The following is a 72,089-nucleotide window of genomic DNA, read 5'->3' on the forward strand; positions in this document are numbered from 1 at the left end:
ATCAACGGAAGTAGATAAACCAATTTTATTTCACGTTGTATAATTTTTTTTTATTAACTTGAGTATTTCTTATATACATTTCGAGTGTTATTCCCTTTCCCAGTTTCCGGGCAAACATACCCCTCCCCTTCCTTATGGGTGTTCCCCTACCAACCCTCCCCCCATTGCCGCCCTCCCCCCATAGACTAGTTCACTGGGGGTTCAGTCTTAGCAGGACCCAGGGCTTCCCCTTCCACTGGTGCTCTTACTAGGATATTCATTGCTACCTATGAGGTCAGAGTCCAGGGTCAGTCCATGTATAGTCTTTAGGTAGTGGCTTAGTCCCTGGAAGCTCTGGTTGCTTGGCATTGTACTTTTGGGGTCTCGAGCCCCTTCAAGCTCTTCCAGTTCATTCTCTGATTCCTTCAATAGGGGACCTATTCTCAGTTCAGTGGTTTGCTGCTGGCATTCGCCTCTGTATTTGCTGTATTCTGGCTGTGTCTCTCAGGAGCGATCTACATCCGGCTCCTGTCGGTCTGCACTTCTTTGCTTCATCCATCTTGTCTAATTGGGTGGCTGTATATGTATGGGCCACATGTGGGGCAGGCTCTGAATGGGTGTTCCTTCAGTCTCTGTTTTAATCTTTGCCTCTCCCTTCCCTGCCAAGGGTATTCTTTTTCCTCATTTAAAGAAGGAGTGAAGCATTCACATTTTGATCATCCGTCTTGAGATTCGTTTGTTCTAGGGATCTAGGGTAATTCAAGCATTTGGGCTAATAGCCACTTATCAATGAGTGCATACCATGTATGTCTTTCTGTGATTGGGTTAGCTCACTCAGGATGATATTTTCCAGTTCCAACCATTTGCCTACGAATTTCATAAACTCGTTGTTTTTGATAGCTGAGTAATATTCCATTGTGTAGATGTACCACATTTTCTGTATCCATTCCTCTGTTGAAGGGCATCTGGGTTCTTTCCATTTTCTGGCTATTATAAATAAGGCTGCGATGAACATAGTGGAGCACGTGTCTCTTTTATAAGTTGAGGCATCTTTTGGGTATATGCCCAAGAGAGGTATAGCTGGATCCTCAGGCAGTTCAATGTCCAATTTTCTGAGGAATCTCCAGACTGATTTCCAGAATGGTTTTACCAGTCTGCAATCCCACCAACAATGGAGGAGTGTTCCTCTTTCTCCACATCCTCGCCAGCATCTGCTGTCACCTGAGTTTTTGATCTTAGCCAATCGCACTGGTGTGAGGTGAAATCTCAGGGTTGTTTTGATTTGCATTTCCCTTATGACTAAAGATGTTGAACATTTTTTTAGGTGTTTCTCAGCCATTCGGCATTCCTCAGCTGTGAATTCTTTGTTTAGCTCTGAACCCCATTTTTTAATAGGGTTATTTGTTTCCCTGCGGTCTAACTTCTTGAGTTCTTTGTATATTTTGGATATAAGGCCTCTATCTGTTGTAGGATTGGTAAAGATCTTTTCCCAATCTGTTGGTTGCCGTTTTGTCCTAACCACAGTGTCCTTTGCCTTACAGAAGCTTTGCAGTTTTATGAGATCCCATTTGTCCATTCTTGATCTTAGAGCATAAGCCATTGGTGTTTTGTTCAGGAAATTTTTTCCAGTGCCCATGTGTTCCAGATGTTTCCCTAGTTTTTCTTCTATTAGTTTGAGTGTGTCTGGTTTGATGTGGAGGTCCTTGATCCACTTGGACTTAAGCTTTGTACAGGGTGATAAGCATGGATCGATCTGCATTCTTCTACATGTTGCCCTCCAGTTGAACCAGCACCATTTGCTGAAAATGCTATCTTTTTTCCATTGGATGGTTTTGGCTCCTTTGTCAAAAATCAAGTGACCATAGGTGTGTGGGTTCATTTCTGGGTCTTCAATTCTATTCCATTGGTCTATCTGTCTGTCTCTGTACCAATACCATGCAGTTTTTATCACTATTGCTCTGTAATACTGCTTGAGTTCAGGGATAGTGATTCCCCCTGAAGTCCTTTTATTATTAAGGATAGCTTTAGCTATCCTGGGTTTTTTGTTATTCCAGATGAATTTGCAAATTGTTCTGTCTAACTCTTTGAAGAAATGGATTGGTATTTTGATGGGGATTGCATTGAATCTGTAGATTGCTTTTGGTAAAATGGCCATTTTTATATATTGATCCTGCCAATCCATGAGCATGGGAGATCTTTCCATCTTCTGAGGTCTTCTTCAATTTCTTTCCTCAGTGTCTTGAAGTTCTTATTGTACAGATCTTTTACTTGCTTGGTTAAAGTCACACCGAGGTACTTTAATATTATTTGGGTCTATTATGAAGGGTGTCGTTTCCCTAATTTCTTTCTCGGCTTGTTTCTCTTTTGTATAGAGGAAGGCAACTGATTTATTTGAGTTAATTTTATACCCAGCCACTTTGCTGAAGTTGTTTATCAGCTTTAGTAGTTCTCTGGTGGAACTTTTGGGATCACTTAAATATACTATCATGTCATCTGCAAATAGTGATATTTTGACCTCTTCTTTTCCGATCTGTATCCCTTTGATCTCCTTTTGTTGTCTGATTGCTCTGGCTAGAACTTCAAGAACTATATTGAATAAGTAGGGAGAGAGTGGGCAGCCTTGTCTAGTCCCTGATTTTAGTGGGATTGCTTCAAGTTTCTCTCCATTTAGTTTAATGTTAGCAACTGGTTTGTTGTATATGGCTTTTACTATGTTTAGGTATGGGCCTTGAATTCCTATTCTTTCCAGGACTTTTATCATGAAGGGGTGTTGAATTTTGTCAAATGCTCTCTCAGCATCTAATGAAATGATCATGTGGTTTTGTTCTTTCAGTTTGTTTATATAATGGATCACATTGATGGTTTTCCGTATATTAAACCATCCCTGCATGCCTGGGATGAAGCCTACTTGATCATGGTGGATGATTGTTTTGATGTGCTCTTGAATTCTGTTTGCCAGAATTTTATTGAGTATTTTTGCGTCGATATTCATAAGGGAAATTGGTCTGAAGTTCTCTTTCTTTGTTGTGTCTTTGTGTGGTTTAGGTATAAGAGTAATTGTGGCTTCGTAGAAGGAATTCGGTAGGGCTCCATCTGTTTCAATTTTGTGGAATAGTTTGGATAATATTGGTATGAGGTCTTCTATGAAGGTTTGATAGAATTCTGCACTAAACCCGTCTGGACCTGGGCTCTTTTTGGTTGGGAGACCTTTAATGACTGCTTCTATTTCCTTAGGAGTTATGGGGTTGTTTAACTGGTTTATCTGTTCCTAATTTAACTTCGATACTTGGTATCTGTCTAGGAAATTGTCCATTTCCTGAAGATTTTCAAATTTTGTTGAATATAGGTTTTTATAGTAAGATCTGATGATTTTTTGAATTTCCTCTGAATCTGTTGTTATGTCTCCCTTTTCATTTCTGATTTTGTTAATTTGGACGCACTCTCTGTGTCCTCTCGTTAGTCTGGCTAAGGGTTTATCTATCTTGTTGATTTTCTCAAAGAACCAACTTTTGGTTCTGTTGATTCTTTCTATGGTCCTTTTTGTTTCTACTTGGTTGATTTCAGCTCTGAGTTTGATTATTTTCTGCCTTCTACTCCTCCTGGGTGTATTTGCTTCTTTTTGTTCTAGAGCTTTTAGGTGTGCTGTCAAGCTGCTGACATATGCTCTTTCCTGTTTCTTTCTGCAGGCACTCAGCGCTATTAGTTTTCCTCTTAGCACAGCTTTCATTGTGTCCCATAAGTTTGAGTATGTTGTATCTTCATTTTCATTAAATTCTAAAAAGTTTTTAATTTCTTTCTTTATTTCTTCCTTGACCAGGTTATCATTGAGTAGAGCATTGTTCAATTTCCACGTATATGTGGGCATTCTTCCCTTATTGTTATTGAAGACCAGTTTTAGGCCGTGGTGGTCCGATAGCATGCATGGGATTATTTCTATCTTTCTGTACCTGTTGAGGCCCGTTTTTTGACCAATTATATGGTCAATTTTGGAGAAAGTACCATGAGGAGCTGAGAAGAAGGTATATCCTTTTGCTTTAGGATAGAATGTTCTATAAATATCCGTTAAGTCCATTTGGCTCATGACTTCTTTTAGTCTGTCGACATCACTGTTTAATTTCTGTTTCCATGATCTGTCCATTGATGAGAGTGGGTTGTTGAAATCTCCCACTATTATTGTGTGAGGTGCAATGTGTGTTTTGAGCTTTAGTAAGGTTTCTTTTACGTATGTAGGTGCCCTTGTATTTGGGGCATAGATATTTAGGTTTGAGAGTTCATCTTGGTGGATTTTTCCTTTGATGAATATGAAGTGTCCTTCCTTATCTTTTTTGATGACTTTTAGTTGGAAATTGATTTTATTTGATATTAGAATGGCTACTCCAGCTTGCTTCTTCTGACCATTTGCTTGGAAAGTTGTTTTCCAGCCTTTCACTCTGAGGTAGTGTCTGTCTTTGTCTCTGAGGTGTGTTTCCTGTAGGCAGCAGAATGCAGGGTCCTCGTTGCGTATCCAGTTTGTTAATCTATGTCTTTTTATTGGGGAGTTGAGGCCATTGATATTGAGACATATTAAGGAATAGTGATTATTGTTTCCCTTTATATTCATATTTGGATGTGAGGTTATGTTTGTGTGCTTTCATTCTCTTTGTTTTGTTGCCAAGACGATTAGTTTCTTGCTTCTTCTAGGGTATAGCTTGCCTCCTTATGTTGGGCTTTACCATTTATTACCCTTTGTAGTGCTGGATTTGTAGAAAGATATTGTGTAAATTTGGTTTTGTCATGGAATATCTTGGTTTCTCCATCAATGTTAATTGAGAGTTTTGCTGGATACAGTAAACTGTGCTGGCATTTGTGTTCTCTTAGGGTCTGTATGACATCAGTCCAGGATCTTCTGGCCTTCATAGTTTCTGGCGAGAAGTCTGGTGTGATTCTGATAGGTCTGCCTTTATATGTTACTTGACCTTTTTCCCCTTACTGCTTTTAATATTCTTTCTTTATTTTGTGTGTTTGGTGTTTTGACAATTATGTGACGGGAGGTGTTTCTTTTCTGGTCCAATCTATTTGGAGTTCTGTAGGCTTCTTGTATGTCTATGGGTATCTCTTTTTTTAGGTTAGGGAAGTTTTCTTCTATGATTTTGTTGAAGATATTAACTGGTCCTTTGAGCTGGGAGTCTTCACTCTCTTCTATACCTATTATCCTTAGGTTTGATCTTCTCATTGAGTCCTGGATTTCCTGTATGTTTTGGACCAGTAGCTTTTCCTTCTTTACATTATCTTTGACAGTTGAGTCAATGATTTCTATGGAATCTTCTGCTCCTGAGATTCTCTCTTCCATCTCTTGTATTCTGTTGGTGAAGCTTGTATCTACAGCTCCTTGTCTCTTCTTTTGGTTTTCTATATCCAGGGTTGTTTCCATGTGTTCTTTCTTGATTGCTTCTATTTCCATTTTTAATTCCTTCAACTATTTGATTGTGTTTTCCTGGAATTCTTTCAGGGATTTTTGCGATTCCTCTCTGTAGGCTTCTACTTGTTTATTGATGTTTTCCTGTGTTTCCCTAAGTGTGTTCATGTCTTTCTTGAAGTCCTCCAGCATCATGATCAAATATGATTTTGAAACTAGATCTTGCTTTTCTGGTGTGTTTGGATATTCCATGTTTGTTTTGGTGGGAGAATTGGGCTCCGATGATGGCATGTAGTCTTGGTTTCTGTTGCTTGGGTTCCTGTGCTTGCCTCTCGCCATCAGATTATCTCTAGTGTTACTTTGTTCTGCTATTTCTGACAGTGGCTAGACTGTCCTATAAGCCTGTGTGTCAGGAGTGCTGTAGACCTGTTTTCCTCTCTTTCAGTCAGTTATGGGGACAGAGTGTTCTGCTTTCGGGCGTGTAGTTTTTCCTCTCTACAGGTCTTCAGCTGTTCCTGTGGGCCTGTGTCTTGAGTTCACCAGGCAGCTTTCTTGCAGCAGAAAATTTGGTCTTACCTGTGGTCCCGAGGCTCAGGTTTGCTCGTGGGGTGCTGTCCAGGGGCTCTCTGCAGCGGCAGCAACCAGGAAGACCTGTGCCGCCCCTTTCGGGAGCTTCAGTGCACCAGGGTTCCAGATGGTCTTTGGCTTTTTCCTCTGGCGTCCGAGATGTGTGTGCAGGGAGCAGTCTCTTCTGGTTTCCCAGGCCTGTCTGCCTCTCTGAAGGTTTAGCTCTCCCTCCCACGGGATTTGGGTGCAGAGAACTGTTTATCCGGTCTGTTTCCTTCAGGGTCCGGCGGTGTCTCCGGCAGGGGTCCTGCCGCTCCTGGGCCCTCCCCCACGGGAGCCCAGAGGCCTTATACAATTTCCTCTTGGGCCAGGGATGTGGGCAGGGGTGAGCAGTGTTGGTGGTCTCTTCCGCTCTGCAGCCTCAGGAGTGCCCACCTGACCAGGCGGTTGGGTCTCTCTCTCACCGGGTCTGGGAGCAGAGAGCTGCTGCGGGCCGGGATCCGCGGTTGACGTTGTATAATTTTAAATAATGTTTATACTTTTAATTGTACTGAATTGTCATCTGAACAAAGTAGGTGTCATATGAACTTTGATAAGAGAACAATTCTTTAAAGCAATATTATTAGACAACTGAACTATAGTTATTTGAGTAGCAAAATGTAAACATGGTATCTTTGCCATTAAGATTCTCATAAAATCAGCCATTAAAACAATTTCTTTCAATAATAAAAATTATAGGCTTTTATTCTACAATTAAGAAATACTTGCTCAGATATAAAATCATCACCAGTCTAATAGCCATATATCACATATATGTACAAATTAGTTATTATAAAATAACTTCCTAGGAATGGAAAAACATTTAATTAAGGAGATAGTAGAATTAAGAAGGGGTCAGTGATTCTCTAATATATGTGACTGCCTGACCAACTGCAAAGACTGTAAATAGGAAGTAAATACCAGAATCAGGTTTAGAATGTGGAATTTGACAATGATAACTAAACAAGAAAAACAGAAGGGGTATAAGCGAAACCAGTGAGTTGAAAGCTCACATACTGCTTGACACTGTTTCCCTGAAGGCTCCTTGCTGTGATTGTGTGTACCTGCCAAGTTAATAAAATTTCTGAGATTGGAAGGAAGTCCATCCTTAGGGTCATGTATGTTAAGATCTGGAAATGTTATGAGTTGTCCAATCTTCTTAACGGTCTTGTACTGTTTCAAGAGCAGGGCTGATACTGCTCATAACCAATGGATGCACAGAAATGAGTTCACTTTCACCTCATGTAGCATACATAACCCTATGCACACAATGAGTACAGGAATGATTATGGAGGCAGTTTTGCTTTCTATAGGGTATCCTGCAGCACAGAGAACAAGTATCCTAGGGCAGCCCATTGATGACGATGTTCTATCTAATAGCTCTTTTTCAATGTCCCCTTTTAATTATTTTTTTAACTTTACTCTTTTTTTTTACAGTCTAGATTTTATCTCCCTCCCAGTCCACCCTCTGACTGTTAGATATACCATACCTCCTCCCCCACCCTGTCTCCAAGAGAATGTCCCCACCCTACCACCCACTCCACCAGACCTCCCCATTCCCTGCAGCCTCCAGTCTCCTGAGGGTTAGATGAATCTTCTCTGACTGAACCCGTACCCTGAAGTCCTCTGCTGTATATATGTTGGGGGCCTCATCTCAGCTGGCTTATGCTGCCTGGTTGGTCATCCAGTGTCTGAGAAATCTTGAGGGTCCAGGTTAATTGAGACTGCTGGTCCTCCTATAGGGTTGCCCTACTCCTAAGCTTCCTCCAGCTTTTCCCTAATTCAACGCAGGGGTCAGCAGCTTCTGTTTATTGGTTGGGTGTAAATATTGCATCTGACTTTTTCAGCTGCTTGTTGGGTCTTTCGGGGAGCAGCATAATAGGCCCCTTTTTGTGAGCACTCCATAGCCTCAGTAATAGTATCAGACCTTGGGGCCTCCCCTTGAGCTTGATGCCAACTTGGGCCTGTCACTGGACCTCTTTTTCCTCAGGCTCTTCTCCATTTTTGTCCTTGCAGTTCTTTCAGACAGGAACAATTCTGGGTCAGAGTTTTTGACTGTGGGATGGCAACCCCATGCCTCACTTGATGCCCTGTCTTTCTGCTGATGGTGTTTAAAAGTTAAATAATCTCTCTTTTGCAATTTTTCTTTTTTTCTTCCTTCCTTCCTTCCTTCCTTCCTTCCTTCTTTCCTTCTTTTTGCTCTGATACTTGAGACTGCATATGAGGCCTTTTGCTTTATAAGCAGGTATTTGACCATTGTTCTAAATCTTAAATCCCTAAACAACTTTTTGTTTTAAAGAAAATAAACACTGAACATTTTGTGAAGACGCAAATCTGGCCAGACTAGTCTGAAAACTCATTGCTAAGTTTCTGTCTTGTGCATATCAACAGAAGACACCCTGTTTTTTAATAAACAAACAGATAAATAATTAATTTAAATAAATACTTTTTCTCTTGATTCACATACTATATTCATTTAGATGTAATTATTTTATGAGACATTAGAATAGAAAGACACTCATGTTTTTATATATATAATTTGTTATTTCTCTAATATTACTTAATAGCAATCACAGGAACATTGGGCTAATTACTAATCTCAATCAGCATCTGCTTCTTTTATGTAACTGACTGCCACATGTGGGTCCCTCCTGTGCTGCACTAGTTCATTTACCTATGAGCCTAACTGAACTCTCTTCTCCACTGGACATGTCCTCAGCATGACAACTGAAGGTTACTTAATATCTTGCCTGAGACCTCCTTCCTTCTTGCTCAATTGCCGACTGGAGTTTGCTTTTAATCGATAGCAGACAGCCAATGTTAATAGCTTCATGACTTCGTTCTGCACGGTTTCATGCTTTGGGAAATTGTGGACTTTGCCAAAATTCTGCCAATTGCATGAGTTGACTTCAAATCTTCTACATTTTTGTCAAGGATGCCAATGATTTTGAGTTTGTTACAGCTTATCTTGTGTGAATAAATTGAAGATTAAAATATAACCTTACAAAAACATTATTAAATTTTAATGCATAATAGCATAGAAAAGTGATATGAAATACATTATTTCCCTGGTCACTTCATAGAAAGTAATTGATGGTAATAATTGCAAGTTGACTTAAAAATACAATGTTAAAAAGAGAGGTAAAAGAGATCAAAAATAAAGAAAAACTCATTCATGTATAATGTTTTATGATCATCTAACTTATCTATCAGTGAAATTATGGTAATAATTATATTGAATCCATTATTTGATGGATATTAATCCTGAAAAATTACTATGGATGAAAAGAATAAATAAAAAATGCATAAAATCAATGATTGACTTTGGCCAAGGTAGCAAGATGTAGGTATTTATGAGTTAATTTGAAGAAGCTGCTTCTATGTTACATTCATGAGATTGACAATAAGAATTGCTGGTGTGTTATGACCAGTACATTTTCCTGAGTGTTGTGAGGAAAAATGCGGACATGTATGTCTAATATCAACAAGAGGAACTGCACGAATAAAAGCTAATACAGACTTCTTAGTTTGCACAGAGTGTCTTATCATTTTCATCTCTTCTCAGTGTAACAGTGATTCATGTTGGCATGGATTCTCTCTGGCACTTCCAAGCACAATCCTCTACTCTGGAAAACATTCATGAAACCAACAAGCAAACATATCTGTGAAACAATAAACTTGAAGCTAACGATATCTCGGCTTCCTTTCTCTACTGCATTTTTAAGTGGTTGTCTAATTTCTCTACTGTTTGTATACAGTTATTCTGGTCTTTACATGCACTTCAAAGGTCTGCATTAATATCTAAATCAAGCTGGGTGCCTTTAGCATACTTCATTCTGTTTCTCAGAGGAACATTTTTCCCACCAAATCATATGATTTTCATGTCAGTGTTTAGAAAAAAACAGGACTATATAGCAAAGAATGCAATGAATGTGAAGACTTCAAATATATGTAGTAGATAAACTACTGTGAGGTCCAAATTGAACCTCTTCCAGGATTTCTTGGATGAGGATCATGGAGACAGTGATCAATGCAAAAGCAAGAGGAGTTTAATTCTAACTTGTTATCGTCCTCCCACTTCAAGGGGAGACAACCCTGAGCAAACTCTAACAGAGAGTTATATACCTTGCAAACAATTGCGACAGAATTCAAACAACTGGGCCAGAATCTGCATAATGGTAACTAGGCAGGGTACTATGTGCATTTGGTGGAGCGAAACAACTTTCAGATTGGACTCAGTGTACTGTTCAATACTTTCCCAAGAGGGGGTCTGTTGGAAGCCACAGGTAGCTTTGTGTGACAGTTTGGCTTGTAGCTGTTCCAGGAACTATACCACCTTTTTTCTTCCTGGACGGGAGGGGTCCTTGTGCTAGGAGGTTTGTGGTGGGAATTTTCCCACTGGCCTCAGATTGGTCCCAACTCGGGCTCATTCACTACATCTTAAAGACATGAGGCAGAAATTGCCTCAATGGAAAAACAACCATGGAGGAAATGCACAACTTAAAGACTGCAACTCATGCAAAATTCAGGTCACCCATATACACAAGACAGGTATGGGCTACCAGAAAATCCACAAACTGAAAGTTCTGAGTTTGATGACAGAAACAGACTTACTTGATAAATGAGTACATATATATGGATGTACTCAGGGTGGTTGTTTATAAAATTCTCTTCCAGTAAGAATGGCTGTCATGACCTGACTGTACTTGAATGCTGTATATGATTTATTAATAGATATCAGAGAACTCTAATACTAATTATTTTGAGACTAATTATTTTGTTAAGTGATTAGGTAAACCGTTTTCTAGTATATTAATGGCTACATGAAATCAAGTGTTTTTCTTAGATCTACCAGCAAATAAGATTAGTAACTGGGAGGGCAATATGGGAGAGATTCATTCCCTTCTATAAGAGAATAACCTGTATATATTTCTGTCTTAGGGTTTTACTGCTATAGACAGACGCCATGACCAAAACAACTCTTATAAAGGACAACATTTAATGAGGACTGAATTATAGATTCAGAATTTCAGTCCATTATCATCAAGGTGGGAGCATGGCAGCATCCAGGCAAGCATGAGAGTTCTACATCTTTATGTGTAGGCTGTTAGTGGAAGATTGACTTCCAGGCAGCCAGGGTGAGGGTCTTAAGCCCACGACCACAGTGACACACCTACTCCAACAAGGCCACACCTACTCCAACAGGGCCACATCTTCAAATAGTGCTACTCCCTGTTCCTAGCATATACAATCATCACAAATACATAACTGTATGTACATTCTATAACTACATCACCACAGTCCTTTAGGAAGTTGACTTTATTGTATGTGAATTCTGTCTGATTTTCAAATAAAAACTCGAAAGAATAATATATGTTCTTAACATATGGTTAAACTGTAGTGAAATACACACACACACACACATACAACACACACATACACATTTAGGGTGTATTCTTTAATGCTTAGTTTATGATTTATTCATTGCGAGTCTGTATAATGGTCTCATTTAGTACATTCAAAAGTAATCCTCGTAAGTAATATTAAGTACAAAGATAAAAGATTATTTTGAACGTGTGGTAACAATTCTTTTTCACCATCTCCTCTATCTGGTTTATTACTCTCACCTTTTTTCTTGAGTATCAAATATGATTTTCTGAGCACTTATACCTCCCTATCTCTTTTTTAATAGGCTCTCACAAGATTGAAATCATCTTTAGTAAGTCATGCTGATAAAGACTTACATAAGTTGGCTCTTTTCATTCTCTGAAATTGTCTTCCTCACAAAGCCTGCCATTACCATTGTTGTAGACATTTAGCCCAGAGAATAAGAGATGAGCTGCCAGGCTGTGCTGCAATATACTTGGGTTGCTCTGACGGCTGGCTTAGGAACATGGCAGTTTGCCTAGCTACTGTCACAAGCATGACACTAAAAGTGCTTTCCACCTCCTTCACAATTGGTTGGAAAAGAGTTAGTTTTTATTAAGGGACCAGGTGTGTGTTTATACTTTATAGTTAAGCAATCAAAATTATCAGTGTTTCAGACTGAACAATCAATTAGGTTCTGAGTCTATTGCTCCTATCGGTGGCCTTGCCTCTGGACACATGACACTGGAGAACATATAAGTTAATGTTTTAGACAATGTATACATTACTTGGAGGTAATTAAACATTTTAGATTTACACTGATACAGCTGTTTACTGCCAGTGTCTTCTTTCTTCAACATTACCAATGAATTCTTAAATATTTAATGTATATGGAAGAATGAGTCTATCACAGGATTTTAGTTGTTCATTCCCTGAAAGTAAAATTCACATTTTTTAAATTTATTCTAAAGAAAGTTCTCTCAATATGGGACAGTCCCAATATTTACTCCATGTAAGAGTCAGGAAATAAAAATAATCAACCTTACAGAGAAAGGGTTTCAGAGAAAGGGTTACAGAGAAAGTCAGTTCCTGTAGGTGCAAACAAGCAGTCACCTGGGTGTTTTCACACATCTGCAGACAGTAGGGCAAACTTCAGTCTAATATACCCATCCTCTTTCTCCAAAGCTAGGCACATCACCTGCTGCAGCTGAGAGTTCCTGAGCTACGGAAAAGATCTCTGCAGGCTCTTAAAATAACTCTGGGATTTAAACTCCCAACAGGTGCAAAAATGTTTCATTACCAACTCTGAAGCACAGGAAAGCTGTGTGAAAAGGAAGGCAGTATAGAAGGTATTGTGTCTGTAAAACTTTGTAGGCTGTGTGAGAAAATTGCTCAAGCATGTTCCATAAGGCATAAGGTGATTTGAATTTATTATCAAATGGTACTGATTTCTTTTGTGTTCAGTCACAGCCTTTAGGTTAATTTGCATAATGTTCATATTTTTCCTTTCAATTTTGAATGAATATTAATAGCTGAAATGCTTTTTAAGAACTCATATGTGTAAAATATGTAGTTGTTATAGCTAATTAAATTTGTTACCATTAAAATTCTGAATTTCTCACCCTGTTGTTTTAAGACTTCTGCCTAGAGTTATTTTACAGAAACTTAGGCTGTTGTTATTTCTGTTAGATACTTCACTTATGTGAGTATCAGAATTGATTTCTAGAGTAAAAATAACTTTAAATCCTTCTGTATCCAATATTTGGTCTTCTGAGCATCATTTAGAATTCTACAAGAATACCCAAATGGCTGTTTAAGCCACCTCATCGACCCTACATTGTTCATGTTTTCTCCTTGGTGATGATTATCAGTCATTCTATCACAGTAAGGCACTAATGAACTTGAAAACATGGGTTTATATTTTAAATATTGTGGCTCAAATTCTTCAGAGGGCAAACAAATGGTCTCCCTGAGTTCTTGTGTATAGATTTTTGCCTGCCCTTCTAACACACTTCACAGTTCACCTAAACTCTTTTTTAAGAACATGAATATGTATGGCTTTCTTGATTTGTATAGCAGGGCTGTTTTTCACGTTCTTTCACTTGGACACCATAGACGAAGTATACTATCAATGCCCTTGTAGAAGATGTATATTATACCCCCCCATAAGCAATGTATGCTATCAATCCCAGGCAACGTATAATTTTACCTCTCCTTATGGGTGATGTATACTATTAACACCCCTCTAGATGAGGTGTATTATCAACTCCCCTGTGGGCAGCATATCCTATCAAGCCCCTAGCCCTTGCTTCTTTTGGATACCAGAGGTCTCTGTTCCTTTGCTATCCTTCTGCTTTCTGATTGGTTCATTTCTCTTAACTGGTCAGTCTTCTTTTTCTTTGTCAGTCTTTTCCATCAATTTCTTCCCTCTTGAGTTTCAGAACACTTGTTGTCAGTTTGGATTTTCTCAAATGTTATCATTTAAGTTATCATTTACTAATGGACAGTATGCAAAGTGTGCCAGAAGCCATTGCCATGTACCCTGGTTCAAATTTCAACATCGCTAATCAATTAGGATGAACGTCATATCCCCATGCCCAGTTCCACCCATTAATTTTGAATGACAGGCTATCACAGCCAGCTGTGTACTAGAACAGGCATCAAGCTGTAATCCCCTCATACTCAAGTTCAGCTTCAAACTCAGATCACCACAAGCTGTGCTCTTCGAATGATTGTTATTTTTTTCCATGTCTGTGAATCAACACTAAAAATGACGGTAAATCCACCCTGTCCCATTGACTTCGATTTTAAAAGTTTATTATTTGATCATTTTCTACACATATGCAATATTGATTAAATATATTCACTCTCACACACTTCTGTGCTTCACTCATCTTTCCCCACAACCATTACCTTTGTTCCTGATCTTTCTTTTTAAATTCATTTTATTACTATCTTTTAATTTTTATATCTGTGGCTTCAAATGGATTTTTAATTTTGAAAAAAATTGTTGGATATATTATATAATTACATTTCAAATGTTATCCCCTTTCCTGGTTCCCCCTTCACCCACACCCCCTCCCTCTGCTTTTGTAAGGATGTTCCCCCTCCCACCCATCCACTTGCACCTCAAAACCTTGGCATTCCCCTACACTGGGGAAATAAGCCTTTACAGGACCAAGGGATTCTCCTCCTATTGATGCCATGGGTTCCCCCATGTATACTCCTTGGTTGGTAGTAGAGTCCCTGGAAGTTCTGGAGGGTCTTGTTGATTGCTATTGTTATTTTTCCTATGGGTTGCAAAGCCCTTCAGCTCCTTCAGTTCTATCTCTAACTCCTCCATTGAGGTCACAATGCTCAGTCTGAAAGTTAGCTGCAAGCATCCACATCTGTATAAGTAAGGCTCTGGCAGGGCCTCTCAGGAGACATCCATATCAGGCTCCTGTCAGAAATCACTTCTTGACATCAGAAAGAATGACTGGGTTTGCTGGCTGCATAAGGGATGGATTCCCAGGTAGGACAGTCTCTGCATGGACTTTCTTCAGTCTTTGCTCCACTCTTTGTCCCTGTATTTACTCAAGTGAATATTTATTCCCCATTCTAAGAAGGACTGAAGCATCCACATTTTGGTACTTCATCTTGAGCTTCATGTGGTCTGTGAATTGTATTTTGGGTTTTCTGTGATATTTGGCTAATATCCACTTATTAGTGAGTGCATACCATGTGTGTTTTTCTGTGATTGGGTTACCTCACTCAGGATGATATTTTCTAGTTCCATATGCTTGCCTAAGAATTTCAAGAAGTCATCATTTTTAATAGCTGAGTACTACTCCATTGTGTAGATGTACCACATTTTCTGTTTCCATCCCTCTGTTGAAGGATATCTGGGCTCTTTCTAGCTTCTGGCTATTATAAATATGGATGCTATGAACATAGTCGAGCATGTGTCCTTGTTATATGTTGGAGAATCATTTGGCTATATGCCCAGGAGAGGTATAACTGGGTCCTCAGGTAGTGGAATGTTCAATTTTCTGAGGAACCTCCAGACTGATTTCCAGAGTGGTTGTACCAGTTTGCAATCCCACCAACAATGGAGGAGTGTTCCTCTTTCTCCACATCCTCACCAGCATCTGCTGTCACCTGAGTTTTTGATCTTAGCCATTCTGACTGGTGTGAGGTGAAATCTCAGGGTTGTTTTGATTTGCATTTCCCCTGATGACTAAAGATGATGAACATTTCTTTAGGTGCTTCTCAGCTACTCGATCTTCCTCAGTTGAGAATTCTTTATTTATCTCTTTACCCCAATTTTTATTAGGTTTATTTGGTTCTCTGGAGTCTAACTTCTTGAGTTTTTTGTAAATATTAAATATTAGACCTCTATCAGATGTAGGATGGATAAAGATCTTTCCCCAATCTTTTGGTTGCCATTTTGTAGTAATGACAGTGTTCTTTGCCTTACAGAAGCTTTGCAATTTTATGAGGTCCCATTTGTCGAATCTTTATCTCAGATCATAAGCCATTTGTTTTCTGTTCAGGTAATTTCCCCTTGTGCCTAAGTGTTCATGGTGTTTGAACTGATCTTGCAGCTACCTTTAGAAAATGCCTAGAAAGAAAAGCATAGGAAGATATTTCCAGTTCCAGGGTCTGAGTTAAACTTCTCTTTTACTACAAATCTTTCTATTTTTTAAAATTTCATGGTTTAAATACAATGAATTGTGGGGAGTTGTCCACAGTAAGCAGAACTCTAACAAATGGGCTGCAACTCTGCCTCCCAGTATTTGATCTATTATTATGGAAAGATCTTTTTCTACTTAACAAAACAAATAATTTTAAATAAGAAAGTATTTATAAATGTTATTAGTTGAGTTATGTAGAAACTAAATTATTTTTATTCATAATATAAACACCTTTAGAACAATTTTGATCAATGTTGGTTTACCTGAATCTTAAACAGTCTGGCATTTATTATGATCATTTACTCTTGATAAAAAAATTATATTTTTATATAGCCTTTGAATCAAATATAAGTATGATAGAATACATAAACTACACATTTAAAATTACATATATTAAATATACTGTCATTTAAATTAATTATTTTTTTATTTTTGTGGTACATCTCCTGTCTTACAAAACTTACACTAACCCACAGACACTAATCATAGGGAAAAGAAAATTTACTTTTCTCCTATAGTTTAAACATTAGCAGGGTGTTTAAGACATATTAGAATATAGTAAATTTTGTCTTTAAGGTTTGCAAAATTTTCACAAAGTGTTTAGAAATAACTCATTCGGGTAGGATGAATTAGATATGTAACTTAAAAAGAGAAATTAACAATTAATGAAAAGATAAAGTGTTATAAAATAGTCTGGGGTTGTTGGAAATTCTAGAATTCTGATATTGCTCACAAAGTAAGGTCAGTTTTCTTCACAGAGGTGACAGACATCACATGCACATTACACTTATGGCTGTATTTCATGTTCTCTTGTTGTCAAAGAAGAAAAATGTATGTGTTTATATCATGAGTAAGTAAAGATGCTTGTGGGTATGAATAAAATTCAATGCCATTTCAAGATAAGATGCAACCAATCAATCGTTACATCATAAATTCTACTCACCCTGCACTCTGGGTGAATTTCCTAGTCTTCAATAAAAAGATGAATGAAATGGGAACTTAGTGTGACACCATCCTAAGGGCAGTTTGCAATAAAAATGTAAAAAGTGTTCATTGAAATCTAAAACTAAAGAACAAAATACTAAAGTCATGATATTTAATAGTAAAACATAATGAGAAATTCAAAACATGTCACAGTTTTCCAAATATAATATTTGCCACGATGAATGCCTGAAATGGTGATCAGGAGATGAGTAAAGCAAACCCTGTGCTTGTCTGTGAAGGCATTTTCAGAGACAATTGTATCATTAGGGATGTGTCCTAATCATCATAGTCATGTCTTGAAGTGTTGATAACATGGTGATAATAGTAAAATGTGGAGCTCGGTTGGAGATGATAGGCCAATGAGAACACATGCCCTCCAGGACTATATCTGAAACTGGCAATAATGCCACTTTCTCTGTTTCCCTGATGCCCTGTTGTGAATGATTCTGCTCCTCCACAGGGTCTCAAGCATGATGGGCTGACACCTCTCCAATAGTGGGTCAAAATAACCTTCTAGTCAATCTCACAATTTAGGGCATTAAGAAAAGCAATACCTAAAACATTATTTCATTAAATTTAATCAGACATTCCAGTAACTCCTCAAAAGGTTGTTACATAATGGTAATATTATTTCAAGCATATTTTCTTCTTTTATTTACTTTACAAGTCACTAATTTGTATAGAAATGTAAATACTTATAATAAATATGACTCAAGAGTTTCGTATCTGGATTTTGGATGGAAATGCCACCTCCCACGGTCACTTTTCCTCTACATTTTCATCAGTTGTTGATTTCTCTAATAGCCTTATGCTACAAAATGTGAGGAATGAGAACTACACTCTTTGTGTAAATAAGGATAAATGATTTGAAAAGGTTAGAAAAGATTTTAATTTAGTAAGTGGCGTTAGTAGATTCTCTCTAGAGTCTATGACTTCTCCAACTAAAGCAATTTGGCTGAGTTATAGGTATTCATTTCCTATTGAGTGGCCCTCAAGTCCAATTAGGAAGCTGTTGACACACTGAGTGCAACCGCCACAGTTGTCCCATTGCAGATATCTTGTTATTCCCAGGATTTACACCTGGGTGTGACTTTCAATCGCCTTTCTCCCTTGGTGGTTTACATACACCTTCCAATAATAAGATGGCTGGTCAATTCTTCTAGATCTTGTGTTCAAACTGTGTTTGACAATAGAGTCTTAAATTCTAGTGAGCATTTAAGAGCAAAGATTTGAGGACTTGATAAAAACAGATATATCAACTCTTAAAGTAAATCTCTTGATTCTACATTCTCAAAAAAATGCTGAGTTTACTGCTGTTTGTTATCGAACAGAAAAGCATTCTGCAATCCACATAGCAAAGCAATGTAATTGAAATAGCTTAATGGAGTTTTAAAATACCAGATCTTTAAACATTTTAATCAGCTCTAGTAATTAGGAAAGTTTGATATTTTACAACAGACATGTTCTAATTGGCTGACATTTCCTGTTCTGGAACAATGATGAATATTTTATCCGAATTTAAGGAAAATAGTAATGTTTTCATTGGGAAAGGTGCATATGATCTTTGTTATACTGCAAAACACAGATAGCTTTTTCAAAATTCACAAAAGCATTAAATGTTTATAAAAATTATCAGTGTTTTTTAATGCCAGTCTGGGCTAAAAAGCATTATGTAATATTAGGAAAAAGTCACCACCAACAAAGAATGCCATCAAAAAAATATTATGTACTAAAGGAGATACTCCTGAGCAAAACTGACCTTGACAATTCTGTTCTCTTTGGCCACATAGTGTGAATTTTGAAGGAAAATGAACAGCATTCAGATGTTGAAAGCTAATAGATTTCTATTTTTCTAGCATGTTATTTTTAAAACAATTAGAGATGAAACTCCTGTGTTTTACTAAGAACATTATTAGCTCCAGAAGCAAGTGAACAATTTCAAAATATCAAATGAATGGAATAGAAAATGTGTGCAGTTCTATTGTTTTGTAGTCAAATATATATGAATAATTAACATTTAGCCACCCAAACAGAAGGACATTTTTAGAAGAGATGATATATTTGCAATATAATTGTCAATGATATCAACAATAAATTAACTCACTGCCATGTTGTATATTATTAATTTTCAAAATAAAAGACAAAACAATGAAATTGACAGCAACCAGAGGCCATTAATTTGTAAGAGAGAAAGGAGCATTGCAGGGAGGGTTTTGATGGCAGGAAGTGAAGGGAATGGTGGAGTTATACTCTCCCAACATGACAAAAAAATGTCATGTATAAAAGTTTAAAATGTTTCTCCATCCCACAAAGACTAAAATGAAAACTGAGGGAAATGCAAGAGTTGGAAAGGGTGAGGCATCCTCAGCTCCCTCTCAGAGTCTCTATGTTACCATGCTCAGTTAGAAAATCCCTTTCTATAAATCACACCTCTATGTGTACCATGCAATGAAGCATTCTACCCCAAGACAACACATATATGTCCTCAAAGTATCTATACATATATGTGTAATTTAATATAACTATACCTCACATAAAATATAGAAAATAGTAACATTTCCATAGAGAAAAGAATGAATTTGGAAAAATCTATGAATATTCTAAGTGATATTGAATGTGTAATCTAAATGCAGTGAATATGTGAATAGAGAGTTATCAATTACATAATATTGAGTGGTGTTTGCCAGACACAAAATTGGGAAAACAATAATGTCAGACGAAAAGTTTAAGTAGGATTTGGGTTCTAAGCTTCATGTCTAAATGTTGGTTATACAGATATGTTTGCTGGGATATGCTTTGATACCATGCCCAGACATTTATATACGTGTGTGATCCGAACTGACCAGATATATCTGAGCCAGTTCACCTGGTACTCACATTTTGATTCCTAGCCTCTGAATTATTTCACACTATTCCAAAGATTCCAACCCTAGATACAATGATAATTATTCTTCAATGAGAAGGGATGACTGAATTAGAGAAGAGTAACTATCTTAATATTTTGATGTTGATTGAGAATGTTGCAAATTGCTTTAAATGTTAACCACCATTAAGACATATCAGTTCAGATATCAAAAGATTGAAAGTATGAATCATATTTTATCTTAGTTTCATGAAGAGTAATCATCACTGTTTGTTTTAAATTCAATGCCATTGTACGTTAATATCTATGCTCCTTTTACACTATAGCCATAAATTGATATTTAAGAGAGGCAAACAAATAAAGCGCCCACGTGTGAAACTGTAGGCACACATGTGCCACAGTGCAGTGGAGGTTAGAGGACAACCTTGTATGTTAGCCTTCGCCTTCTGGCTTACTTGAGACAGTTTCGTCATCGCTCCTGGTAGTGTCTTAATGATGTCATGGCTTGTAAGTTTGCGGGATCACTGGGTATGCTATCATTTATAGCTTTATGTGATTTCTGGTTATCTAAAGGAATGTCATTACCATGGCATGGCAATTGCTTTACACACTGAGTTTTCTCATCAGTCTGATGTGTTCTTTCTTTACAGACATAGTTTCATGGATTATGAATCAAATCCTCAATTCATTTTTCCCTTGTGTTTAAAGTACTCCTGCAGAAAAAGACATTACATTTTTTTCACTGTCATTGTAATATATCACATAGGAGCTTGAGTGAAGATATTATTCATGATATCTGCCATCTCCACATACAAACCAAAGCCCTGAAACCAGGGCATATGTTTTTCAATTATTTTTCGTATATTTCCCGATTATATTAAAATGATCACATATTGGTGGAACTGTTACATGTAAAGCACTCTGAGAGTGAGTAAAGACTGCCTTCCATGTGACTTAGAACAATTTTCATGATGGAATACAAATTCAAATACAACATTAAGACCCAGGGATCCTCATGTAGTTATAACAGTTTCATGGTAAATTCATTCAGTCTTTTAGAGAACCAAATGAAAAAATTCAGAAATATATGTATGTGAATAGGCATATATTAGAGGCACAATTTTAATTCAGTTAAACTGTGCATCTTTGTTAAACTATGCCTCTTTTCCTGCTGCCTTGATAAAGTACTCTGGCAAAGCAAGGTGAGGGAAAAAATGGATTTTTTCTGGGTCACAGTTCAATAGTACTTTACGCCACAGTGGAGAAGTCAAAGTAGCAGGAATTTGATGCAGAAGAACACATCATATCCACAGTCAGGAATGTATAGGAATGATGAATGACCTTTCTCTATACAGTCCAGATCCCAACCAGGGAACGGTGCCATTCATAGTGACCAAGTCTTCCTCCTATAATCACTAAAATTATAATAATTCTCAGAGACCTGTTCATAAGGCAGTCTCCTAGGTGTTTGTGAACTCTCTCAAGTTAATAACACTAACCATCATACTCATACATATATACCATTTAATATGTGCTAAATGTATGGTATTCATTGATGCTTACATACAACTATGTATGAGGGTACATATTTCCTATTTCTACAGTAGGCAATAAAATTACCATTGTATGTCAATGAATAAAACTGTTGCTAAAAGGAATACAAGACACAAAATAACTTTTGAATGTTTTTTCTCTTTCTATCCTTTTGTTTTTCAACAAATTGTCACCTTCCTGTTTTAACAAAGTAATTATCCCATCAGACTGATTTAAAAATTGCAAAGAAAAGGACTACCAAGCCCACTGCAGTTCAACAACAAGCCTTTCCCTCTGACCTAATTAACAACATCACAAAGACCTGACCTTTTCATTTGCCCACATGTGTCAAATTCAGTGTAGCAGACATTAAAATCCATGTCCACACAGTTTCTTTTAATTAATAATTTAAAATATTCGAACTAATCTCATCCTTACCATTTCTATCCCTTTGTCAAATACAATAGATTGTTCTTATATGTCTAATAGTTTTCTGGAAAATGCTATAAGTATGGCCAGGAGGATTAGCACACTGCAGTTATTAAAATAGACATTCTGTGCACACATGCAAACAAGTGTAATGTTAAAGGTCTGATTGCTTTTGTGTGTTCTCCTTTCCACTTCAATTTTGCTTTGTATGGGAAAGAAAAATTATCATTTGTTTGGAATAAGTCTGCCTGCTATTTCCTCTGGTTTTCAGATAGTTTGGTTGGATATTCTTCTGTCATATAACTCTCTGTATCTCATTGTGTCTCCTTGTGTCTGTTGTCTCCGTCTGTCTCTGGTCTCTGTCTACTTGTCTGTCTTTCTGTCTTTCCATATCTATCTCTCTATCGTGTGTGTGTGTGTGTGCGCATGTGCGAGTTTGTGTGTGTGTGTGTGTGTGTGTGTGTGTGTGTGTGCCCGCGCGTGCGCGCATGTGTGTGTTTACATGCATTGTAACATGTCTGTCATGGGTATGCATGTGGAGGCTGGAAGTTACCTGTGTAAAGCAGGCTTTGGCCTTTCACTTTGTTGTACATTATTGAGACAGGCTGTTATTTTTGTTGCCAGCCCACACACTTCTGGGCAATTCTCCTGTTTCTATTTCTTGTCTTTCTGTATGAATGCTGGGATTCTAGGTTCTCACTACCATCTCTGGTTTTACACTTGCATGCATGTTCTGGGGACCAAACTCTTTACCCAGTCAGACAAGTCCATGGCCCAGCCTTGGCATTCTTGGCGTTGAAGATATTCCCGAGTTCTGCTCATTCCGTTGCAGTTAGAAGATCCTTCAAATCCAGCTACAGGCCTGTTTGGCTCCACCTGAAGGGAGCACTCCAGCACTCTTTCGTATCTTAACTGCATGAGGGAGCTCATCTTCTGGATATCTTCCTAACATCCCTTTATAAACCAGGGTGAAATTCTTCAGATCACTAGTTAGTCAATTATCTGTTTAATTAAGCTAGAGTCCTGATGAAGCTACTGTAAAACAGAAAGCAGAAAATGTAAGCAATGCTTTCCTGAAAGCAAAGGGAGGAGGAGTAAATCTGGGGGAGAGGAAAGCAGGGTGGACATGGAGACTGTAAGGAGGGACTGGGAGGAATAGACGGGGGTTGGGGGGGCTGTAGTCGGAATGGATTGAAAACAAATAATGTAAGACAATGAAAAGACAAAATGCCTGAGATAATTGTAGGAAACACACAGGAACAGAATACTCTCACCATTTCATAACTGTCTGTCATCTCATGAATCATACGTCATTTCAACTCCCTGTATCATATGCAGAATTGTACACCAAGGAGACCACCTACAGCCTGCCATTCCTCCTAGCCTTAATTCTCTCTTCACCTCTCATATGTCACCTGTGTCTTCATATCTGACTGTCCAGTGAACATTGTCTGGACATCTCATTGATAGCAGATAGAATTTAAGTAGGAATCAAGTGGTAATAGTGAATGCTCTTAATCAGAGAGTACTGAGGCTGAGGCAGGGGGTCGGACTCATTAACTTAGAGGCCAATCTGGATTACATATGTTTAGTTTAGCTAGAAGTACATAGAAAGACTTTTTTTCAAAACATAAATGAAACTACAGTAAGAAGAAGAAAAATAAAGTAGCCAAAATGAAAGAATGAACTACCAACTAAGTCTGAGCATAGTACTTGCAAACATTCTTATCACCTAATGATAATTCCATTTTAAAGTTGTTAAAATGCTATTGTCTTAGATTCTATGGTTAGTTTTATTTTCTTTACCAATTGAAGAATTAAAAGAAAGGAAATAAATCAGTCATAACAAGCAACACATTTGATGATGATGATGATGATGATGATGGTGGTGGTGGTGATGATGATGATGATGATGATGACGACGATGACGACGACATTCACTTTACATCCTGCTCACTGCCTCCCTCCTGGTCATCCCCTCTTCCAACCCTTCCCTACATGTGCCCTCACCTTCTCCTCTAAGCATGTATGGAGGAGGCCTCCCCGGGTATTCACCCTCCAGTCCCCCGGCACAAGATGCTGTGAGCTGCATCCTCTTCTACTGAAGTCACAGGGCAGCCCATCTGGAAGTACGTATCCCACATACAGGCAATAGCTTTTGGAATAGCCCCTGCTCCAGTTGTTCGGGACCCACATGAAGACCAAGGTGCACATCTGCTACATACATGCAGAGGCATGGTGATTGGTGGTTAAGTCTCTAAGAGCCATCAGGGTTCAGGGTAGTTGACTTCACTGGTCTTCTTGTGGAGTTCCTACCCCTTTAGAGGCCACAATCCTTCCTTCTGTTCTTCCTTAAGAGTACGCATGTTCTGTGCAGTTTGGCTGTGGGTATCTGCATCTGACTGAGTCCCTTGGGGTTGGAGCCTCTCAGAGGACAGCCATACTAGACTCCTGTGAAGCAAACACATTTTATTAATAGCTAAGGCACAAGCGTATACCCACACATTGGCAAATGACCCACAAGTGGGGATGACATTTGTAATTTGTATTCCCTTGCAGGAAGTAGTCCTGTTGGTGAAATAGAGCCATACTTCTATCATACTTCTAACTGGTCAACTTGACAGAGACATAAGAGTGAGCTGATAGCCTCACAGCTTCCTGGAACCTGAGACATATCCAAAAAGAGCCTTGGGCATGGTCTGCATGTGGGGCAGAAGAGCCTCTCTGTTTGAGTGAATAAAACCTGCAAGTCTTTGCCCTCTGGGAAGCAGCCAGAATTTTGCCATCAGGATATTAATTTCTGTGTTCTTCACTATCTCTCTGCTTGTCAGTGCGCTTATTGCTCTCAGTACCATGGAATGAGACTGAAATTTTCTATTATTTACATTAAACTAGTATATCACACAGCTGTTCAACATAGTAGTGCAGTATTCTGATCTTCAAATTTGCAAACCTCTAGAACACAGACGGTTATTAGGAACCACTCTTAAGTTATACTTGAGGAGACCTTTGAGTCTCAGCCTCTCTGGAAGGGATTCATACAGTCTAGGAGAATCAGTTTGATTCATTGGATCCATTTATGCTATGAGGCAATTCCAATGAGGCAATGTTACTGAGAACTGAGGGAAGTCTAATTGAGAGTGACATCAATGAAAGCACAAACATAAAGAAAGAAATTACAGGGTTCCTTAGCTCTTAGCTCATTGTGTATTGGAACATATCTAAATTAGAAAACACCAGTTCACTTGGACTTTTGAAGCTGCACTGTAATCCACCGTTGTGTGTAATCTTTCCCACTCTTTCTCTTGTATAAATGTCTGTTTGCCTTGGTGGATTAAGATGAAAGGCATCTTCTGCTTTGCTTGCGTCTACTGAACAGATAGATAACAATAAATATTATTTTAAGTAACAAATCTCTAAATTACTATATGATGCAAATAAATGAGCTTCTTGAGGAATAGGTTTTAAAAAATATTAGTCAAAAGTTAGATACCATTTAAAACACCTCATATATTTAAAAAGGTAGGTTTTCTTTTCCTAGTGAAATTCTGTAACTAGGAATTATCTTCTGTGAAAGTGACAAGGTTTAGTAAAGTGTTGCAATTGTTCAGATCAAAAGACCTTCAAGATTGAAAAGTCTGTACAACCAGAAGTTGCTGCTATGTTCTTGTAGAGTTGTAGGAAACCAGCAGTGTCATGGAATTTATGTCCAGAGTCATAGAGATAGGACACAGAGCATTTGCCACTCCACCACGTCAAGCAAATATGCTTAGACCTGGTTTAGGCTGAGCAAGGAAACCTTTCTTTTAACCAAATTATATTAACAATGATGCTACATTGAAATTGGGGTAGTAAAGACTACAGCCTAGTGGCAAAGGGTCCTATTTCTGAACTTGGACATTTGTTGTTTTTATTACTTGCATGTCCTTCTATAACCGTTTTTCAACACTTCTTCCTTGTTCTTATGCCTCAATCTATTTCCATTCCATTTTTTTTAAATTGTGTATCTTTGAGGTCATATATTATGCAAATGTGATGTCTGAAGGCAGCCAGATTCTATTCCAAATGGTGTGGGTTCTGGGTTCCCACATAAGGTGTAAGGCATGGTATACAGTGCCTTAACCGAGAAATCCTCCTGCAAACCAGTGTTTATATATATATATATGTATATGTGTGTGTGTGTGTGTGTTTGTGTGTGTTCAAACTGGATGAGAGGTCTGTTTGTTTTGTTTTATAGCTCAGGCTGGACTCTAAGTTTATCCAGTGCTAAAATCTCAGGATTGATGCTGACACTTCTTGGTCAGATGTCTATTCTATTTAATTATTAAAGGTGTGTGCCTTGAATCATATGTACAAATAAAAGGCAAACTATTTAGTTTAACTCAACACTTTGCATTTAATTCTTTCCCATCTATGCCCTGCATGGTAAACCATTTTCATACTTTGAAGGCATTGTAAGCATACTTAATTCATGCTTTACTTCTAACTGTGTTCATGGTCATTACTATGCATTTGAGTCTTTCATTTTCTGTGTCTTCGTAGACTTTCTGTTGTAAGGGCAATGATGTAGTGTGTCACTAACTAGAAAAAGGTTCATTTAAGTTAGAAAGGAAAAGAAGACTGTATGATCTAATTTGCCAACTTTTCACTTTGCTTCACATACTGGATTAGGGCCAATTGTGATGAATTCTTTTTAACCTCTTTGCCTCCTTAAAGTAACTCCCAGGAACTGTCTCTGTCATTTACTTTCTAAGCCACTAGAAACTTGCATCAAATGTACAATTTCATGAACAAAATTCAACCTGTAACAGTGGTGTATGAAATAACTCTTATGAAAGTTAAATCAAATGTCAATTATTTTTTGTTTTATTTTTATTTTATTTTTTGGATATTTTATATATTCATATTTCAAATGTTATCTTTTCTCTCCTCTCTAATAATCTCTACCCCTCCCCCTTTTTTATGAAGATGTTCCCACTCCCAGCCACCCACTCCCATCTCAACACACTGGCATTCCCCTACACTGGGTAAATGAGCTTTCCCCGCACCAAGGGATTCTCCTCCTATTGGTGCCAGACAAGGCCATCCTCTGCATCATATGCAGCTGGAGCCATGGGTTCCTCCTTGTGTACTCTTTGCTTGGTGATTTAGTCCCCGGGAGCTCTGGGGGGTATAGCTAATTGATATTGTTGTTCTTCCTATGGGGTTGCAAACCCCTTCAGCTTCTTCAGTCCTTTCTCTAACTCCTCCATTGAGTGCATACCGTGTGTGTTCTCAAATGTCAAATACATAGAAAAAAATAGTGGGGAAATGTATTGCAATGTCCATGAAGTCTCTTACATTTGCCACCTGTTCACTGATTTGAATGATATGTTGCTATTATGTCAATAATGATTAAACTTACCTCAACCTTTCTCTTTCCTTGATCATTTCAGTTATGAAAGTGAAAATGGGTAAATTAAAAATTCAATAGAAATGGAAAAGTTGCATGATAAACTTGAAATTCTGAAAGTAATCACAGAGTCATTTTTAGTTTTGAACTGTACATTTCAACTTCACATGCTAGGATCAGTTTCTGCTTTGGTTGAGAGAGAGACCAAAGCTATGTGCAGCCTAAAATATAGGCCGCCGTGCGTGCAACTCTTGAGAATAGTATTCCATTCTGGTTTCCTTCTGTGAGATCCCTTCCCTATGAGGTCAGTGTGCTTGCTTGAGTGTTCTAATATTTTAATCCAGAATTTGGATTATTATATGTGCTCTTGAGAGAAATGTTAATTATAATTCTAAATTGTCTTTTAATATAATAACTAAGGGAATTTTCACTGGACATATATAGTGTTTGAAATTAAATATCACTTCATTCTCAGATCTTTTACTGAGCTCACACCTTTAATCTCAAGAACAAAGCAGAAAACGGATAGCAAAGTAAAAATGGCATGAATTTTCAAAATGTAAGTGCTTACCTTTACTGACATATTTCCTCCAACAAAATTACACTTCCTAAATCTCCCCAAACAGCAGCACCAACCATGGACCAAGTGTTTATACCTCTGAGTATATGAGAATATCTTTAATCAGCATTCAATAAATACACCTATAGATTAATAAGAGAGGAAGTACATTCTACCACATGTAGAATGGATGTTTTAAAAACATAAAAAAAAAATAAAAAAAAGTATGGTTGCCTTTTATCCCCCTAGGTCCGGCACCTCAGTGCCCCAAGATATCTGCAGTATATCTTGCTAGAAGCACACATTCCAATTATGTGGCGGCCCAGACCAGCCGCCCCACACTCCATTACACTTAAATCCACACATGAAAGAACGCACAACACAATAACCTTAGATCCAATTGATAAGATATAATTGCCCACCTAAACATACAAAGCCCAGTGCCAACCATCCCTTAAGAATATTAATAACAACCTGTAAATACACAGAGCAGAATCTTAACGTCACCTGCCATATTGTCCTGCCATGGCTTCTCTCTCTCTCTCCCTCCTGTCTCTTCCTCCTTTCTGTCCCAGTCTCCTCCTCTTCCTTCAAACATCTTTCCTTCCCATCCTCCCTTCTCATCCAATGGCAGGCCTCCTTCTATCTTGTAACTGCCCCTCACCTGTACTTTACAAATTCAATGGGGAGAACTTTCTGGTGAAGTCACCTGAGTCCTGAGTAGTGACTAGGCAACTGTCCTTGGGGCAGTGGAATTAGCATCAAAATACAGATAACTCCAGGACAAACCATAACAAATGGGTGCCAAGGAAGAACTTTAAGTTGTGGCTTGGGAGGACTGTGATAAAGTGAGTCAAAGACATATGTATCAGTACACATGAGTAATTTCAAGATATATATTGCACTTCCCAGTATGTGTAATTAATAGTAGTTATAACAAATTTAATATCATTTATATATAACAAAGAATGAATTCGTGATCAAGATCTTCTATAATCTGAAGAACTATGAAGATGGAGTTTTTCAGAAAATAAACACCTTAGAAATGAAGGAAATGTAAGCAGTTATAAATCAATATTAAAGGAGGAAATTCTCATGCTGCATATAGTATTTTAATCAAGTGTATGGTCATTATATTACATCACCTGGAAAAATTTATAGTAAAGTGATAAATAATTAATTAGGTATAGTAGTTATATTGTTGTTGCTGCTGTCATAAAAGAACATGGCTTGAAGCAGTCAAGGAAGCAAGTTCATTTTGGTTTACAAAATCTGTATTGGGCTGAAGAAGAATATCTCTATAGATTCAGATGTGGGAGCACTTGATCCACAGTTGGTGATGCTGTCTTGGGATGTTTAGGTAGTATTATATTTTGTAGGAAGTAGCAAGCTTTTAGATTTTAAGATTTCTTGCATTTCTGCTTTGCTCTTTTCTTTGTGCTTTCTGCTTTGTTATGCAAGGACAGAGTTCACAATGGTGGGAGAGGCTAGGCAGGAGAGACAGGAAGCTGACAGGGCAAATTTTCATCTATATGCCTGATGCAGACAGAAAATTGAACTCAGGGTAAGGTTATAAACTCTCAAAGCTCATACCCAGTGACATATATCCTCCAATATGCTTCTGCCTCTCAAGTTTTCCAGATTTTGGGGGGACTATTTGTTAAAATACATGAGCCTATTATAGATTTTGTTCATTCAAATGACCATATAGACAAAATATTTATTTCATTCAAAATGTGATTAATTGAATTTATAAAATAGAGAACATTTCTTACTCTGCTAAACACTTTATAATTTTGAAATAGCTAACATTTACAAGTACATAGCTTCCAGCAAGCCAAGTATTTCTTCTTTCATTTTTAATAGTACCACAATTTTGTTTAGATCACTACAAAAAATAAGAGATCGCATTCTAGGTTATTTGAAAGTATTAGTGGAGAATAACGAGATAGAAAGGAATATCCAAAAAGACTAGGAGAAACATTTTTACAAGATGCTTTATTGAAACGTCTCACGTCCAGCTCTGTGAGTCACACAAGAGATGGCAGGTTGGTCTTGAGAGCTCCCAGCTGCTAATCACTAAGCAAAGTAATAGAAATCCTTTGAGTCACTGTGATGAGAGAAGACTGGTCACACTGGCTTCTTTTTCTGTCCCTCAGAAGAAATCTTTCAATTTATTTAAACAGATCTAGGGTTATCAATCTCTAACTAGTATCTGGATATGGGAGTATTGTTGGTTGGTTTGCAACACCCTGTTTTGCTTCCAAATATCTGCAGTTTTCAGCACTCACTCTGGCCCATATAACTTCCATAAGAAAGATGGAGAGATTTGATATTTTTATTAACATGCTAATGGCATTATGCTGGGCAGGTTCTGAGCTATTCTAACCCAACTAAGCTACTAATACCCAGAGAGTTGCTCTGGCTTGCTCTGCTCCATTTGTGTCTTCATGGGGAATTCCCTTGAATTTTCTCCATGGTCTCTCCACACCTTCCTGCTTTTTCCCTCTCAATCTACCTGGATGCTCTCAATGGGAACTCATGTACCACCTCTACTGTCCTCTTCTGACCAGGCATAGGCTGATCAGCTCTTTAAGAACCAATCGAAGTGTCTTACTGCATCCTACTCTCTACTGAGTGAGCCCAGTTGGTGTCCACGCACTGTCTGCATACTACCAAGAAGCGGCTGGGCAAAATCTGAAACAAGGAGTCCACCGTGGTTCCTGGTCTCCTCTCTGGATACCCAGGCACCTCTGTAGTACCACAGGGAGAAGGAGTCACAATATGGGGGTTCTGACGTCTATCTTTCTCCTTGGGGTGTCTGTGGGCCAGTCAGAGGGAGAATATAAGCCCGGGTCAAGGGGAATAAGGTCTGATTGGGAGCAGTACAGAAAGAACCTTCCTCAGGAGTCTTAGGCATGGCTACTTAGTTGAAGGTCTTCCCTGTGTTAGCCCTTACTGAAGCAGCTCTCTAGACAATCCTGAACCTTGCTTGCTCATATTGCTTTATTCAATGGTGGATGTGAATGCATACACTTTATTCAGCATAAACCAGGGATTAAATACCTTTTGTGGGAAGGAATACTCAGGAAGGGAAGTTCATTGGCTGAAGGCTCAAGGCAATTTAGATACCTCTTTAAAGCACAGAATTCCAGGTGCTATGCTATGTCAGTGCCCATGGTCCTCTCAATGGGGTGTCATAGCTACATGTTCTAGATCAAGTACAGAGACAGGTAGGGAATGGCTCCAGTCCCACTAATAAGTCTCTGAGATTCCCAGGGTTTGAGTGTGTTCAACCTTATCCCCGTCTGGTAGCATGGTCCCACGTGTCCCACAGTGATGTATTTACATAACATTTAACTCTGTATAGAAGTTTGTTTTTTGTACACTGAACCAAATTTGTGTTTTGTACATTGAAGATACCTATTTTCAGCATTTATTTACTTATTTATTCAAGTATTCTTAAAGACTGGAAAATTAACAAAAGTCTTGCCTTTCTTTTGATAAACAAACTTTAATCTATGTTATCATTTCCTCATTTTCAAACTATCAACAACTGAATAAAGATTATTGTCCTTAAAATATATCAGATTTTACTATTAATTATTATTGATTAGATGCTCATCAAGGTGATAATTCAAGAATGATTATTTTAATAAAGTTTTAATAAAGAAGAAACATCAGATCATAATCACTGCAGGTGATGTCACATCCTTGCAATATTAGGAGATTGCTGTAGGTGTTGGTAGTGATTGCTTTTTTAATTAAGCATTTTTCTTAGTTACTTTTCTATTGCTGTGATAAAACACAATTACCAAGGAAAATAAGAGCTTATTTGGCTTGTAATTCCAGCAGGGTAAGACTCCGTCATAGAGAGGAAATATGGCAGCAGGCAGACTCAGTGGCTGAAGCAGTAAACTTGTTCCCTTCTTAAATTAAAAGTAGGAAGCAGAGAGAGGAATCGAAGCTGGAAATTATCCTTTGAAACCTCAAAACCCTCTTCCACTAATATATTTCCTCCAGCAGCACGACAACTTCTAAGGTTTCACATCAGAGCTACCAACTGCAGACTGAGCATTCAAATGTCTGAAAGTAGGAGGGTTATCTCCTTCAGACTACACAGCATCTTTTAAAGTATAAAATAAGTATGAAAAATATAAGTAAAAATATTGTAAGATAATCAGAAGTAGGCATGATAGTGTGCTTATGTGGCAAGAAACCATTCTGCTGCATAGTATTTGAATTTACACATAGAGGATATTAAGTAGCCCTTGCTGTAAGGACAAAGAAATCACCAGCAGTTGCCAAATAAAACATGACAAACCAACTATAGGCCGTTAATCAGCTGCCTTCCCATGCCACATACATGAAGATGCAATTCCACGTATGTGAGTAGAATGGGGGAAATTAGAAGTCACTGGTGGCTTTATGTTCTTTTCTTTTCTTACCTCAGGCACTGGTGTAGTTTGGCCTCAAGGTCATCTCCTTTACAACGAGATTTTGGATATTACTGTAATGAAAGGAAGCTCTCAAAGTCGGTACTCATTTAAACCGTTATGCAAACACTTGGTAAGCACATATAGCAGACTTCCTAGTTGGATAGCTAAGTTTGGTTTCAAAATTTCTTTACAGAAGGAAATGCTTGAGTTTTTTATTTCCTTTTCTTTATTGTAATTAGGGGAGAATAGAAGGATGATGGTATAATTATAAATAGTATGTCAAATGCAAATTCCCTTGAAAGTTTTTGTGGGAACATGCACTTCTAGCTAAAAGAGAGATGTAAGGTATATTTCAATATCTCCTTATATTCCAACCTATGACATTTCTTCTGCCCCAGCAGATACGGAAAAAATACTATGAATGTTGGCATTTATAGCTGAAGGGATGTGTACCAATGCTCTGCTACTGCCTAACACATAATGCTAAATACATGTAAAGCACTTGTATTTACATATTCCATATTCCATCACTTACAGTTAAAAAGTATTTCAACTACTACTACTTGATGTTACTTTCAGAATACTGAATGGGATTCACTGACTTAAATATGTCTTTTTATGGTTCCAGGGGTTATACATCATAAAATTTTCATGCCAACAAAGTTTGCTTTTTGAAGTTTTGTAAAAAAAATTATTTTCTAATTCCCATGTATAATTTATTTCACTTATTTGATGGGCTATGTGATTCCCTGTTGATTCAAAGCCAGAAAACTTAGTCAATGTATCTCTATTTTGTAAAGTCAAGTTAGATTTTTATTCATCAGACCAAGATTTGTACTGTTTAGCACACATTAAGTAGGATTTAAGATGTCATGTTATTTAGTTAATATTTCCACAGAGGACTTAACAATGCATTTGCTGTTGTGAAAGGCCTCCCTGGGTCAGACCATTTTAATCAGTAGTTCAGACCTTTTGCCCACCATAATGACCAGTATCATTCACTTTGTCTCTTACAGATGACGTTAAAACTTGATGTCCTCCACTCTACACTAGAATTGTCATCATTAAAATAAGAGAATACTTTTCAGTGAAAGTACTTCTCAACTGTACGTCTACCTAAAATAATAGATGTGATGATGCTTTGAATATACAGGCTTTCCCTTCATTGATGTCTTCCTTGAGTCTTCCTTTATTTCTTTGAACTTAAAGACCCTAATGAAGGAGAATGTGGATGTGCTAGTGGATATTAAGTAATAAATTATATGCAACAATCTCCTTTTGCCATAATTATTAAGACACTAAATATCCTGTGTAAGGTTTCTCGTTTTTAATTCAACATGATCCAAGTAGCAGACAATGACCTCTCTTGTATCACAGGGACCAGTGAGCCACAGACAACAAGGCGTTTGGCTTCTAAGGAACCAGGAAGCACTATCGCAGAGGCCTCAGAGGTGACTGCATGGCTTGATATTCTGCTCAATCATTTCCAGTATTTCCCAAAGGACTAATAATTTGGTTCTGGTTGTATCAGAAATTGATGTGGATGTTTAGTTCTTATGTGTAGAGTATTAAGATCAAATAAATGTCAAGAGCATATATTTCTGTGTTATCAGAGATTACTTTAGGCCCTTTGACATAGACTGAATTTACCAGATTTGAAGTTTGGTATCTGGTCTCTAGAAGGGTCATAAAATCACTTATCTAGGTGAATAGTTTACATTAATATTAACTGGTTCAGAGTTTATTGGGTGGATGTATTGTGGGGTGAGGATTTACTGATTTAATTTAATTGATAAATTACAAGCTTATTATTGAGTTTTGATTTTAATGGATTACAGGGAGTTGTGACTATAAACACAGGGGGCAGATGCTGGGAATGTGAGGAGATTCCACAGGAAGAGAGTCACAAGAGGGCCGCTGCTGCTGGGGCCAGAGAGTAGCTGGTGACAATGTGGGGCTAGCCATTGCAATGAGATCACTGCAGGGCCCAGACAGTAGCAGAAGCTTTCTATTGTAGACTGAGATGAAAATACCCTGCAGATGCCATGTGGCCTGCCAGAGCAGGCAATAGTGTGGGCTGGTAAATTCTCTTTTTAATACTTACCACTACAGTATACATTTATGATTTTAAATGCATAAGAAACTAATGTCATTTTCATATTCATAAATATACCGTTTATGTAAGCTATAAGGATACATGTAAACTAGAATTAATTTATGTTACATTGCCTAGTATTTCTATCCTACCACATTTATTTCCTAAACAAAATATACTTCCTTCTCAAACCGATGGGTATCTTCAACTTATTTTATATTTCTATGCTACTAATAGGATATTTAAATCTAATTCATATTTATATTTAAATCAACCTATTGTGAGCCTGCTCTGATGTTCATATTTATTCTCTGGAGATAATCTGTACTATAGTCATGGCTTAAATCATTCACTGCATGAACACATTAACCTTTTAATCACTGTAGTTCATAAATACCTCCCTGCCTCCTTTTTCTTTTATATAATGAAGAAAATGGCAGCTGCATGCCCCAGTCCCCATGTGTATCCTCTGGGATTATTATTTAAAATACCAATAAATGATGTGAACACATTGCAAAGTTTTAACACTGTGTTTTCATTGAATTAAATCATTCCTACGTATTTATAGCTCGTTATCCTTGGACCTTCTAGCATGTCACGTGATGAAACCGGAAGAGACCTTTTCCCTAGAGTGAAGACTTCAGTAGCTGGGAGACTTCCTTCTGGTTCTGTCTGTTGGCAGATTCTTGCTTTTGAGCTGTTAAGTGATGATCTGCTCTCCGCAGTCTGGAGCAAACAACTGACTGGTGAGAAGGTCTTCCTGCAAGCAATGCTTAGCCTTCCTCAGCCAAGAATAAAGGGTAAACAAAACCAAACGACAGGGCCCGAAAATCCTCACACATTAATGCTTTGTTTAATGCCAGCGGTGGTGGTGTGCTAGCTGCTGTGCCCTGAAAAGATTTTTCTATTTCCTCTTTCCCAACTTGGCTTCATTCCTTCCCTGAAATTCTCCCCATCAGAGCTGCTGCTTCATCCCTTCAAAAAACAATCCCCAAGGGAGCAGGAGACTGCTTCTGTGCAAGACAAAGCCTTGTTTAAAAATCAAGTCAGGGACTGTAGGCCAGCATAACGGATTGAACAACTTCTTCCTGGAGATGTAGTCTGACTGAAGCCCATTACTCATAAGCCGTGTTCATATTCTTGCATAGCAGGCCAAACACTCAGCAAATACCGGTTTTACTGTTTTGCTTAAACTCATTTTTAACCGCATTACTTCTAAGGACAAGAATTACATTTGAGTGCAGCTCATTAGCAGATGGGTTATTGCCTGGGAAAAAGGCTGAGGTTGTACATTGCTAAGATAAAAGCCTGAAGAACTGGAGGGCTGTAAGGTTATAATCGTTAAGATTTTTAAGTTAGCATGTTTACACATGCATTAAACCAGGGGTGGGGGGAATCTGCCATAAAGTCAGAGGAAGTTATACTATCAGATAAACAATGGATATAGGTAGTGCTTATAATAAACACAGGCTTTCTTTTTTAAATTATTGGTTTTTTCCCTGACCTCCCTTCCATATAACTTCATATTCTCTCTCACTTTTAAAAATAGAACAAATAAAACAAACAAACAAGCAAACAAACAAAAATCCCTATGAAGACTGTGTTACCTAGCAACTCCTGAATACCAGGCCTACGCTGGAGTATGGCTGATATACTCCATTTTCCTCCACTGAAAGAAACATTTTCTCTCTCACCTCTCATGGAAGCCACCAAGTGTTCATAGCTACTTGGCTAGAGGCTTATTGTCAATCTCCCTTTCTCCATGATGGGATATTCTGTGTCTTGAGATTGCACAGGTCTTGTGAGTGCTGTAACAGATGCTGGGAGCTCATGCACGCACCTACCCTGGTGTGTCTGGGAAATACTATTTCCCTGATCATGAACCACCGCTGGCTCTTCCAGGGCTTCTACTCCCGTTTCTGAAAAGATATTTGAGCCTTGAGGTGAGAGGTGCAGTAAAGACCTTTAGAGGCCAGCATCCAACGTCTCGGATTCTCTGACTTTTCCAGTCGTGGACCTCTATGTTGGTTCCCACTTACTGCAAGAGGAGGCTTCTCACAGGAGGAATGAATGGTCTGTTTCCAAGAAAGCATTCTCTCTCTGTCCTGTTGTATCACTTTCTATCTGCACAGCCCTTTTCTTTCTATATATTTTCGCATGACCTGTACTTTAATAAACATGTTATTCAGCGGTTGTGTGAGAGAAGCATTTAGATACAATATTTGGTTGAGTTTGACCCAAATATTTGTCAGGTGCTGCTGTTTGAATTTATATACTGGGTTTTTTAAAACTGTTAGCTTTCTTTTTTCTCCATCTTTATTAACTTGGGTATTTCTTATTTATATTTTGATTATTATTCCCTTTCCTGGTTTCCAGGCCAACATCTGCCTAACCCCTCCCCTTCTGCTTCTCTATGGGTGTTCCCCTCCCCATCCTCCTCCCGTTACCGCCCTCCCCTCAACAATCACGTTCACTGGGGGTTCACAAGGGCTTCCCCTTCCACTGGTGCTCTTACTAGGCTATTCATTGCTACCTATGCAGTTGGAGCCCAGGGTCAGTCCAAGTATAGTCTTTGGGTAGTGGCTTAGCCCCTGGAAGCTCTGGTTGGTTGGCATTGTTGTTCATATGGGGTCTCAAGCCCATTCAAGCTCTTCCAGTCCTTTCTCTGATTCCTTCAACAGGGGTCCCGATCTCAGTTCAGTGGTTTACTGCTGGCATTCCCCTATGTATTGGCTGTATTCTGGCTGTGTCTCTCAGGAGAGATATACATCCGGTTCCTGTCAGCCTGCACTTCTTTGCTTCATCCATCTTGTCTAATTGGGTGGCTGTATATGTATGGGCCACATGTGGGGCAGGCAATGAATGGGTGTTCCTTCTGCCTCTGTTCTACACTTTGTCTCCCTATTCCCTCCCAAGAGTATTCTTGTTCCCCTTTTAAAGAAGGAGTGAAGCATTCGCATTTTAGTCATCCTTCTTGAGTTTCATGTGTTCTGTGCATCTCGGGTAATTCGAGTATTTGGGCTAATATCCACTTATCAATGAGTGCATACCATGTGTGTTTTTCTGTGATTGGGTTACCTCACTCAGGATGATATTTTCCAGTTCCATCCATTTGCCTATGAATGTCATAAAGTCGTTGTTTTTGATAGCTGAGTAATATTCCATTGTGTGGATGTACCACATTTTCTGTATCCATTCCTCTGTTGAAGGGCATCTGGGTTCTTTCCAGCTTCTGGCTATTATAAATAAGGCTGCTATGAACATAGTGGAGCATGTGTCTTTGTTATATGTTAGGGCATCTTTTGGGTATATGCCCAAGAGAAGTATAGCTGGGTCCTTAGGTAGTTCAATGTCCAATTTTCTGAGGAACCTCCAGACTGATTTCTGGAATGATTGTACCAGTCTGCAATCCCACCAACAATGGAAGAGTGTTCCTCTTTCTCCACATCCCTGCCAGCATCTGCTGTCACTTGAGTTTTTGATCTTGAGTTTGTGAGGTGGAATCTCAGAGTTGTTTTGATTTGCATTTTCCTTATGACTAAAGATGTTGAACATTTCTTTAGGTTTTTCTCAGCCATTTGGCATTCCTCAGCTGTGAATTCCTTGTTTAGCTCTGAACCCCATTTTAATAGGGTTATTTGTCTCCCTGTGGTCTAACTTCTTGAGTTCTTTGTATATTTTGGATATAAGCCCTCTATCTGTTGTAGGATTGGTAATGATCTTTCCCCAATCTGTTGGTTGCCGTTTTGTCCTAACAACAGTGTCCTTTGCCTTACAGAAGCTTTACAGTTTTAGGAGATCCTATTTTACTATTAGCTTTCTTAACCAAGTGGAGCACATTGCCAATAAAGGGAAGTCACCTAAACCATGGGGCAAAGAGCAGCAGGAATTTCCATATTGCCACTAACACATCCATTCTGTACCCATTCCTCTGGTTAACATGAAAATGAGCATGTTGGAGAGCAAAAGCTGACATCAAAATTTTTTATTTATTTATTTTTTATATAGAGGGGATGAGTGGAGGCAGCTTGTGGAAATTATTTATTTATTTATTTACATCCCAAATGTTGCCCCGTGCCCTGTCTTGTCCCTCCTTGCAGAGTTCCTTCCCCATTCCCCCACCTCTTCAACTCTGAGAGGCCACTCCCTGCATACTCCCCTGGTGCATTGAGAGTGTTTGCAGGATTAGGCACATCCTCTCCAGCTGAGGCCAGACAAGGTTGTCCTAAACCTTCCATGTCAGAATTGTCCACATTGCCAGTATGGCATTGTGCTAGCCTGACACGCTGTCCTTATTTATGACAAAATGAAGTCTTTATTTTTTTCCTTTTCTTTCTTACACATGCCTTGCATGAATTGTACTCTGTCTTACATAGAAATACACTTTTAAAATATATTCTGAGTGATCGTGTGGATGTTAAGGCTATCAGGCTGCTTCATAGATCACAATCTGAACCCTGCTTTTACTTGACCCTTAATTTTGATTATCTGAGTTTGTGAACATCATCAATTTCATTCTGACAGGTCAATCTCACAATTTTTTCCTTTCTTCCTCTTTTTATTTCATCACCAAAAAGAAGTGTTTCTGGCAAGCTTGAGTGTTTCTCCACAATGAGATTTTTATTGTCTCTATTCAATTGATAAAATTTGACAAGTTAATGAACTGAGTTGTTTTTCTGATACTTATGCAAGTATTATTTTCTATGTTGTCTATACATTTAATGTTTATTTATTGCATGACTTATCAGAATTTCTCATATACAGGATTAGAGATAACCTTTTCTTTAAACATGAAGAACAAATTTTAAGATAAAGTATTCATCCTATACAAACACATTTCATATTCAGTTGGTAGCACATATTTATGTGCATGGTGAAGTTCAAATTTTCAATCATGATATTTGTAAGTATTATGTTAAAATTACTATGGTTAGGAAGCTGTTTTAGAATATTCACTTTTATTTACATAAAACTTATTTTATATTGTGAATAATTAGTCCTGTTTTATCTTGTCATTCAAAAATAATTATACTAATTTTCTGAAATATGTTGAAATCGTCAGCGTGCCTTTTTACACAAAGGATGAATTCTGATATTCTCCCACTTTAATACGCATAGTGATTTATTTACAAATGTTGAATTGACTCAATTTTTTCATTTTTCTTTTGCAATAGCCTTTAGCCGCAGAGAAACAAGAGTTAACTAGGTAGAAAATAAGGAAATATGCTTTCTGAATATAGCATATTGGGGGAAAATCTTAATAGAAAATTGCCTTTCATGGCAGCATGCAGTTCTATTTCTAATAATGAAGTGTGGTAAACGATAAACAGCAATTGAGGCAAGGAGAACTGGGACTGCATTCCATGGGATACGTACTCAACCAAATAATGTGTTTTATTTAAATATTAACATTTGTTTCCAAGCAAATTTCTATTGTAAAATTTATAGGAAATTGGAAATCATATATATTAAAGAATGGAAAATCCTGAAGAAGAAACCTGATCCAACAATCTTTTACATATGATAAAAATCCATTATAGTCACAGATAAGAACAAAATGAGTAATTGAGAAGCAAGGGTATATGCCAACCACAAGCAATGGGCATGAAAAGTATTAACTCTATGTGTGGAATGGGACAGCAAAGAAACCCAAGTAATATTTTAAAATATGTTCATCAGTGTACTGCTTTAAAAATCAAATAAACATTGCAGTCATCATTTAAAATTAGAATCACAGTGGGAATTGTGCGTGTGAGATAAAGCACTGTAGATTGAAGTTTGTATCTTATTGCAAATTGAAATTGATATACAGGGACAACTGCTGTAAATGGTTCTTTGGAGCTTACAAAAATCATCAGAAAATGTGTCAGTTGGATTTTAGAAATCCCATCAGTAAATAATATTAAGTAAACCAAGGGCATATGTAACACGTGGAAGGATAGGTCATAGAATGCTGCAGCAAAGGACAACAAGCTTAAGGATGCTGGAGTTGAGAAGAAAATAGAAAACAATCTGCATCAGGAAAGAAACTCCTATGAAGGAAGGAGAAACCAGTTAGAAATCAAACTAGTTATAAGACATGAGACAGTCAAGGGAGGAAAAGCACAAATTTTCATTGTTCATGACATCTACATGCTCCTGTCTGCCATGCTTGGTATCAGGTGAATCCACAGGGGACATGTGGCTGGAAAGCTAATCACAATGGAATGGAGACAAGTGAGTTATTTGCAAGTAAAACTGTCACGCATAAGAAACTATGCCCTGAAGGGTTGGCAGTAGCTTTACTGAACATGGAGACACATGTATCTGTCCATATCTACTCTTCTTTCAAGCACATGTGATAAGCTACATCATGGTAGTAGTCTGAACCAGTGGAAAGAAAAGGAATATAAAAACACAGCTGAAGAGTTAGCCTTGGGGGGAAAGGGGACCTAGTATTAACTGGGACAGAAATAAGCCTTTTTCTATGAGTTTTCATTTAAGTACCTCTGTCAAGTCATGAGGGTGTTTGGAATCAAATAAGAGCACTGGCTTTGATGGAATGACCTTTTTCTGCCAAGTATTCTTGGAAATGCTTATGTGGAAATGATTTTCATGCAACACATTTCCTGACCAAGGTAAATGAACTAAAACCGTGGCTTTCCTCACATCTTTTTCATTTAAATATTTAGTTGAGTAGTGAGATAAAAGAAGAACCCTTTGAGAGTCTGTCAACCAAAACGCACTGTAACTGGCACCTTCTCTGTCTTTCATACTTTGTTATCCGAATGGTTCCCCTTTACCCTGTCTCTACAGGTATCATTTACAACTGTAGTCATAGATTTAATTCTCATGGTTGTTCTCACAGTTAGAGAGACTTCATCAGCTTCGATGGTAATGTCGATGATACTTACAAGGATAGGTTTATTTGCCTATCAGTTGTTATGGGTTGCCCTGATACTGTTTTCTGAGGCTAATTTTCCTTCCTCACGTAAGGCTGTCCTCTGAGGAGAGCAGTCGCTCACACACTCAGGTGATACGATGTGAATCTTTTGCCCATTTTTACTGGTCAAACAGAGGGTAGAGCCTGTGATTGGGCAGTGGAAGGGAAAGGGAGGATGGAAGGCTGGACGAGCTGGAGGAGAAAGGGGAGCAAGCAGGAGAGAGGATGGAGGAGGAAGAGGTAGAAGCCAACATGGAGCATAACTTCATGGCCAGGAGAAACTCAAGTAGCAAGGGGTCTCATAACTGGGGAATAAAGGAGGATAGTGACAGATCTGCCCAATCTAGGCATGGAGTTTATAAATATAACAATTGGGTTGTGGGTATTTTTATACAGGCTTATCGGGGTTAGAAATCATTGCAACAATCAGTGATTTGTGTGTGGATTTACAGTGGGAGATAGTGGACAAAAGTATCTATGCTCTCACTCTCTGCTGCCACTTGCACCTTTGATGTCATCACCTCATTCATTTCCAAATTGTGCTGGAGCCCCCAGGCCAAACTCTAAACATCCCATCTTGGATGTCATCAGAGGAACATAAGTCATGTGTAGTGTTTCCAATAATTACTTTTGCATGAGTATACACTGCTACACCTTATCTGTGGCTCTAATTTTCTTGTCTCCTTCTGGGATGCTCATATGTAGATGGGATTCAGTGTTTTGGTCAAGCTCTCAATGATAATAAGAACAATGCTGTAATGTTCCTGGGCTTTAACCCCATGAAACACATACATGATCCCATTTTAGTCCACTTTTAAATGTTAGTATATGTTTCCCATGCTACACTCTAATAATATCATAGTACACTAATAAATAAAACATAATTTATAGTGCATATTTATTTTACTGCTTCCTCTAGTATACCTGAACTTATTTTTATAGTTTTCAAAAGACTATGTTTCAAAACTATTTTAAGAAGAGTACTGACCTATAATTTTTATTTAATTAAATATCTAGCATTATTAAGTATATTTAAGGAGCATTTAGGAAAATTTTCTTATTTAATATTTGTTAGTAACAACAAAGTTTTATTGTAACTTTTTATATACTTTGAGCCGTTTAACTTAGAATCTGAACAAATCTTGACATTTTATGACTAATATAATAAAGTTTTAAATAATGGATTAAATTAAAATTCATTTAGTTTATAAATCATTTATGAAATTATAAAACATCAAAACATTTTATTAAAAATTAGTTCATATGTACATATGCATGTATTAATATATGTGTGCATATGTGTGTGTGTGTATGTGTTGAGGAATAATTAAAAAAGCAGCAGAAATGGTTTCTGTGACTTCCTGCTCCCCAAGGATCCACATGCTCTACCTGTTTCTCAATCAGTTGCTTTCACACACAGTCCAGTTGGCCAGTTGTTACCACACCTGACACATATATCACGTCCCATGGGCTGTGTTAGCATGGCCCCATACCACACTAGCCCCCAGCATTGTATAGCCTAGCATGGCTTCCTGTCATGGACTCTGCTCACACTCTCAACAGCCCAGTGAAACATGACTCAACAAACTGTAACTCAACAACCAGATTTATATGTTAAATATTCAATGTACAATACAGCCACACAATTAACTTACAACAAATTGATAAGGATATAAACCGCCCACCTAGATAAGATAAATTTGCCTCTAGAAATCCATCCCTTAAGAAATATTGTTAACAACCTGTATCTATGTAGCGATGCATGGTGAGGATCGTTTACGTCTGACTCCATGTTGCTTCTCCCTGTCTGCTCTGCCCTCCTCTTCTAAAACCTCTGTTCCGTCCTCCCTTTCTTCTTGTCCAATGACAGGCCTCATTTTATCTTGTGTCTGCCTTCACCTGCATAAGTACATCAGCCAACATATATGAATTTATATATGTATAGTAAGATGAATATAGAAATATTTATAAAATATTTTGTTAAGCAAACATGAAAGCCCTCCCAGGTTCCTTCTTACTGAGGATACATACAGCACTGATAGTCTGTGTAGCATAGCCAGTAGTTGTTTGTTGGAATATTTCTTCTGTGAAGGCTCTCTGATGTTCCCAGAAATGCTTTTGGAGTGGTATCTTGCAAGCATCAAATAATTCATGAGACATGATTTTTTTCCTACAAACCTCTGTCATCGTAGAGCTACCTCAGTTGTGGACACACAGACATCCATCAAACCTGTGTCTTCGCTTTCACCCAGACTTTGGTTCCATAGTATTTACCTTTCCACCATCATGGGATATAAATGAAAGTGCACTTGATGCCTATCTTCTACGTGCTTCACTCATAGTGAGTTAAGTCAATTCCATTCAGTATTTTAATAAATGTTGGTATCAGAATATAAGAGAATAAAGGTGTGCAAATAACTGAATTTTTTCTCTAAATTTGATACTATTAACATGAATATGCAGATAAATAAGTAGGACAAGGATTAAACTGTGGAAGAAATAAATATGCACAGTAAACATGAACAAGGGAAAAGGCAACAGCAGTGTAGAGATAGAGAAGTCAAAATGAGCCCATATTAAAATCTCTTGTGAAAGAATTAATTAGATTCCTTTTTAATTCTTGTGGTATTGATAGCATTCACAGATAAAATAATGAAGCACTTTCACTTGGGTAGTTGACCTTGGTGGTGTTACATTGATGAAATATTTGCATAGTTTTTCAGTTTGATTTCAGATTTCCAGTTTTAGGCCTCTTATCTGGTCTATGTTGTGCAGACTTAACCAAAACTCTCTGACATATATATTGTGTGTTCACGCACCCATGCTTATCTGATTTCTAGACTCTGACCTCCCTTTTTTTTCTTATAGTCCCTCAGTATGAGACTCAATCAAATCCTAAAGATGTTTTAATTCACATTTAAAATTTTACTTCTCTCAACCATTCAAGTATCTGGTTTTATACAGGTGTCATTATAGCACTCTACTGTAAATGCTGTTCACATGTGTCGTTCAATCTGGAAAGTTTACTGTTTAAGAATGAGCCTCATGATAACTTTATCCCTTTACTGTGATATATGAAAGGTGTCTGGCAGCTTGTACTTGGCAAATGGATGGATGATTATGGATTACTTTTACAAAAAGAAGGAAGAAAAATTATAAAGATTCTCCTTACCACCCTCCCTACCAAGAAAAAATAAACCCAACTGGCTCATAATCATTCAATCAAACACTAATCATCTTGGGATTTTATAACGAGGCTTAGCATAAAAATCATAGTACTAGTCATTTGACTCTGAACTACATTGTTTTACATGACCTGACTGCTAAGAAAGTAATGACATGAATTCTTCAAACCTAAAACTTATCGAAGAGTGAATTAAATCATCTAGATGGGGAAGGCAGGAAAGAAGAGGTTTAGCATTAGGGTTAGCACCCAGTGAGTGCTCGGACTCCCGAAGTTGAGTTTGTCATTCACCCAAACAATCTCAGAAATAATTCACCTCAAGAGCCTCATATAAAAACCCAACCTGTGATACCTGACTTTGAGCTTTGTGAATACTATGTCAGAGTGATGAGTCATGAAACTTTAGTAGATAAATAAAATTGTAACTGCTCATAACAGCAATGAAACAGAATCATCACAGAAGTAATATAATCCATCTCTAAGCAAATAAAAATAAAAAATGTTAAGGACATTTAGTGTCTCAGTTATGATGAATGTTTGTGAAATTAAAGTTCTCTGATGATACCACAAAACAGAGAACATGGGATTTTTATATTTAGCCAGATAGTTGGATGAGGGAAGAGATAAAAGAGTAAACATGTATCATATTTAAAAAAAATCCTAGCCCTTAGTGATAGAAGTTATTACAAATTGTTTTATGTAGATAATTATGGGGAAGACATATGATGGAAGATTCTAGATTGCTAATGTTTTACTTCTTTTAAATGCTTGATACAATGTATTTTGGTCATATTTTACACTTCCGCAGCTCCTCCAGGTCCTCCCCACCTCCCAAACTATCAAACTTTATGTTCAATGATTCCTTAAATTAGGGACTGTTGCTTGAGCTCAATATAAAATAGGGTAAGTGGAGCTTAGTTTGATCTCCCTTTCCATAAAAAATGACAAGACGTGTCTAACAATGAATTTTCAAGACATCAGGTGGCTAATACCATTATGACTCATGTTGAGAATTAAAGTTGCATTAAAAGCTGTTGTTCTTCAGAAAATTGGACATTGCACTACCTGAGGACACAGCTATATCTCTCTTGGGCATATACCCAAAAGATGCTCCAACATACAACAAAGAAACATGCTCCACTATGTTCATAGCAGCCTTATTTATAATAGCCAGAAGCTGGAAAGAACCCAGATGTCCTTCAACAGAGGAATGGATACAGAAAATGTGGTATATCTACACAATGGAATACTACTCAGCTATCAAAAACAATGAGTTTTTGAAATTCATAGGCAAATGGATGGAACTGGAAAATAGCATCCTGAGTGAGGTAACTCAATCACAGAAAAACACACATGGTATGCACTCATTGATAAGTGGATATTAGCCCAAATACTCGAATTACCCGAGATGCACAGAACACATGAAACTCAAGAAGGATGACTAAAATGCGAATGCTTCACTCCTTCTTTAAAAGGGGAACAAGAATACCCTTGGGAGGGAATAGGGAGACAAAGTGTAGAACAGAGGCAGAAGGAACACCCATTCATTGCCTGCCCCACATGTGGCCCATACATATACAGCCACCCAATTAGACAAGATGGATGAAGCAAAGAAGTGCAGGCTGACAGGAACCGGATGTATATCTCTCCTGAGAGACACAGCCAGAATACAGCCAATACATAGGTGAATGCCAGCAGTAAACCACTGAACTGAGATCAGGACCCCTGTTGAAGGAATCAGAGAAAGGACTGAAAGAGCTGAAGGGGTTTGAGACCCCATATGAACAACAATGCTAACCAACCAGAGTTTCTAGGGACTTAGCCACTACCCAAAGACTATACATGGACTGACCCTGGGCTCCAAATTCATAGGTAGCAATGCATAGCCTAGTAGGGGTACCAGTGAAAGGGGAAGCCCTTGGTCGTGCCAAGGCTGGATCCCCAGTGAACAGGATTGTTGGGGGGAGGGTGGTAATGGGAGGAGGATGGGGAGGGGAACACCCATATAGAATAGGAGTTGGGAGGGATTAGGGGGATGTTGGCCTGGAAACCAGGGGAAGGGAATAACATTCGAAATGTAAATAAGAAATTTCCAATTTAATAAAGGTGGGAAAAAAAGAAAAAGAAATAAAAATAAAAAAAGCAGTTAACTATTTCTTGAAACCTTAACTTAAGATTGATATTCTCTTGAGAGTCTCTGCCAGAGCCTTATTGATACAAATTAAGACGCTCACAGCTAACCATCAGACTGAGCACTGGGACCACAATGGAGGAGTTAGAAAGGACTTAAGGAGCTGAAGGGGTTTGTAACCCCATAGGAAGAACAACAATATCAATCAACCAAATCCCTCAGAGCTCCCAGGGACTAAACCACCAACCAAAGAGTACACATCGGCAGCGGTGGGGGTGGGGTGGCATGGCTCCATATGTAGCAGAAGATGACATTGTCTGCATCAATAGGAGGAGAAGCCCTTGGTCCTGTGAAGGCTGGACCCCCCACAGTGTAGGGGAATGTTAGGGTGTTGAGGTGGGAGTGGGTGGGTGGAAGGGGAAGCATCCTCAGAGAAGCGGGGAGGGGGTGTCTGTGGAGACTAGAGGGGGGAACCTGGAAAGAGGAAAACATTTGAAATGTAAATATATAAAATATCCAATAAAAAAGAAATTAAATAAATTAAATATTCATATTCCTGATGAATTCTAAGCATCATCAGGATCTAGAGAATTGTTTCCCAAGCTGGGACCAATTTCTCCAGTTTGACACATTATTTGTTCATATTTGTGTACTTGTGTGCTTTCATACATATACTCATTGTGATATTTTCAATATTATTTTGAGAAATCAGGTTGTCTGGTAGAGAATCTTACTGCCATGTTCTTTTGAAGATTGATAGTTCATTTACCTGGCAAAACTGTAATCTATACCACATGAGTCAATTATTCCAAATTGTAAATTCCATGTTATTTTAAGATTTCCCAAATCATGTCGATTTTAATCTATAGTGTATTATGACTATGCTAGTAGCATGACTAAATCAAATATTTCCTGTCAATAAAGTTGTCCTGAAAATGTGGGGGCATTTTCTTGAAATGCTAGAAATTGAACACTTACTGAAATCCATATCTGTGGTAGGTGATTTCAGTGAAAATATCACTGTTTATGTCTCTTTAGACTCTCTGATAATATATTCCTTTTGATTGACCCTACCTCCTGGATTTAGTTTTTCCATTTTGTGTGTTTCTTAAATTGAGTAGCAAGAAAAAGCTAAAGATTAGGAATTAATGACTTGACTTGAAGAGAAAGTTTATCCTGTGCAAGGTGAATATTAGAAATATTTGAAGAATGAGATTAAAGTGTGGTATAATAGTAGAATACAAAAATGTCTACTCTTATCTCTGCAAATTCCAACCAGTCAAAAAGCACTCAAGAGTCAGAAATAATGAGTTTTGAATTAAGGATGCATGAGGTCAGAGACTTGTTTCAGAAAACTGTTTTCTAGAATCATTTGTCTTTATTCACACTATCAAAGTCCAGCCTTCCAGACCCAAGCCTGTTTCCCCATACTCTTGAGAAGATGGCTGCTCTTCCTTATCATCAGAGAGAGGAGATTTGCTTTTTAGAAGGAAAGAGAGGCTGGTGAACCAGAGATGGGAAATAGCTCACTGACATGAAATTACAAACAGTGGAGGTGGCTTTGTTTTGTCTCCATCTCCTCTTCTTCTGAATTTCCATCTTTGAGGCTTAGTCTAAAATTTTTTTTTATTTTCTATTAGACATTTTATGTATTTACATTTCAAGTGTTATCCCCTTTCCCAGGTTCCCCTCCAGAACCCTCTATCACATCCTCCCTCCCCCTGCTTCTATGAGGGTGTTCCCTCTCCCACCCACTCAATCCCTTCACACCACCCTGGCATTCTCCTACATTGTGGAAACAAGTCTTCACAGGATGAAGGGCCTCTTCTTCTATCGATGCCAGACAATGTCATCCTCTGCTATATATGCAGCTGGAGTCATGGGTCCCTCCTTGTATACCTTTTGGATGGTGGTTCACTCCCTGGGAACTCTGGGGGAGGCGGGGAGTTGGTTGGTTGATATTATTTTTCTTCCTATGGGGTTGCAAACCACTTTAGCTTCTTCGGTCCTTTCTCTAACTCCTTGATTGAGGTTTCCCCCATGCTCAGTACAATGGTTGGCTGTGAGCAACCATCTCTGTATTCGTAAGACTCTAGCAGAGCCTCTCAGGAAACAGCTATAACAGACTCCTGTCAGCAAGCACTTCTCGGCATTCTCAAATAGTGTCTGGGTTTGGTGTCTGTATATGGGATGAATCCCCAGGTGGGGCAGTCTCTGGGTGGCTCTCTGGGTTCCTTCAGTCTCTGCCTACCTATTTCCTTTAGACAGGAGCCATTCTTGGTTAAAACTTTGGAAACAAGTGGGTAGCCCAATCCCCCAACTGGGGGCCTTGCTTAAACTCTGGATATAGTCTCTAACAGGTTCTCCTACTTTGTTGTGCATTACAGCTAATCTTATCCCTGTTGGATCCTGGGAGCCTCTCGCTTTCCTGGCATCTGAGACTTGCTGGTGCCTATCCCAGTTCTCTTTCCCCCATTGCTACACACCTCTGTTCAAATCTTTGACTCTCTCTATATTATTCCTGTCTCCTCCCATACCTGATCCTGTGCCTTTTCCTTCTTCCCCTTCTTTCTTCTTCCCAAGTCCTTCCCACCTTCTACCTATCTTGATCATTTTGTTCCCCCTTCTAAGAAAAACTGAAGCATCTTTATTTTAGACTTTCTTCTTCTTGAGGTTCATGTGGTCTGTGAATTATATCTTGGGCATTCTGAGCTTTAGGGCTAATATCTACTTATCAATGAGTGCATACCATGTGTGTTCTTTTGAGACTAGGTTACCTCATTCAGGATGATATTTCTGGTTCCATCCGTTTTCCTAAGAATTTCTTGAAGACATTGAAAAACCCATATTTTTTTTTAAAAAAGTAAATCAGCAAAACAGTATCTCCCTGCATCCTTATTTGACACATAAGAAGGATCCATTATGTAGAGTTGCCTTATAGGTGTCTTTCAACTGAACCTTTTAGAGAAGGCAAAGGGGAATGAAAAGGTGAAGAGAGGCTGGTATTCATTTAGTTTTCATGCACCTTCATGAGCAGTAGACTTTGAATGCATATTATTTTGTTGAATGAATGTCATGTGTCCTATAAATACTACAGATAGAAGGTTTGGCAGTCATGGTAGTAAGGGAAATAGACAAGGTTCTAATTGAGAAATTGTCTAATTCATGAGTGATCAAGTAGGTAAATACAGTCTTGTGAAGTTCAAATCATAAGATTCAGGTAAATCGTACCTGGATTGCTTATTCAGAGAGAGAGAGAGAGAGAGAGAGAGAGAGAGAGAGAGAGAGAGAGAGAGAGGGAGAGCAAAAAAATATGCTGCATTAAGATTGCATTTGTGTTACAGCAAAAGAAAAGAAGGCATCATTTATTCTATCCAGTCAACTGTCTGTATCTTTTATAAGCCAAATTTCACTAAAAGTCACAAAAAAAATCACTTTATTAGCAATCATGAAACAATGTGTAAATGTGGAGCCAGATCCATGCAGTCTGTTGGATGGGCTGCTCCTACTGGGAACAATGCAAATGTTCCCCAAGGTTCATAATAGAATGCAGAGACTGGCTTGGAAATGTAAAATGTTATAAATGATATTCGTCAAATCATGTATGTATGTATGTATGTATGTATGTATGTATCTACCTATCAATTACCTGTCATCTATCTTCTATCATGTATATCATTTATCTATCATCTATCATCTATCATCTACCTATCATGTATCAATATATCATTTATCTACTATTTATTTATTTATTTATTTATTTATTTATTTATAGTATGTTTGTGAGCATTCTCAGTGTAGAGTATGTGTGGTTGTCAGAGAAGAGGTTGCTGGAATTGCTTCTGTGCTTTCACAATGTAAGTGCCAGTGAAGCAAGTCAGAATGTCAGGCTTGTTGACAAGCAGGTTCATCCACTTAGCCACCTCATAAACTCTTGAGTTATTTTAATCAATTACAACATTGAATTGAATTGCATCTCATCTGCATAAAGAGAATCATATGACTGGATTGTCTTTAGGGTATCCAGTCATATAATAAGCAATGATCTGGGAAACCCTGGAGATCCTAACACAGTAGGCATTCTTAGTAGCTTTGGTGAGCAGCTCTGTAAATTTATCCTAGTAAAATTGCCATTCCTTTCTTTATTCTTTCCCTAAATAGATCTTGTGAGGAACTGTGTGTTTTTGTCACATGTTCCATGGTCTCCCAGATCTCCATGCTTTAATAGTAGCTCTGAAATCTATGTGTGTGAATACCAAAAGGATCTATCATAATTTGTGGTAATAGATTACAGCACTTGTCTGTCCTTAATATTTATCAAGACATGTTAGTGTGTCCTTCTCATAAGCAATACAAGCAGCGATATTGGCTGTGACAGTTGTCTTATTGTTCATATATGTTTGTTGTTTGCTTTTGTTTGAGAGACAGGGTTGACCTATGTACTCCTAAATGTCTTCTATGTACCTACATAGTCCAGGCTTGATCTTAAACTTGTGGTGAACCTCCTTCCTCTGTGTCCTAAGTGTTGTGGTTGTGGATCAGTGTGACCATCCAAAATATTCAGTTATGTATGTCTTATGATTAATATGATGAAACCATTTGACAATACTGACAAAATTATTGGATATTTGTTTTAATTAAATTTTAAATCATAAGTGGAAAGGAGTAGAAATTATATTCATTTTTAACTGTGAGCATTGTCCAAGGAAATAAAACTAGTTATTGTAGACTTGGGTTGGACAATCTGAAAGGAACTCTGATAGTAATACATCTTTCAGGATTTTATTCCATATAACCAGGAAACAAAACACGTGTTCATCACTAGGAATATAAGATAACATTTATCACAGTGAATACTTTTAGAAAAAAACATTGTCTTCAATGTCTGAACGATGAACTTATAAAAGCAGACACAAGGGAGCATACAATGTTGAAAATGTATTTTTGGTGAGCCAAATAATAAGTTAACTGTTTCATGCACAGTGCATCCATCAAAAAGCTAGAAATTTTTGTGAGCTATGTCCTATCCTCCATGCACACATAAAAAGTATTTAAGAGTTATACTGTACAACTGACAAAGAATTGACATTAAGAACCAGCTATGTTCTTGCTTGCAACAGAATTCATCTGTTAGAAGAAGTTTCACATTCTAGGGGAAAACAAAGAACTCATGCCTGGATAACATAGAAGCAAAAATCCAAATGGTTCATCAATAAATACAGATAACCATGTCTATACAAAACACCTTGTTGCAAATACCACTAATATCAGCAGAGTCACTGACCGTGATTTTGAATAAGCCATTGTAACTGACCTTAGGCTTTTCAAAGATCTTGTGATATTATCTTGTTTCTCAGTTCACAGGTGAAAATAAGCAAACAGATGCTTGGAATCAAGACTCAGAAATGACTATGAAAAGTCTTAGACGTGGTTGAAGTCCAATCTGTAAGCCCTTTGATTTTTCTCTTCTCATAGCTGCTGTTCCTTTTCTCTTGTTGGACTGGCATTTACTATGTCCATTTCCAGAATTTATTGGATTTCTCCCTCCTAAATATTCTGTGATCCTTGAATTTAAATCATGCTTAATGAAGCACAGACAGTAAATATACATAGTACTGAGATGTGTGCTAATTCATTTACAACAGCATGTGTGGACCAGACTCCTTAGATTAAAATACTAGCTTTAAATATTTCAAAATTATCAAAACAACTTATGCCAAGTCTCAGTATAATCCTGAGTCTAAATGGAAATAGCTTGTTTTAGAGAGGCTACAGTGATCTAGGTTTACAAATAAATCAAATAAATTTTTGTATATAAAAATTAAGGGTTAAGATAAAGAAAACTTTAGATCGAGGAGAGGTGTCAAGTTGCATCCTTGGGAAATCTGGCTTAGATTAGGGATGCTTGTGATCAAGATACATTGTTACATGCATGCAAATTAAAAAAATAAAAACTGAAACATTCAATTCCATTGAATCTGTAAATTGATTTCAGTAGGATGGCCATTTTCATATTCTTCTACAAATCAGTGGGCATGGGAGTCATTCCATTGTTGCACGAAATAAAAAAAATAAATAAATGAACCATCCCACTCTAATGCCAGCTACTCTCTGGCCCCGGCAGTCTTGTAGACTCAATGGCTAATCCCATGCAGTAACCACTCATCTCCTGGCTCTCTTGCTGCAGGTTCTGCTCAAATTTCCAGGCATCTGCCCCTGTAGTTAGCTGTCACAAATCCCTGTAACCAGTAAAGTCAAAACTCTAGAGGCTTGTAATTGGTCTTTCAGATTTCAAGTTTTTCTCCATTTAGTTTGCTGTTAGCTACTGGTTTGCTGTATATGGCCTTGAATTCCTCTTCTTTCCAGGACTTTTATCACGAAGAGGTGTTGAAGTTTTTCAAATGCTTTCTCAGCATCTAATGAAATAACCATGTGGTTTTATCTTTGAGTTTATTTATATAATGTATTATGTTGATGGATTTCCTTATACTGAACCATCCCTGCATACCTGGGATGATGCCTACTTGATCATGATAGATGATTGTTTTAATGTGTTCTTAGATTCGTTTTGGAAGAGTTTTATTGAGTATTTCTGTGTCGATATTCATAAGAGAAATTGATTTGAAGTTCTCTTTCTTTGTTGGGTCTTTGTGTGGTTGAGGTATAAGAGTAATTGTGGCTTTATAGAAGGAATTCGGTAGTGCTCCGTCTGTTTTGATTTTGTGTAATAGTTTGGATGTATTGGTATAAGGTCTTCTATAAAGGTCTGACAGAGTTCTGCACTGAACCCATCTGTACCTGGGCTTTTTTTGGTTGGGAGATGTAGAGGGCCGCAATAACATTCGCCACCACTAGATGGTGCTGGCTTCCACTGCGCCCCACGTGGAAGGCCAGGATAGCCTCCGCCATTACAAGATGGCGCTAGCCTTCACCTCGCCAGCTGGCTCCCTTTCAGGAAGTTAACTGTGCGCATGTGCGAGAGTGCCTTCGTGCCAGGTCTTTGCCCACTCCGGGGCGTGCCTTATGAGATCATGGGTAAACAACCAATCAGGTGTGGATGCGCCACACTAGGGTGTATATAAGCGCGCCATGTTGGCGCGGCGGGCTTCCTCTTTAAGATTATAATAAAGTTGGTCACAGAAAGGATTTCTATGTACCCGCGTGTTTCTTGCCGGCGGAAAGTCGCGTGTGGGACATTTGGTGCCGAGAACCCGGGACAAAAAAGCTACATCATTGCCGGTGCCAAGAGGAGGCTCCGTTTCACAGAAGAAGTCCAGAAGCTGTGAGTGGGGGTAAGACTCTGAGAGACTATGTTTAGCCTTGGTCTGTTCCAGCTCAGTCCTCTGCCGGACGCGGCAGGAGCCGCTATGGTTGCTCTGGCAGCCCTCGGGTTGTTTCTATTGAGCTTTGAGTTTCTAGTTACCGCCAAACGGCGTCAGAGTTCGTGTGAGAACTGCCCAGTTGTAACAGCAAAGCAGAGAGTGTTGGGGGAAGGGCGAGGCGTGTCAGAAACAGAGGGTAGTGAAAGGTTGCAACGAGAAAAGGATCCTGATCGATCTCAAGTACCAAGCCCTTCCAATTCGGAAGTGAGAGGTTGGGGAAAGAATGCCCCGGGTGAGGAGAATGGAGGAGATAAAAGGAACACAGCATTTTGGGAGAAAAATTTTGTCTTTGTGCCTGTAAGAAGTGTGCTTAAGCTCCGGCGCCAGCACTCGGGACGCCGCGGCTTCCCTGTGCTGACGTGACAGCTTTACAGAGTCATACTGATCAGATTTGTTAGAAGCAGACCGCCTGAAAATTTATTCAGGAGAATCAAACAAAAGGACATCTCAGTGCCCGTGCACAGCTTGATGGAGTTAATGTAATTGGATTGTGAGTAAAAATATTCAGGGCTGTGTTTCACTTCCATACCACTGGCGAATGTCAGTCATGCTGCTCAGATAATATATCTCAGTATCTTACAGGAATTGGGTTTCAACACGTTGGTGGACTAGTCCAGGAATTGAGACAATCCATCGCCCATATCGACTCCACTCGAGTGGATAGTCACCGTGAACACCATCTGTTTTTTTCCCTCTTTGTCTATTGTTTGTCTCTGGTGCACCAGGATGTCCCCATGTCTGTCAGTGTATGTCTGTGGTTTTTGTTTCTCGTTGTTTAAATGTTTTATGTTCCATGTTCAAAAGAAAAAATGGTAAAAACTTTATCTGCCGGTCGTTCACACCTTGACTTGGTTTTAACTCGTTTCAAAAAGGAACAAATGAATAAAAAACAGTTTCAATCAGGTCTTTGGAGCCCTGTGCCTGGAGCCAGGTGTCTAGATTAGCTGAAGAAGCTGCCCAGAGGCTAAGCGTCTACACGAGCTTAAAGGTGCCAACAGCTTCTCAGCTTCTTCGATACAAGAGTTGATAACTGTTTCTCTTAGAAAAATCCCTGACTTATTATTTGACTCAACAGGTGACAAGGTGCTTCTCTTAAAATCATAGCTAAAAAGGTAAAAATGGTGTTTGGTCTAAATATTAAAGATATGTGTAGCCACTTCAATTTTGTTTCTCATTGGTTTTAAATGTATAAATATGCTCTACTTGCCTTGGTTATGGACTATTGGCTTTTAAGTTATTGGATACGGTTAAAAGGGTATAATATTGGTAACAGAAAGTCGACATAAAGCTGGTAATCTGGATGGAGTCATTCTAGATAACATGTGACATGGGCCAACCTAGGGAAACAGGTCTAAATTGAGGTAATGTTTTTATGGAATTCTTATTCTAGGAACCAGGCTTCTAAAAGAATTTAGGACAATGTCTCTTTGTTGAGGTACTAGAGACTATGCCATCGTGCGTTCATATATAAGAATTGACAGTCAAACTTTGTACTAGTTTGTTGGGGGGTCGAGTTTTGCTTTACAAAGTGTGGTTTGCCCTGGAGCTATCGGTATTTTTATGCTAATTTCCACTGCCCTAAGGACAGCTGCCAAGTCACTACTCAGAACTCAGGTGACCTTGTGGCTGTGTTCTGGTGTCACAAAGAGAACTTAAACATCGTGATTAAGGATTGCCAGTGTTACATTGACTAACTCAAACTTATTTTTAATTAAGGAAAAATCAAACAGGTAGAGATTGTTACAAGATTTACGAAGGATTGATGAGGTTTTGGAACTTGTGAGAACATTACAGCCAGTTTACTTACTCCAACTGCCATTTCAAGATAGATTTAGAGGATTGATTTTGAGTTTTCATTTCGTGAGCTTACTTACAGTTTTAGAGAGCCCATAGAGTGATATCATTAAAAATGGCTAATAGCCTTATATTGTGTAATTTTGTTGCTTCTTCAGTGTAAGAAGTTAGAACTTAAATCTTTCAATGTATATGGAAATTTTTACTACAAACCTTTGCTCTCAAAATGAGCTTTAATATTTGGGGAGTAGCTGTTACACTACTCCAGATAAGACTATTTGAAGCTAATTTTAAGCTTCTAAGGATAAGTTAATTGGCTAAGTACCTCACCCTACCAGAGGACTTAGGTCTTTGTTATGCACATTGGAGATAAAGCTTCAGCTGTGTTAGTACAGAGTTGTGGACTAGAGTCATGGAAGTATTTTGAAAAGAAACCTGGTAAAACATAACTTATTCCAAACAACAGTTAATTGGTTATTACAAAATACTGATATTTGGCCTATTACATATACAAATTTTTCGGACAAAATTGATAATTTTACTCTTTACATGCTTTTGTACTTCCTGTATATTTGTGCATACAACCCATAGGAAATGTGCTTACTGTATTTATAGGTGGTTCATCTAATGAAAAGGCTACATGTATGATTGGATCACTTGTTTATTCTCTTGAGTTTCTATTGCTTCAACACAGATTATTAAATTCTGGAAGTTTAGCCACTGTTTTTAAATCAAACTTTCAATTCACATACTGATAGCCAATGTGTGGCTTGTGGTTTACAATTGATTTCAATTACTTAATGCTTTATTAGAGACAGGTTTTCTACTTAAAATCAGTGAGTGATTTCAGTGTAAATTGTCTGACAACTCACTGTCCTTTCAGTGCTCTGGCTCAGACAATTAAACAAAACCATAGACCCAGCTCTTTGAAAATGGTAATGGAACGTCAGGGGGAATCACTCACCCTGAACTCAAGCAGTATTACAGAGCAATAGTGATAAAAACTGCATGGTATTGGTACAGAGACAGACAGATAGACCAATGGAATAGAATTGAAGACCCAGAAATGAACGCACACACCTATGGTCACTTGATTTTTGACAAAGGAGCCAAAACCATCCAATGGAAAAAAGATAGCATTTTCAGCAAATGGTGCTGGTTCAACTGGAGGTCAACATGTAGAAGAATGCAGATCGATCCATCCTTATCACCCTGTACAAAGCTTAAGTCCAAGTGGATCAAGGACCTCCACATCAAACCAGACACACTCAAACTAATAGAAGAAAAACTAGGGAAGCATCTGGAATACATGGGCACTGGAAAAAATTTCCTGAACAAAACACCAATGGCTTATGCTCTAAGATCAAGAATCGACAAATGGGATCTCATAAAACTGCAAAGCTTCTGTAAGGCAAAGGACACTGTGGTTAGGACAAAACGGCAACCAACAGATTGGGAAAAGATCTTTACCAATCCTACAACAGATAGAGGCCTTATATCCAAAATATACAAAGAACTCAAGAAGTTAGACCGCAGGGAAAGAAATAACCCTATTAAAAAATGGGGTTCAGAGCTAAACAAACAATTCACAGCTGAGGAATGCCGAATGGCTGAGAAACACCTAAAGAAATGTTCAACATCTTTAGTCATAAGGGAAATGCAAATCAAAACAACCTTGAGATTTCACCTCACACCAGTGAGAATGGCTAAGATCAAAAACTCAGGTGACAGCAGATGCTGGCGAGGATGTGGAGAAAGAGGAACACTCCTCCATTGTTGGTGGGATTGCAAACTGGTAAAACCATTCTGGAAATCAGTCTGGAGGTTCCTCAGAAAATTGGACATTGAACTGCCTGAGGATTCAGCTATACCTCTCTTGGGCATATACCCAAAAGATTCCTCAACATACAAAAGAGACACGTGCTCCACTATGTTCATCGCAGCCTTATTTATAATAGCCAGAAACTGGAAAGAACCCAGATGCCCTTCAACAGAGGAATGGATTCAGAAAATGTGGTACATCTACACAATGGAATATTACTCAGCTATCAAAAACAACGACTTTATGAAATTCGTAGGCAAATGGTTGGAACTGGAAAATATCATCCTGAGTGAGCTAACCCATTCACAGAAAGACATACATGGTATGCACTCATTGATAAGTGGCTATTAGCCCAAATGCTTGAATTACCCTAGATCCCTAGAACAAACGAAACTCAAGATGGATGATCAAAATGTGAATGCTTCACTCCTTCTTTAAATGAGGAAAAAGAATACCCTTGGCAGGGAAGGGAGAGGCAAAGATTAAAACAGAGACTGAAGGAACACCCATTCAGAGCCTGCCCCACATATGACCCATACATATACAGCCACCCAATTAGAGAAGATGGACGAAGCAAAGAAGTGCAGGCCTACAGGAACCGGATGTAGATCGCTCCTGAGAGACAGCCAGAATACAGCAAATACAGAGGCGAATGCCAGCAGCAAACCACTGAACTGAGAATAGGCCCCCGTTGAAGGAATCAGAGAAAGAACTGGAAGAGCTTGAAGGGGCTCGAGACCCCAAAAGTACAACAATGTCAAGCAACCAGAGCTTCCAGGGACTAAGCCACTACCTAAAGACTATACATGGACTGACCCTGGACTCTGACCCCATAGGTAGCAATGAATATCCTAGTAAGAGCACCAGTGGAAGGGGAAGCCCTGGGTCCTGCTAAGACTGAACCCCCAGTGAACTAGACTATGGGGGGAGGGTGGCAATGGGGGGAGGGTTGGGAGGGGAACACCCATAAGGAAAGGGAGGGGGGAGGAGGATGTTGACCCGGAAACCAGGAAAGGGAATAACACTTGAAATGTATATAATAAATACTCAAGTTAATAAAAAAAAAAAAAAGAAAGAAAATGGTAATGGAGTTGATAACACACCCTCACGAAAAGAGGAAGACTCCATTTGCTTGTTTTCAATTCCCAGCCTCACCCTACCAGCTCAGGGATGTCTAGTAAGACTGAATCTGGACAATATTTACAAGATTTGACATTTCTAATTAATGCTTATGTTTAGGTAAATAAAGTTTGTGAGGTGCTAGAGAAATGGCTTAGTGGTTAAGAGCACTAAGTACTGTTCCTTTATAGGACATTTAAGAACTCAATCTGGATTGCCTGGGCTCTTTAGCAAGGGAGGACCAGATACCAGACAGATTATAGGCCTTACATAGGAACAATTAGTCAAAATTCTCATTCTTTATATATCCAAAACAATAATGCTGGAGACAATAATTTGGTATACAAGTCAATTTATAAATACAAGTGCTCAGTGTCCTCAATTTAATCCTCGAGGACTTACCTTAATAAATAATATCTTTAATATATCTTAATAAATAAAAAGGGGGAGTTATCCCTGTATGCTAAATAATGCTCCTTTTATTTCAATTTTAAAATTTTGGATGCCAAAGTTTATGGCACCCTACAACTAGGCATACTTCTGCCTAGGTGAAATAGAGAGATCCACTTATTGACATGATCCTGTCCAGATATTTTATATGGGGAAGAGGGAATGTTTGTTCTTTTTCTACAGGATGCTACAAGAGTGTGCCAGCTGCCTGAGTGGTTGCTGAGACTTGCTGATCCTGGTTACATTAAGATTCAGCTCTCATGGTTCGGGTCCCTGGAGTCATCCCGCTGCCCTGAGAGGAAGATGAAAGATTCCACTTCATCCTTTGTTATCACAGAGATTTTGCCGTTGCTGCAGTCAGTGTTACCGCTGTGTGTGTCCCGTCCCACTATGGCCTGCTCTCTGACCCTCTGTACACTGCTGCTTGCGGGAGAAAACTGGACTCCAGCCGTTGCTGCCCCCTTCATTTCCCTAGTGACTCTTGCTGCCTTAACTGGTAACTGGTGTTGTCATTTTATAGACTATAGCTTCACAAGAAAGCCACCTGCGTAAAGCTACAGTGGACTGGGGAACTCGTCCTGGTTATACAGAACTCAGAAATGGTTCCATTGTCTGCTGGTTGTTCCAGAGAAAAATGACTGATCCTGAACTGTCCTAGAAAAGACCTTAATACTTTCGCTGCTATTGTAGCAGCCATTACTGCTGCACACATTGTGTCTGCAGTGTCTGGAGTTATCCTCCTCCAATCTATTGTTAGACAAACACAGTAGGTGAACTTTCTGAAGTAGTTACTAACAATTGGGAATTCTAAATTTTATTATAGGAGCGGCTTGACTACGGCCCTTGGTGGTAACAGCTGAGGAGGACCAAATGAGGTGCCCACTACTTATCGGGAGTGGCTCTGTCTGGTGCAGCCCTATGCTGTGGATCAGTGTTCATACTATGGTTGGTTTGCAAACTCAGATCTCTACAGAAACGTGACAAGGCCGTTATCACTCAAGCACTTGTGGTCATTGTACTAGGGGCCTCCCCTGGAATTTGGTTATCTTGCTCAGGAATTAGTCGGTATCTGAGTTCTCTGCTCCTGCACCCCATGGATCTGTGGATCCATTGCACTGGGATGAGAGAGACTCATTGTTCTTTTGATCAGCGCTTCCACATCGCCAAGGTTTCCTATTGCACGCGATAGGATGATCCTGACTGTCTAAAATAATATAAATTATAAGGGTGAGATGTAGAGGGCCGCAATAACATTCACCACCACTAGATGGCGCTGTCTTCCACTGCGCCCCACTGGAAGGCCAGGATAGCCTCCGCCATTACAAGATGGCACTAGCCTTCACCGCGTCAGCCGGCTCCCTTTCAGGAAGTTAACTGTGCGCATGTGCGAGAGTGCCTTCGTGCCAGGTCTTTGCCCACTCCGGGGCGTGCCTTATGAGATCATGGGTAAACAACCAATCAGGTGTGGATGCACCGCACTAGGGTGTATATAAACGCGCCATGTTGGCGCGGCGGGCTTCCTCTTTAAGATTATAATAAAGTTGGTCACAGTAAGGATTTCTATGTACCCGCGTGTTTCTTGCCGGCGGAAAGCCGCACGTGGGACAGGGAGACTTTTAATGACTGCTTCTATTTCCTTAGGAGTTATGGGGTTGTTTAGATGGTTTATCTGATCCTGATTTAACTTTGTTACCTAGAATTTGTCTAGGAAATTGTCCCTTTCCTCCAGATTTTCAAGTTTTGCTGAATATAGGCTTTTGTAGTAGGATCAGTCAGATTTAGATTAGTAAATTCTCAACCCACAACACGCCAGCACAATAAACTTAAAACTCAATTGATAAAAACACAAGCTATACACCTAGGCAAACGCACCCTACTTATTATTTAATCATCTAAGAAACCCCCAATACATATGGCTCCCAGGACTGTGTGGTTCTGGCTCCTTTTCTTTTCCTATAGGTTTCATCTTGTCTCCTCCTCTCCTTCCCTTCCTCCTCTGTCTCTTTGTCCCTCTGTATTTGTCTCCAAAAGTCTCAGCACACCTTCCTTTCCCACTGCCCAATCACAGGCTCTCAAACCTTACCTTACCTCACCTATGAGCAGGCAGAGATCTCCATTCCATCTTCTAGTGGATCCTTCAGTCTCTATCCTCAGAGAAGGAAAGTTTCATTATAGAGCTACTTCACATCCCTGGTTAGCCTCTTTCTAGAAGTTTTTCCTTTAGCAACTGTGAAAGGCCCACAAGCTTCCTCATCACACGTGTTGCTAATGTAGAGACGGGACATTCAACGTTCTGATTCTTTTATAATCTCCAATTTGCTTAAACTGTTAATCATTCCTCAGTTTTCTAGTAGTATTTTTTGTTATGTATGTCACATAAAGTCCAGAGAAAGTAACCCTAAAACATATATAATTCTATGAAATACAGAGAAAAATTTAAGGGTTCCTCATGGTGCTATTTACATTAATTATAAACCATATCACTTAAAATTGCAACACACTTTTCAATAAAATATTATATTTTTATCTTTAACTTAGCAGTCTCTGAATTTTTCTTTTTCTAATTATATATATTTAATTTCTTTCTCCTTCTTATTGTTCCAGTTAGGGCTGCAAGCACTGTATATAAAAATGAAGTAAAAGTAGCGGGCAACCTTCTCTTGTTATTGGTTTTAGCCCAATTCTTTGGGGGTTTTCTCCATTAAAATGATGGAGACAGGGTTTCGAATATTTTTCGGGTGGGTTGGTGTCACTATTGCTCCACTGGGGTTCCTCCCTGGCTACGGGAAGTGGTCCCTTCAGGCTCTATGTCCCTCCTACTATGAGTCTCAGCTGAGGTTTCCCCCATTGACTCTTAGGAGCTCCCCCCATGCTAGGTCTCTGGTATATTCTAGAGAGCTCCCCAGACCCATTCTCAGGAGCTGCAGATTTCCATTCCTTCTCCTCACTCTCTAGCCCTTCCTTCTGCCTTTTCTCACTCTTGATCATGAAACCCCCATGTCTCTCCCTATTCCCTGTCCCATTCAGTTCCTTCCAACCATCTGCCTCCTAGGACTATTTTGTTTCCTCTTCCAAGTGAAATTCAAACATCCTCCCTTAGGCCTTGTTTAGCTTCTTTGGGTTTGTGGAGTGAAGTGTGGGCATCCTGTATTTTATGGCTAATATCCACCTATAAGTATTTACTTGGCATGTCTTTTAGATCTGGGTTACCTTTGAAATATTTGAGCGCTTTTTCTCTTATAATAGTTCTGTACAATAAGATCTTGAATGTATTTGTAGTAACTCAGGATGATATTCTCAAGCTCCACCCATTTGTCTGCAAAATTCATGATGTCTTTTTCAAATACCTGAATAATATTCCACGGTGTAGGTGTACCACATTTTCTTCTACATTCTTCAGTGGAGAGACACCTAGGTAGTTTCTAGTTTCTAGCATTCTCTCAAGTTTTATATTTATTTGCATCTCATTCCAAGATTTAGATTTTTTTGTTGATTTCTACTTTGACTGCCCATCATTCTGCAATGTGTTGGTTAATTAATAGCGTATGATAAAATGAGCCTTACTTATATAACACATTTTCCTACCATATAGTACAATAACTAACTGGTTAAGGGCTGTAGATAGGAATAATAATTTAACCCATATATTACTATAGAATTTATAAATAATGATTTGTAACATAGTAATATGTCATATATGTAGCTAGCCTTTCTGAAGATGCAGGCATATGTTGCATGGATGTGGACAGCATTCTGTAGGAAAGCAGTCTGATTTTCATGGTTAGAACTAAATGTGCAAAAAAGTGAACCATCTGGGTTTATCTTCTGAGCTGCATGCAGACTTATCAGCACAGACTACTCAGTGAGGGGCCTTAACATTTCTCCAACTGACTCATAAACCAATTGTTATTGGTCTATAATAAATAAGTTAATAGTCTATCTGATTTCACTTCTCCTTATATCCAATTTATATCTCTCTCTTGCGTTACTGTTCTAGGCATGTCTTTGACCATTGTACTGACTAAGAGTACAGACACTGGAAATCCTGATTTATTCTACATTTTAAAGAATATTCAGTTTCTTCCTTTTAATGTGAATGCATTTATTGATTTTTTTCATTTATAACCTTTGTTTTCTTGATGTATATTTTGCAATTCTAGAATTTTTTAGGACTTTGATGGAATAGTCAGGCTATATGAATTAAGATGATCATGCAATTTAATTAAATAAGTTAACATGCAGTATTATTGATCTGGGTAGCTTCAAGTATAAAAATTCTTTAGATACATTCAACACACAATGACCCCCAATAACATGATGCTCATACATCATAGAAGCTGAACACCTCAAATTTTCAACGACATTGGTGCCAATCTGATTTGCCTTTTCACAACTTCTTTTTATTATATTTTTACTAGGTCTCTAGGCAATACGTTATTTGATGGTATAGCTTCTATCATCTTTGGTTTGTTACTATTCAGAATAAATCATTCTTTAACTTGTTGTATAGCCATTTGTACTGGCTAATTTCCTGTGTCAACTTGACACAAGCTGGAGTTATCACAGAAAAGGAGCATCAGTTGTGGAAATGCCTTCACAAGACCCAGCTGTAAGGCATTTTCTCAACTAGAGGTCAAGGTGGGAGGACCCAGCCCATTGTGGGTGGTGCTGTCCCAGGGCTGGTGGTCTTGGGTTCTATAAGAGAGCAAGCTGAGCAAGCCAGAAGAAGCAAGCCAGTAAGAAACATCCCTCCATGCCCTCTGCATCAGCTCCTGCTTCCTGACCTGCTTGAGTTCCAGTCCTGACTTCCTTTGGTGAGGAAACAGCAATGTGGAAGTAAGCTGAGTAAACCCTTTCCTCCCCACTTGCTTCTTGGTCATGATGTTTGTGCAGAAATAAAAACCCTGACTAAGACATCATTATACTTTTTTTTTTCATAAATGAGGACTGAATTCAGGGCCTTTCACTCGCTAGGCGAGCTCTCTACCACTAAGCTAAATCCCTAACTTCATAACCAGTGGACTTTTAAGTGGCAAACAATAAGATAAGCTCTTATTTATTGTATGTCCTAAGTTCCTAGACTCCCTGCACATTTGTCCTCTCATGGTTCTCTCAATTTTGAAATCAACCAAGCCAATCAAAACCTTCACAATTTTTTATTCTCCCTGATCTGACCCTTTCCATTATTCTTTACCTAAAAAGAATTTTTTTCATAAGTTGGCTAGGTTTTATGTAAGCAAGTATTATGGAAATGACTATATATGATCTGCCTTTTGATTATGTCAGAGTCAACTAAGTAGTTACTTGTTACACATGGCAAGCCTGCCAAATTATCTTTCATGTTACATTAACATATCTTATATGTTCCATTTCTTTTGATTCTCTGTGGTAAAGCATAATCTGGAAAATGCTAAGTAATGAGGTTTGCATTAAAACTTTGGCAGAACACATCTACCTTTCTGTATTATTGTATTAGTGAATTCAACAACATCATACTTACTGTACAGAACAAATACAGATGAACCCTCATATTTATAAGTTCTTTGTATGATATCATTGAAAATCTCTAAAACTTAGAAAGTGTAAGAGTCTCCTAAACAAAGTGCAAGTCAGAATTTAAAATATGTAATAATTATTTTATATCAATAATTAAAATTTTACAGGGCTTTTACTCTTATAATAGTTCTGTACTATAAGATGTTGCATGTATTTATGAGGATGACTGTACATTCTTGTCTATATTCATATTTCTCTCTCCTTTTCATTTTTGCTTTCCTAAAGGACTTGTTTAAAACATGGTCTTTTTAAAAAAAATTATTAGGTATATTTTTTTACTTACATTTCAAACGGTATTCCCCTTTCCTGTTTCCTATCCATAAGCCCCCATTCCCTCCCCTCCCCCTCCCCCATAGGGGTATTCTCCCTATACTTCTCCCTTACTGCCCCCCCCATATTTCCCTGCACTGGGGCTCCAACACTGGCAGGACAAAGGGCTTCCCCTTCCCTGGTGTCCCAACAAGTCTATTCTCTGTTACATATGCAGTTGGAGCCCTGGGTCAGTCCATGTATAGTCTTTTGTTAGTGGTTTAGTCCCTGGAAGCTCTGGTCTTAATGCAACATTGACAACTAAAAGTTTCACAATGAACATCTCTTATCATAAACTTATTGGCCAAGTCCATCTTAATGAAATATTCAAATTGTTTCTTAACTCAGCAAGTCTTCTTTAAAATTCATCTCACCATCTTGCCTAATTCTCAATTCTAATAATACTCCATTGATTTATTTATGTACAGAACATAGTCTTCATAGTTGTTTCATTAAGGACAAAGTTTAATGGACAAATTTTTTCTTCATGATATCTTAGTAGTCTAGGTTTAAAATTTTTATGATGTATTTTCTTCATTATAGTCATTTCATTTTTAACAATTTCATATATATATATATATATATATATATATTCTATGTGTTATATTCATACCTCATAAAACATTATCTATATCACCACCTCCAAGATCTGGGAAACAACACAGAAATGAAATAGAAATATTATTTTACTTTTCTAAAAGACGTTGGAAAATTTCTATTAACTTAATTAAACAAAATTTAGGTTCAATGTGTCTGTGCAGGCATGAATGGTTCTGTGCTCTGCTCTAAACTCTGTTTTTGTATGCTTTGAGGGGACCTCAGGGAAGCTTTGAAATTGAGATATAGATGCAGTGACTTTTGATGATGTGCATGTGAACTTCACTGGAGAAGAGTGGAATTTGCTGGATCCCTTCCTGAAGGGTCTCTACAAAGATGTGATGTTGGAGACCTACTAGAACCTCACTGCTATAGTCCTGTTGTTACCCCCTCTCAGTATGGCCTCCCAGAATTCCTAATCCCATTCCTTTTTCCTGTCTCTAAGAGCATGACTCAATGCACCAACCCCAACTCAGAGGACCAGAAAACATCTTTAACAAAATCACAGGAGAAAACTTCCCCAACCTAAAAAAAGAGATGAGCATAAATATACAAGAAGATTATAGATTCCCATAAATATACAAGAAGTGTATGATCCCCAAATAGATGCTATCAAAAAAGAAAACCCTCTATCACATAATAATCAAAATATTAAATGCACAGAACAACAGCAACAGCAGCAGAAACAACAGCAACAACAACAACAACAACAACAGCAACAACAACAACAACAACAGCAACAACAATAACAAAAGAATATTAAAAGCTGTAAGGGAAAAAGGCCAAGTAACATATGAAGAAGACCTATCAGAATTATACCAGACTTCTAAACAGAGACCGTAAAAGCCAGAAGATCCTGAATTGAGGTGATGCAGACCACAAAAGAACATAAATACCAGCTTAGGCTACTATACCTTGCAAAATTCTCAATTATCAAAGATGGAGAAACTAAAATATTCCATGACAAAGCCAAATTTAAACATTATCTATCCACCAATCTATCTCTACAGGTTGATTCTAGAAGAAAAACTCCAATGAAACACCTACAGCATAGAGAATACAAGAAATTAACCATCTCACAAAACAAAACCAAAAGGAGAAAATCACATACACATAATGCCACCTACAGCAACAAACATAAGAGAAACCAACACTCATCTCTCTTTAATATCTCTCAATATCAATGGACTTAACTCCCCAGTAAAAAGACATCAACTAACAGACTGGATACACAAGCAGGATCCAGCATTTTGCTGCATACAAGAAACAAAATTCAGTTACCAAGGCAGACATTACCTCAGAATGAAAGACTAGGATAAAGCAAATGGTCCCAAGAAACAAATGGAAATTGCTATTCTATTAGCCAATAAAATACACTTTCAACTAAAAGCTATCAAGATGGGAAAGAATATTTCATATTCCTCAAAAGACAAATCCAAGAAAAAGTCTTAATTTTGAACATTTAAACCACAAATGTAAGAGCATCCTTCTCCAAAAAAGAAACTTTACTAAAGTTCAAAACACACATTGAATCCCACACAACAATAGTGGGAGACTTCAATCCTCTACTCTCACCAATGGACAGGTCATTGAAACAGAAACTAAAGACACAGTGAATCTAATACTTGTTATAAACCAAATGGATTTAACAGATATGTACAGAACATTTCACCCTAAAAGAAAAATACCTTCTTCTCAGCACTTCATGGTACCTTCTCAAAAATTGACCATATAATCAGTCACAAAACAAGCCTCAAAAGATACAAGAAGATTGAAATCAGCTCATGCATCCTATCAGATCACCATAGACTAAGGCTAGACCTCAATATCAACAAAAACAACAGAAAACTCACTCCTATACTAATGGAAACTGAACAACTGTCTACTCCATTATCTGTTGGTAATGGAAGAAATAAAGAAATTAAGGACTTCCTGGAATTCAAAAAATGATGACACAGCATACCCAAACTTACAGGACACTATGAAAGTAATGCTAAGAGGAAAATTTATAGCATTCCTTGCTCTTGTAAAATAATTGGAGAGATTCTAAACTAACAACTTAATAGCACACCTGGAAGCCCTAGATGGAAAAGAAGAAAATTCAACAAAGAGGAGTATAATGGTAGGAAATAGTCAAACTCAGGGCCTAAATCAACTAAATAGAAACAAAGAGAATGATAGAAAGAATCAACTAAACCAACTGAAGGGCACAGAGACAGTATCCAAATTAAACAAGAAATAAAAAAGGAGACAAAAGAAACTGAAGAAATAAAAAAACAAACAAACAGATTCTACCAAATAAGCTTATACACAACAAAACTGGAAACTCTAGATGAAATGGATGATTTTTAGACAGATACTACATAGCAAACTTACATCAAGAGCAGGTAAACTACCTAAACTGGCCCATATTCCCTAAAGACATAGAAGAAGTCATCCAAAACATCCCAACCAAAAATGCCCATGGCTAGATGGCTTTAGTGTGAAATTCTATTAGAATTTCTAAGAAAAGCTAATACTAACACTCCTCAAACTATTCCATAAATATATACATATAAAAAGAAACACTAACAAGTTCATTCTATAAAGCCACAGTTACTCTGATGCCTAAATCACACTAAAACCCAATAAAGAGAACTTCAAACCAATTTTGTTTGTGAATATCAATGCAAAAGTAATAAAATTCTAAGAAACTGAACAAGACCAAATCATTCTGTGCTGAAGTTATTCCCCAAATGAAGACTAAGGATAGAGGATCTCCTTAGGACCACGTCTTTGTTGTTTGCTTATCCTACTCCCATTGGCTGGAGCATTCAACAGTTGCAGAAGACTTGCCATGCGTAGTATTGAGGTCTATACTTTTTAAACAGTATGGAGCTTGTGTTCTCCAGCATTCCTGTCTTAACATGCCAACCGGAATGTCACTTACCCACATACATGTCCTACATGTCACTGTACACCTACTGAAAATGGAAGTTTTATTACAAATAGATTCAGGTGTTTCTCTTATGTTCAGGTTCATACTAGGGACAACTTATAAAAGTAGATACCATACAAGCTTATGCACATGTGCAGGAGGTGCTGCTGGTTGGTTGATTTGGGTCAAAGCTTATTGTGGCTAAACATACAAAGCAGTTCTAACTGACTTCTGTTGTGATTAGTTTCTAAAAGCAAAGAATTTAAGACAATATGCAATCAACTTGCACATAAGAAAGTTTCCTTATAATATTAGTAACAACACAAAATGGCAGGCTCGCCATGTTAGAGTTACTTAGAGGCCTTAACTTTCCATCTAGTTTTTCAATTTTATGCATTCCCTAACAGTTGACATGTTTCCTCATAATATATATATCTATTATATAATATATATGAAAAATAATATATTATATATGAAAAATAAACTAAATTATAATCTTCTGCGTTTCCTTGACTTACTTTATAAATGTAGGTCTATGACCCACCATTTGCATTTAGAACAGTTTAAATTCCAAGGCTCATTGCAATCCACATGCAAGTTTGGTAGTTAGGGCAGTATATTTCACTAAGTGCTTTTGCAGGAGTTCTTGAAGCCCTGCAAATTATATTTTTCCTTTCTTTCATTTTCAAGTTGCAATAAATTTTCATAAACAGTGTTAGTATCACTTGGCAAGTTCTGCAAAAATACAACATGCTGTGTTTATTGCTGGAGTTGTATTGATCCTATAATGACTTTGAAGAAATTTACACTTTCACATTGCAATGCTTCCAAACCATGGATATAGCATGTATACGTCTAGATTTTTTTTAAGTAATATTTTGTGATCTCTACTGTGTATGTCTTGTGCAATACACACCATTTTTAGTATTATCCACATATCATGTTTTAAAAATAAATACACATCATGAATTTTGTCCTTCATAGCAACTCTGGATTTTTGCCAATGAGATAGAAGGAATCATGATGCATGCCCAGGATTTGGGAAGCCTCCTGTCATCCAACATGATGAAGGCAATCTGGTGCAGATTCACCTTTTTTGGCTCTATTTGGTCACTAGCCATGTTCCTGGCATAAGGAGAGACATCCTTGGTCAATCATGTTTTGCTGAGCTAACTGTCTAGATGTGTGAACAAAGATGGGAGAGAAGGTCAGTCCAAGTCAAAGAAGCAACCAGTAAGAATTGTGAATCTCAGAAAGAGGTAATATTTTAAAGAACTCAAATTTGGAGAAGCTTATTATGTGCCAAAGACAACATGAACTCTTACCTTTATGCCTATGTATACCAAGTTTTCCCTTTATTTTCTACAGATTTTCTCTCGTTTGCTTTTTATGAAACCTTTTATAGGAATGGAGTACTAAAATAAAGGCAAACAAGGAGATGCTTTGTTCTGTACAATGGAATAATCTTTTCATGAGTGAAATGTTTACTACTGATCTTTCCCATGCTATGAGAAAATACATGCAAAAACAGCCTAGGAAAGCACAGGATGATTTTGGCTCACAGTTCAGAGTGCAGTCTGTCACAGTAAGTGAAGCATGGTGGCAGAAGTGCGAATCTGCCACTTGCGTTGCCTCCATACTCAGAAATCAAAAAAAGAGATTAAGGTTGGTGCTAAACCTGTTTTCTACTTTTTATTCAACCCACAACCCCAGGCGATGAGATGATGTGACTCATATTTAGGGTGAGTCTTGCCAGCTTAATAATTGAGTCTAATATCTTTCTTTCAGGCATAGTCAGAAATTTATCTCCTGACTGATTCTAGATTTTGTCAAGTTGACAATATTATCCATTGTTATATTGTTTAATTTTATTTCCAAACAAAAGTAAAATACTCATGCTTTATAGTGTGAAATTGCTAATAATGCAGATATTCTTTTAAATATTTCTGTTTAAAATTATTTTAAATATTATTTTTTCAAGAGAGTATTAGAAGGCATTTATTAAATGAACTCCTTTATACTGGTTAGGATGGCTCATGAATAGAAAATGGTAATTAGATTTACAGATAAGAGCGTAGACTCAGAATCTACCATACCACTATCTCTTTAGTATAATTGTTCATTTCCAAAATGTATAGGGTACCGCCCAAACCTAGGAAGGTGAGACAGGGTCCAGTTCAGAGCCATAGAGTATACCAGCTGAGGATATGAAGTGATTCTGCAGAATAAAAACAGACTTAAATGGAAGATGGATTATTGACAATTGGGTTTGAATGGTAACTGGGAGCCCATAAGGAGGGCTCGTGGGCATTCCTACATGTCCTTCTCTCTACCCTGTGGAGACAGTTCTTCTCAGTAGCCAGTTGCCCTAACCTTCTCTAATGAGACTCATCATCAGATTGGCGTCCTGAGAATTGTAGAACCTCTAGATGCAAATGACTCCACAAGGTGTGTTCCTTCTATCCTTCCTGTAATCCTTCTTCTAACTGATATAGATAAATCTTTCTAGAGACACTATAACAGTTTCTTGCAATAGAAGATCATATGCCTGCAATGCCTAGGTTTGGGTCTAATCGTTGGGAAAAATGCGTATGTATATTTATGCTAATTATTTTAATTTCATCTGTAATAAAGTAAATATATATATATCCTGTTATCTTATAGATTTGCACATTTTATTCTTATGCTAATCAGCAAGCAGAAACCTCCTGTTCCTTTTTTTGTGAGGGCCAGGTTTCAACAACCTCTGCCCTCTTTACAACATGAAATACCATTTGTGCTGTCAGTGCCCTTAAGCAAACCTATTATCAACACTGGGAAAACAGCCAGTTTGCATTCTGTTTTCTTTTCTTTTATTTGATTCTTTGAGTTGTTATGCATTATATTTTACTTAGAGGCATTTTTACTTTCTTGACATTTATGCAATTACAAGTTGGGCAAAACACCATAAAATCACCACAAGAAGTATAATAATGCTACTGTGGAACTGCCTTGAGTAGGTATGATGAGCAATTTTCAGTGTGACATAAATGTCATGTACTATTAGGAAAATGGCCTCTAACAACATAGTTTATTGTTTTATTAGAGTCATGTGAATGAACTAGACATTTTAAATAAGTATTCACAATTAACTTTTATTTCTGACATATTGTTTGATAATTATATAGTAATGATGACAAGGACAAAGAATTTTTTCGTAATTTTCAAGTCACTTTTGGACAACGTCTCTTCTATTGAATTGAAATATGACATTTGCCAAAAGTTTAATTAATATATCAAAGATATCACGTTCAATTATTCTAAATAAGGGCCCTTCTACCAAAGCATACATAAATACTAGTCTAGAGATTCTTTTGATCGTTATATCATATGATAAGGATATACTTCTAGGAGAATTGTGGTTTCAACTCAGATTTAATTTTCAGATTCAACATGCTGTCATATTCACTACATATTGATTTTACCAATAATTGAATAAAAAATTGTCTATCTTGATGGCCTCAGGACAGATGTAGAGTCTGAAAGTAATGTCTCAGTATAAATAAATAGATAAAAACATAGGTATAAGAATCTTCAATAAATGCCCTAA

Source organism: Rattus norvegicus, chromosome 2, assembly GCF_036323735.1.
Source record: "Rattus norvegicus strain BN/NHsdMcwi chromosome 2, GRCr8, whole genome shotgun sequence".
In the NCBI taxonomy this organism is placed as follows: domain Eukaryota; kingdom Metazoa; phylum Chordata; class Mammalia; order Rodentia; family Muridae; genus Rattus; species Rattus norvegicus.